Raw genomic sequence first — 72,089 nt, 5'->3', positions numbered from 1 at the left:
TCCCAACTGCCGTCTGAATCCCCATCGTTTTCGCGTGCTTGCCTTTCCAGTAGTTCCTCCTCGGTGTACTCGGGCTCGTACATATACGGCATTATTGTGGCCATTGTGCGGTAAAGATAGTAAAATAATTTACAGAGATGGTACAGGTGTTCACACGGGCTACAAGCGGCGAAGGTAGCTGACCAGAGCACTGAAACGAGTCACAGAATACTCAAAGTAACACAGAGAGAGGAATGGAATCGAAAATCTGCTGCTGTATGTTGTGAAACGGTCTGTTTATACTTATTGGGGAAAGAGGCGTCCTGCCATTTCCATGGCAACACGTCAATAGCTGAGGCGCAGCGATTGTTGACACGAGACGTGCTTGAAATGGGCAGTACGCGTCTGCTGATGTCAGGCTCAGGGGCGGGGGATTTGATTTAGTGCCGCAAAGGCAGGTGAGCCAGGTCGATGCGGCGGAATGATAGGATTATCACAAAATGGAGGCTGATTTCGAGTGCGATAATGGGCGAAAAGTCGGGTAAGGTCCATAGGAAAGTTTCCTACGATCTACCGATTTATGCTTACAAACACATGGCCGACCCGTAGGGACAATAAAAAAAAAGTCCCGGAACTATCCTTTAATGGGATTGTAAGGACGAATTCTATATGCTCTATGTTATTGGGGTGGTTACTGGGCCGCACACTATGGAATTGATGTGGCGGACTTGAATGGGTTAAAGGAGGGTTGATGGGTTACTTTGATCTCCATGCTTTTCTGGGGTTCTTGTGGATAGTGTTAGGGGTTATAGGGGTGGAATATTAGTTACGATTGTCACTGCATATGCATTGGGTGTGGATTCTGGGGTAGTTGCAGTTCGAGACTTTACTGTTTTTTGTAAATAACTGCACTCAACATCACCTTACAGTCTTGCGGGGTGTATCATTTGTTTTGCTATTGTGTGTTCATGGGTTTGCTATGTCTGTGTTTGTTTTGTATTGTTTTGTGTTGTTCTGTAGTGTTTGCATATTTCAGTTTGCTTGCTCCCCTTTAGTTTTGGTTTGGATTTTTCCAAGTTTAATAAGATTGGCCAATATGACTGGTTTTGATTTGAGTCCAAATGTCGTTGAGTGATTTGAGAATGTGTACCTGGAATGTTAAGGGTCTAAATATTCCGAGGAAGAGGAAGGAAGTGCTGAACAGGCTGAGGAGGGAAAAGACGGATATTGCCCTCATCCAGGAAACTCATTTGTTGAACGAGTCTGTGCATCTACTCCGAAATAGATGGTTTACTAAGACCTTTTTTAATTGCTATGGTTCTAAATCAAGGGGGGTGGGTATACTGCTGCGCAAAGGCCTAATGTTTCAGGTGGAGAAAGTGGTGATGGATGATGAGGGGAGGATACTTCTTATTGATGTTACATATGAGGGTAGATTAATCACAATTGGTTCGGTCTACGGTCCATGTAGTAGTGGTGGCCCTTTTCTTAGGACGCTATCGACGCTATTGAGGGAGATGAGAGGGGAACATGTAATTTTAGGAGGAGATTTCAATAGTGTGATTGACGGTAAAATGGACCGTTCGGCGCAATGTAGATTTACTGCTGGAAACAATAGTAGATCCTTTAAAGAATTTGTGGATACTCAGGATTTAATTGACGCTTGGAGATTTTTTAACCCTGCAGTGAGGGAGTTCTCCTTTTACTCACCGGTACATGACTCTCATTCGAGGATTGATTATTTTCTTATTTCTGAACGGTTGGCTGAGGGTTTGAGGGAGGTAACTATAAAAGAAAGGAATATTTCAGATCATTCTTTGATTATGATGCAGTTGAGTATGGGACAAGAAAGGTCGAGGTTCACTAGGTGGCGGCTTAAAACTCATATTTTAAAAGAACAGGGGATTGCTGATTCTCTGGACAGTTTCACAAGGGATTACTTTGATATTAATACTGGGACCGCATCTGATGTCATGGTCTGGGAGAGCTTCAAGGCGACTGTGAGAGGGGAACTGATGAATATTACATCGCGGGTGCGGAAAAAAACCTTGGCGGAGATTCAGGAGTTGGAAAGGGAACTAGAAAAGGTGCAGAAGGATTTTGCAGTGTCCAAGCGACCTGAGGATAAATTGTTGGTCGGACGGTTCAGGGACTTACTTAAACAGAAAATGGATGCCCAATATGAGAAGGGTATGTTTTTTATGAAGCAAAAGTTTTGGGAACAAGGTGACAAAAGTGGGAAACTGTTAGCGAATAGGTTACGGGGACTATCGGATGCTTCTTTTATCCAAAAACTAGTTGATGACAATGGTGTTCATATTAGTAAGAAAGATGAGATATGTAGTGGTTTTCGGACATTTTATGAAACTTTATATCAAGAAGATCAGTTCCCAAGTCAGGTAGACATGGACTCCTTTTTTGATAAAATTGTTATGCCAAATTGGAGTGTGGACCAAGCTGTGATGATGGATAGCCCTATTGAGGAAGAGGAAGTGTCAGTAGCTATTGGTCAGCTCAACAAAGGTAAATCACCAGGGATAGATGGCCTTCCGGTAGAGTTCTATCAGACACTGAGTGGGGTTCTTGTACCGTTCCTGTGCAATCTGTATAATGGGTTTATGCGGGATGGTTTGCTTTGTCCCACTATGAAGGAGGCTTGTGTAATTGTTATCCCGAAGCCGGGGAAAGACGGTAAGAGATGTGAGAATTATAGACCGATTTCGCTCCTGAATGTGGATCTGAAAATCTTCAGCAGGATTCTGACTAATAGGTTGAATATGTGCATAGGCAAACTGATCAGTGGATCACAGGTTGGTTTCATGAGAGGCAGATACGGTTATGATCATATTAGGACGTTGATAGATTTGATGGGCCTACCGAAGACGAAGACCAAGGATACCTTGTTGTTATTTATGGATGCAGAAAAGGCTTTTGACAGGGTCAATTGGTCCTTCCTTTACCACACACTCAAGAGAATGGGATTTGGGGACACTTTTATTAAGATCATCAGGGCAATGAATTCTAATATCAGTGCAAAGGTGTGGGTCAATGGAGTTTTGTCCTCCTCTTTCTTGTTATCTAGGGGAACTAGGCAGGGTTGTCCATTGTCTCCGTATCTGTTCAATCTAGCCTTGGAACCTCTCATTCTATACTTGAAGCAAGAACAGGGCCTTCGGGGGCTTAGATTTGGAGACACGGAAATGAAAGTGCTATGCTACGCTGATGACATGACAGTGATAGTGTCTAATCCGGCTGAGGGATGTGTACTACTTAAACAGATGTTTGATGAGGTGGGACGTTTATCGGGCCATAGGATCAATTGGGGAAAGACTGTAGCATTTCCTTTGGATGTTAGTGTCCCGCGTGATGTCTTGGGCTCTTGGGACTGTCGCTGGGAGGTGGGAACAATGAAATACTTGGGTATACATTTAGTTCGGGATTTGAAAAGAATGACAGCTTTCAATGTGTCAAAGATACTGGAGGTACTTAAAAGGGACATATTGAGATGGGGCCGGTTGCAGTTGGGAATTTGGGCCAAGGTTAATGCTGTTAAAATGGTACTTTTGCCGAAGGTTCTATACATCATACAGTCCATTCCCTTGAAGTTTACGAGGAAAGTTGTTGCTCCTATTGATAAAGTCTTCCGGGATTTTCTTTGGGGAGAAGGCAAGCGGCCCAAAATTCCTAAATTTATTTTGCATGGTCCAGTAAAGGATGGAGGATTTGGATTCCCGAACTTGATGAATTATTGCACAGGTTTTCTCTTGAAAAAATCGACCCCATATTTTTCTGAGGTTCATGAATATGTTCCCAATTGGTATATAATTGAGAGTTATCAGTTTTCGCCTTATGCGTTGAGAGACCTCTATTCAATGTCTAAATTGCCTGCCTCAGTACAGAAGCTGCCCACAATGGGTGCGACTAGGGAAGCGGTGCTGCGCTTTCTGGACTTTGGAGATGAGAATGATGGGTTGCACTATGATGCGTCTTTATGGCAAAATGCATGCTTACAATTGGAAAATAGGCCCTTATGCTGGAAAAGCTGGATAAGTAAGGGCATACTTAGAGTCCGTGATGTGTGGCATAATGGTGACATGATCCCCTTTGACCAGTTGAGAACTTCCTTTGGTATTGGAGCTAGAGAAAGAAATTGTTATGAGGCCTTAAAGATGCTCTTGACTGAAAGGACAGGGATGTTAGACGGAGGCATGACTGAGAGACCTGCATTGTGTGAACTTCTCCGTTCAGCATCGTTTGGAGTTTCGACTTATCTGAAGCTGATGCCGGCGGATGAGGGTGATGTGAGAGCATGGGATAAGCTTCGCCAGACCTGGGCGGATGATCTTGGGGTGGACATCTCGGTTCGGGAATGGATGTATTTACTTCACGTGGGAGTACAGGCAAAGATGGACTTGCAGCAGCGTTATATCAGGCAAAGGATCCTCTTTAGACTATATTGGACTCCGTCCAAGATGGCCAGATTGGGTCTCTCGGACACTGATTCATGTTGGGGCTGTGGATGTGGTGTGGGCTCTTTGTTACATATGTTGTGGACGTGCCCGAGAGTTTCCGACTTCTGGACTGGGGTATTGGATAGACTGGACCTTGTATTGGAGGAAAATCTTCCTCGCTCTTTCCTTTCAATCATTTTGTTATCCAACAGGGTTAGAGGAGACAGAGCTAGGGACTGTATGGAATGGATCAATAAAGGGTTGGTTTTGGCAATGAAACAAATCCTACGGGTCTGGAAGTCAAGGAAGAAACCGAGCGTGGATGGGTGGTTATCAGATATGCAGGTCTTGTCGAACTTTGATAAAGTTCTGCTCATTGGACAAGGTAGAGAGGGTCGTTACTCTCGACTTTGGGGACCCTTTAATGACCTATTTGGCTGAAGGTTGGGTTCCTAGTCTGGGGGGATAATCCCTGCCTTGGGATGGGGATGCTTTGATACTTCTGGAGTTGGGGAGCTGTTCCGTTGGGTGTTAGTTGTGTGTTTTGGTTTCTTGTTGTCTTGTCTTAATGGTTGAGTGTCAGGAATTTTTGTTCAAATTGTATTTGTTTTTGCAAATATTATTGATGTTCATATATTCAGTATCATTTTGTTTATTTCTAAGTTACTTTTAGATTTTACAATCTGAACACGATGCAATGTACTGGAGATTGTTTTTCTTTGTTTGTTGTTAGAATCTTTAAATAAAGTGATTAAAAAAAAAAAAAGAAAACAAGATGTAAAAACCCAGTTTAAATGTGTTTCTTTTTCCTGAAGAAATTGCTAAATGTGCCTATTTAAAGCATGATTGTGAAGGGCTTAGTTCTTTTAAATATCCAAATCCCTTATAAACTGTGCTTATTTTGTATGTTTTAAAGGAAAGACCTTAAATTGAATTTTAAAGTAACCCAGTTTGGAGTTCAGTAAATACTTAATTCTGACCTGACAGTGCCCATCCTGGGGAAAATGACCCTTCAGTTGACACTCCCTTGCTACAGGAAGCCTTAATGGATGCTTGAGGTTCCCGCATATTGACAACAAAGAGCACAGCAGAATTTCATCTCTGGCTGAGCCAAGAACAATGGCAGCTGCCTACTGATCTCTACAGAGGAGCATTCCTCTCAAGGAAGAGGACACACCTCCCTGATCAAAGGAATGTGACAGTTGTTGCCCGTGAAGGGGAAGTTACAAAGGAAAATAAAACTGTCTGGAACTTTTGGTGTTTAAATCCTTAGTTGTGATTAAGTTTGAAACTCTTTAACTGTGCAACCTGAAGGAGGAGAAATCTAAAAATTGGTAGATGTTATATAATTTTAGGCCATTGCTTTGAAGACATTAATGAACCCTGTACAACCTAAAGAATCAAAGTTACAGGAAAACCATAATTTTAGCACAACTATTAATGCTGCAAGTCTAAGATTGTACATTCATGCTCCAGTGATAATCGCCCAGATATGTACTGAATAAGAAGGTATTAGTCCAAACTGTTATGATTAATAAAAATTGATAAAATTCTATAGAATGACAAAGACAGCTCTCGCAGAGATGGGGATTGAATATGAAAATAACCCATCAAATATGCAATGCATGTGTCTAATGATATTAGGGGATATAATTTTAGAAATGTACATTTGTGCAAAAGTTACGTTTTGGTCAAAATCAATGTGGGAGTTCCTAAATCCCATCATAAAGATGACAGCTCTTTTCTTACTGCCAACCAGAACAAGGCAAGTGCCTTTGGCCACTCAAAGCCGCGAGGGTGTGTTTTGAAATTCTGCCCACACCATAAACATGGTGATGTCACTTGGTAGGATAAACATAGGAACTTCACCGACACATCTAGATTTCAGCGCAGCGCTTTGCTCCAGAACTCTTCATCTTGCAGCTGATTCCAGACTTCTTTGCAGAATGCAGGCCTTAGCATTCGCTGAACTCTTTTTTAGCTAGGCCCAAATTCAACCATGCCAAACTTAAAGAATGTAATTCTGATCCAATCAGGCTTTCTACCATTAAGGCTTGCCTGCTGAAACTCGCATCCTGCTAATGTCCCATGTGCAGTGACCAGAAGGGCCAATCCATTCCAAATCCAGTTGAGGTGCCATCCAAATGGACCAGAACCGCCCAGCTGACTGATCCCTCCAGAAGTGCCCTGCTGCCGGTAGACCCGATCCGATGACCATAACCCTGATGCTCCAATCTTAAGTGCAATGAACTGTAAGTATCAACAGGAATAACAGTGACCCATATTCTATTTGCCTTGTCTTATTCAAATCTCAACACATCCCATCTTTAACTTCAGAACCCTAATATTATCAGAACCATTCTTCCACAGATTTTTCTCTCATCTGTGTTATTAAACTATAACCCATTAGTGATTTGGATTAAATAAAGTAATTCCCACACAGAACGGAAACTAGAGTATCACACGTGAAGAGTTAAGAGCAGCCGTGAGTAAATGTGGAGTTTCATGGGTGGCATTCTCCTTTCCATTCCTTTCAAAATTCTTCAATTTTATAGATAGAAACCTAATTTCAACTCTCACTGATACCTAAGATCCTTAGCTACATCGACAACCAATTGTGGAACAGTGTATTTGACCCATTTTATCACAAATCGCATAGTGAAATTTTGCCGCGAATTTACATTTTTAAATGTTCTACACATGTCTTTGTTTCTTCCATTCCATTCTGATCTAAAGTGTGTACTGTTACTTATCTTGTCGCTCGTGTGTGTTAGGACCTGTTTGGTGTTGCTTCCATAGGCATTTCTATTAATTTAAGCATTTTTACTCTTTTTGCATTGTGTCACAAAGCCATTTTCACCTGTCAGTTTAAAAAGTGTCAATTTCAAGAAACAGTGTTCTCTCTTGTTTGGGAAGGGAAGATTGCATTCACACTCTAGGCGTTGTCTTTCATTCCCGAATACCTGCTGTTTACTGACATCTGTGTAGGAATGCTCATTTGTGCCTTAAAGAGCTTTTCAGGGGGAAATACTAACCTAAACGCTCTCTGTTCACAAACGAAAACTGTTTTCTTTTTCCTGTGTTTTCTTTTCTGCATTATTATAAGTGAATTCAATTGCTTTACTAATTTTTTAATTGTATTGTCACCGCTTGTTGATTGCTGCTCCATATATATATATTAAAATGTATGTGTGATTTGAATTTAAAATAAATAAATAAATCTTTACCTTTACAAACTAGACTGATTCCTGGTCCAGTGTGACCTGGGGGGTATTTTGAGACGGGTGTGATATGAGTGGTATATCATTCAGAATATTGAACATATAGACACAAAAAAAATAAGTATTTCATTTGCGCACTACATACTAGGCGAGACCCGGGTGTGTGCCTGATTGAAATCCTTAACAATACGGCTTTCCTGCCAATCCTTGATCTTTTGGCTAATTTCAGATTTGGTGCCATTGGCAGACAGGCCTTTTTCCATTCAAATCTTTTTCAGTGTCTTAGACCTTGAAACACTGAAAGCAATGTCATCAATTGTTTCCATGATATAAGTTTAGCAGGTGGCCTACTTTTGCAAATTAGGATAAGGTCACTGTGTTTCCGTTGTAAGTGTAACCCGGCACCTTAACCAGTGTGCAACTCTGGATACCTGTGATCTTATCCCACTGCTGCCAACAATTTGTTAGAATGGATTTCTAAACTCTGACTTGATAGATAGAGGTTTAGAAGGCCACCCTAGTTTAGTGAAACAGTGGAACCTTCTGGACAAGCTAGACCAATCACGGTAGCTCGGCAGGCGGTCAAGACTAAGTCTCAGGAGGGGTGAGAGTGATCAGAAGTCCACAATGAGCACATAGCACAGAATACTCTTAGACAAGTGTATATCAAAAATACACATACATTTATTTAAGGCCCAAAAAAACAAGAACAACCAAATTAATAATGCAACAGCTACCACACAAGCATATCACTATTTCATATATATATATATATATATATATACAATTACTGTGGCCTTATACGCTAAAGGGAGTAAAACATCTACAACCTGTATTAGAAGGGGGTTAACACAATGTACGCATTAGGCAACCTTCAGGATGGAAACCATAACTAATTGAGTCCAGCCGTACGAAGTGGGGAGCCTTATGCTAAATGTACAGCAGTGTGTAAAAATACACAGTCGTGCGTAAAGCGAAGACAGTACCTTTTCAAGTTGCTGGGACAGTTAAGTAAGGATCTTAAAGGGGGGGGGGAGTTCCAATCACCAGGGAAGGGTCTGCCCTAGCGGAAAAATAAGTTTCTGACATTCAAAACAGGCTATGGAGTACAGGCTATCCCAACCAAAGAGAGAATCCCATTGAACCCTTGTGTATAAAGACAAATGGATGAACCAGGGGCCACAGGTATGTTATGCAAGAACTCACAGGCCCTTGCTGCAATCCAGACCAAACTGTGCCAAGTCACGGTTGTCTGAAGGTGCAAACCCTGCCTTTGCTCATTGATCTGGCTCTCAGGTGCTGCAGGACAGGACGATTGTCCGTGATTGGACAGTAGCCACTACTCTGCCCATGTTAGGGACAATTCTCATAACTGTGCTAAGTCCCTTCACCTTAGAGACCCCCAGCAACTTTGCTGGATTTTGAGGACTTGATTTTTTTACCTGGAGAGAGCGTGACCCTTTTTCCCACTCTCTCATGTGTTTTGAAATGTGTTTTACTTGTGTGTTTCTTTTGGTTATGGAGTCTAACCAACTCCATAGGCATCATCTTTTCATTTGTGTCACACAGCACCCTCAGTGCAGTGCCACAGGGAAACCTTTCCAGGCTTTCCCAAGGTTTAAATACCTTCTCTGGGATAAACTACTGTTTCCCAGAGTAAGTAAAGTGAAACTGACTTTACTAGTCTTTTAAATTCCTAAACCCAGCACACCCTATCTTACAATATAGTGCTGGAGGGGTTACTTAGTATCGCCTGTGTCTAGATACTCCATGCAGTGCAGATGTCCCCCAACGTCCTCCCTCTTATCCCCACGACTGAGGGACAGGAACAGCGAGATCTGCAGGAACTGCCAGGAACTGAAATCTTCGGCTGCATCTTTTTCTTCATTTGTAAGGTACTGTGAACTAAAACTGAGAGTACTTAACTCTCGCAGTGAAAGCGCTTGAAACTTTTGCAACTCGCTGGCCTAATCAGCTTGTGACCCAACATATGATTCTTCTTTTTACAAACCACTTCTGAGAACTTTGGCAAAGACTTTACTGTTTACTTGCCAGAACCGTTTTATCCTTTCCAAGACTTTATCCCATTGTCTTTGGCCTAGCCTATTGAATTGAATTGACTCTTCTGGTAAACTGAAAGTATTGCACTGTCTAAAAACAAGTGTAACCTTTCATGTTCTAATAATCCTTGCCTTTTAACTCCTCTTGAAAAGTTTGCTAACTTACTATTGAAGTATATTTGGATGTGAGTAAATTGCCTCCTTCTTGTGAATGTTTTTATAACTGACAGATAAATAAAATAATAAGTATTTATCAAAGAAACCTTGAGTGTAAGGGTTTATTTGAACACTTGTGATTGTAGACCAGTCTGTAACATCATTACTGCTCACATTCCCCTGTTGAGAGGAATGTGAGCCTGAATGTAACCCTGACTGCTCAGCTCTGCAACCAAAACCATTTAGTAAAGACTGATACCAAAGGTTGGTTTTGCTTACACCTGTAGTCCTAGTTGTGTGTAGTGGTCCCAAAAGGTACTCCATACAAACTTTGCCTACCAGCCCATGAAGGGAGGAAGAATAACATTCTGGTGCAGCAGGACTCAGGGCACAGCAAAGAAGGTGGGAAAGACACCCACAGTGACTGTCACCAAAACATTGTGATGCAGGAACTGCAAAGTCTTGTGGTTTGACACACTCTCCTAGTTCACGACTCAGATGAGCTAGGCCCTTGAAATCTGGCTGGAGAGTGTCAAGAAACACAAGCTACGGATTCAAGCTTCAACACAAAACAGCAGTGTTCCGATGCAATGTCCCAGGACAGAGCTGGACAGTTCACTGGATGGCCCAGGAACACCTCACAGAAGGCTCTTTTGGCAGGTAATCAGGAGACGGTGAGAGTAGTTGTTCCCACTACTCAAAAGTGTCAAAGCTCTCTTGCAGGCCATCTAAGGTCAAGAACGAAATGGGGGTCCGTGGGACAACAGCGTGCTTAGGGTGCCAAAACTTCCAGTTCATCTCTGGTGGGTCCACAGATCTGCTTCAGCTCACAGGATACTTGGCTCCTTCGGTAGTTCAAGATGAACCACTGTGCATTGAAATGGAATCCATGAAGGTCCCTTCTCTTATCCATGCTTGATCAAATCTTGACAACCAATTGGTGATCTGCTCCATTGCATTGTGGGATATATCGAACCACTCAACGCATTGCCCCACATCACTGTGCTGCATTGGTGCAAAAAACAGCAACATGGCTGTGTTGACTCCTGTGCACGCCAGGATCTCAAAATTGTGTTTTTACAACCACCAAAATAATGGCTGCACCACCCTGCCACACACATTTTAGGTGGGGTGGAACATAGTACACACCGTGTGAATGTGCCAGTGTCCTCTGCAACATTTAACATGGAATTAAGTGAAAGAGGTAACATTGTCTTTCTGAAAACCCCCAAAATTCCCTTTAAAATGACACCTTTTTCTCTCTTTAAAAGTGCTGTTTGATGCTATACTCATCCAGTCCTTATGAAACCTCTGTGATTAATAGGCCCTGCAATGCCCAGGATCATCCATTGTGTCTCAGCAAAACCGGGCCTAATTCCTGAATGACAGCCCCCGTCAAAAGTAACGTTGAAAAATTAACCAAGGATTCTGCTCTAACTCGCATGGCAAAGCGTGCATACTTTTCCACAATGTATCAAACACCAGCTGTCTTTCAAAGAACTTCAACTATCTGAACCTGGTTAGTTTCATGTATCATTGCTCAGATAAAACTCATGCTTCCAGGAAAATGACTTTGGCTGCAAGTCAGTATTGCAAAGGCAGATGGGGCTGCCAATTCAAAATGAATGAAAGAAATGTTAGCAGTTTTTAACCCATATGGTAAAATGGGTTTTGCTGACTGAAGAAAAAATGGCCTATTTAAAATTAAATTGTTAATGAAAGCCTACTTACTTAGCCATGTAAAAGGATTATGTGGCTTGTGATAATATACACATAGGCTATTTTTATTCCACAGGTTTGTTAAATCAAGAAATAAAGACTTTTAAATCAACTGGGCTGAGTTGGCAAGCTCTAAAAAACCTGTTCTGTCAGTTGTTAGCCCTGTAACTTCTTTTAGAATTGCAGGCACACCATAAACTTCCAGCAGAGGAAAGCGCTAATTGCCAGCTTCAAAAACTTTGAATGGGCCAGGAGAAAGGGAGTTCACAAGCTCATCAGACATTCGTCTGTGTTCCAGGCTGGGACAATAGCAGTCCTGGGACACTCACCTGTCAAGTGTGAAGGTACCATAAAACCTTCAATTAAGACTGGAAACCCTATCCTGCTTGAAAGGAAACGCCAGTTGGTGTAAGCGGGGAAGAAAAAAAATGACAGACAATGACTCCCATTTGTCTTAAGACTATTTTATAAAGAACTTTAAAAGACTTGTATCTCAGTTGCCAAAATTGGTGAAAATGTGGAATTTTCACAGCGTAAAAGTGGAATTGCGGCCTGTATTTTAAAACTTGGTAGAATGTCCTGACGCACTCTGCACTCTGGACAGAAATGGTGACATATGTTGTATTACAAGAAAAGCATCCGTGTTGCAAACATAACATTTTGTACATACATTCCTGGGGATAGCTAGCATCTGTGTATAAAATTGGGGAATTTTAGGCCAAATCTTTCATGTTTAAAATTATCAAAATGTATCAGAAAGGCAAAGCAAGGTCCCACAGACTTGAAGATTGGACTGATCTGTGCAGCACATAATATGTAACCTGTGTATCTGACTTACTAAGAGGTTGCAAATGCAGAAGTATGTGTTTTTGACAAAATCATATTTTCAGTAAAGTAAATGTGGGAGTTTCTAGATACAGTAAAAATCACCTCATAAACATGACATCCTTTTCCTGAAATCCAATCAGCGAAGAACTAGGCAGAGACTTCTACTCTTGTCCTATCCTATCTTTAGGGATGTGGGTAGTGAATCCTGCCCCTGTCATATACTGTAATGATGTCATCTTGCATTATAAATAAGAGCCCCTGACTAGGCTTAAAACACACTGATTCCTGACTGTTTCATGATTTCCTGCCAGCTGTCCTGTCTGTTCCTGTCTTCTTGCAATTATCCATCTATAATCCAGATCCCAAACACAAGGTCAAACCTTGCTGATCCTGCTTCAGCTGGGCCTCAATTTATAATTATCCCTTTTAAATTATCCCAATAACCAAAGGGAAGCTGTGGTGTTTTGGAGAAGCATCCTGAATTTAACCTGGCTTGCTGCTCACTAAATGCAAATCTGCCATCCAGCTGATCTGTAATATGCAGAAACCAGAAGTACCAGTCCAGTGCCAGTCCAGTGCCCTCCATAGACCGAACTGCCCAGCTGTCTCGCCAGGAGCTTTGTCTTGTCATGACCAGAGCCCTTCACTGTCCAAAATCCAAACTAAAAGTGGACTGTGAGTATCAATAGGAACCATAGAAAACAATTGCATACCTTGCCTTGCCTTGTCCTATCCCAATCTCTAAACCATCCTATCCTTATCGTAATAACTTGTAACATTGTCAGAATCCTTATTGCAACCCTGTCATTGATTTCTAGTGCAAGCGCTATCTATTTAGTAATTCTGGTAATTTACATCCTAAACTATTAATCCTATTTCGAGTGGTCGGACTGGTTCTGCCAGGGCGGGTGCTGGGGAACTAGGGTTGAACTCATGAATCAACTCTGGAGCTTCCTGTGTCCCTCTTTGGTTTTCTAGCCTCAATACTCTAGTATAAAGTAAAACTATTCTTGTCCAAATTGATTTTCTTTTCTGTTTTCACTACCCGATTTTTCTAAAAACGCACCTCATACTACCTTGCATTTCACCCACAGTTTAATAGCTAGAGACTTCATTTCACCTCCTGATTGTACCTAAGATATATAGCTACACCCCAACCAAGTCCAAATCAGTGAGACTGCACTCCAAATCAGTGAATTTCACCAATTTTTCTCAAAAACCGTTTGGTTAATTTCAGGTGGGAATGAGCATTTTTGCAAAGTTTTATATGTGTTATTTTTACTATCAATTGTTTTAAACCTTCCATTCATTTTCGAATTGTATGCTTTTACTCAATCTATTGCTTATGATTGCTTGTAACTTTCCAGTGTTGGTCCCGTAGAGAATTGTACTTATTTAAGGATTTTTGCACACATTCATTGTTTTATTCAAACATTCCCAAGTGTCATTTTAACCTTGCAAGGGTTTCAAATCTGTTTTTCTCTCTTGTTTGGAAGGGATGGTTGGATTATAATGTTGTTTCTTATTCATCATTCCTGATGACCTGCTGCTTCCTTATATCCATTTAGAATTGATTATTTGTGGGTTGAGGAATACTGCAGGGGGAAATCCTAACTTGAGTGCTATCTTTCTAAACATTCTGTCTCTATTCTCTGGTGTTTTCTATCTTTGTTACTAAAAGGTTAATTTGAGTGCATTGCCTACATTCCTATAGTTATTGTCACCACATTGGTGATTGCTGCCCCATATATTAAAACGTGTATGATTTTCTTGAATTTAGAAATAAATAAATATTACCTTCACCAACCAGCCTGGTTCCTGGTCCACCGTGACCCGGGGCATTTGAAAAAGGGGTGTGATATGAGTATTGTATCTCTCAAATATTTAACCTACATATATAACAAAATAAGCATTTCCGTTGTGTGCTGCATACTAGGCTGAGACCAGCGGATATCGCCGGATTGAAATACTTAACAGATTTGGGGGCTCGTCCGGGATTTTGCATTGGTTACCAGCTGTGACAGCCTAGCACAGCAGGCTAACCAGCACGGTATTGATAATTTGCGTGGTTGGAATACTGTGCCACACGCGCCTCCTAAAACAAATACTCCAAGACCAGGCCTGTCTGTAAAAGTAAAATTAAATCAACCCCGAAATAACTAATAAAGAAAGAACATTTCCAAAATGGCTATTCCAGTGGAAATCAGTATGGCTAGGGAGCACCTTGTGCACACGCTTTTCGTCAGGATTGAGTGGCCCGAACAGGATGAACATGTCTGGCTACAGGAAACCATGCAACAAGTCACCACCATGGACCTGGATACATGGCAGGACAATACCCCATTACACCAAGCTCTTAGTGAATTGTACATGGCCCCAAAAATTCAAGTGGAGCAAAGCAAAATTGGCAGAATTGTGGCCTACCTATTCCTCCACAAAGGAGTGATACGGGAAAAACATTCTCAAAACACAGTTCTGGCACAGAACCAAATTGAATTATTAGAGAAAATCCAGACTGATTTAGACTCAGCAGAACAAAGTCTACGGGAGAGCCAAGAACTGGAGGTAAAATCTAGGGATTATGGCACAAGATTAAAAGAGGATCAGGCTCTCCTTCAGCAAGAGAAGGCAGAGCAAGACACCCAATTACAGGCACTGAAAGAGGATTGTAAGGAAAGGGTTGACTCTCTGCAACATAGTCAACACAAGCTAGCGCAACAATTACAGTTTAATAGAGCCTGAGCAGAGCAGATGGTTATCCTACAAGACCAGATAGACAAATTGAAAGAGGAAAATAATAAATTAATTGTGAAAGACCTCCACTCTCAAGAGGAATTTAATCAGGAGCGCAAGAAATCCCATACTATAAAAAACAAAGTGATGACCGGGCGGAGCGGAGGGGCACCCAAAATCAAGAGAAAGAAGCCCTAGAACAGGAAATAAGCAAATTAAAAACAGAGTTACAGGAAACTAAGTTGGCCCTCCAGGAGTTAAAGGAACTAAGAACTGAGCATGGGAAGCTAATTGTGCACACCATAAGGGCTCTGAAAGAGAACACCCAAGCCAAAGACACACCATCCCAGGAGATGAATCACTTGCAACAGAGAATGTCCCAGTACTCCCAAAACATGCAGGAAGAGCAGAGGGACAATGAGGCCCTCTGTGAAAAGATTGATGGACTCCATCAGCAAGCAGCAGTGCAAGAGCGAATCATTGAGACCAGTAAGGCCTTGATAGATTAACAAAAGGCCCAGATTTTTGCTTATCACCAGGAAATAGGGGCTGAAAAAGAAAATGCAGCAAGATTGGAGAAAGAGGGTGCTAGACTAAATTCTAACTGGAGGGACCCTGAACAAGTTGTGAGGGACAGGGCAATCCCTAATTATAACATAAGGACCTCTATAATCAGGGACTCAAACCCCTTCAATATCATGAACACTGCCAGATTCATATCTACTGGCTCATATGAACCGGGGGCCATGGGGATGGCAGAATTCAAAAGGGTTTGTAAAATGGGATTGACAGATCAGAGCCCACCAGATGGACGGGCATCCCTGTACAGATACCCAAATGTTAGGGCTGATATCTCTGACAAGGAGGACTTCTATGAGGGGAGGGTCAGGGAATTAGATCCACTAAAATACCGACTTCCAAGGGACCAGTTTGTGAAATTTGGTGGGGAACTCAAGGAAATAAAGCCCAAAAAGAGTATCCTGAAGACCTCTACCCAGTTAGGTCAGTGGAGGGGATACTCCGCCACTCCTGGGAGCAGTGAACAGTCAGAAGACTCGTCTGAGCACCACAGGAAGAGAGAAACTAGGCCCCAAGATTCTGTGAGCCCTTCTCAAACTCGCAGAATCAGGGAGTGGGGATCAAGGAGCCACCTCGAGTAGCAGTGCCTCTGAGTTTGAGGACGAGTGGACTCAGTGACTAAAAGAAAGAAGGCAAACAAACTTAAGAGAGCCATGAACAAAGATCCCATTAGGCAGATCAAGGCCATTAGAAGTGTGATAACTCCATATCATAAAAATGCAAAGTATTCTGTCTGGGAACACCGTATGAAGGACAGCCAGAATTGCATAGAGTATGTGAAATGGACATTATCCCCTGAATACTCCTGTTTCTTTGTGGGACTGGAGGACCAGAACCACTCAAGATGGTCCACCTACAGGGCGGCCATCTTGAAACATTCATCTGCACACAGAAACCCCCAAGAGGTGCGCAAGGTGGCCTACAATCTGCAGTGCATGGAAGATCAGGCCCCACAAGAATTTGTGCAGGAGCTTAAATGCACCTTTGCACAAACCACAAGGAGGGTGTGCACAGATAGTCGGCAGTTCATCACCACCTTCTTTCATGCACTCCCAAAATACATAATGACCCAGCTGATGAGGGACTTTCATGAAAAAATATCACTGGACTGGGTCATAGAACAAGCAACCCGTATTTATTAGGTACAAACACTGGCAGATAACAAAAACACAAACAAAAACCCCAAACCAGCCAACACCCCTGTTGCTGCTAATGTGGTGCAGGTGAAGGTTGCCCCCATTCTAGATCTGGAGATGGGGGGGGGGGCTAAAAATATACCTGTACTGAATCAACCCAATCAAAGACCCAGAAGGCCCTTGAGCCAATCCCAGACAGGTGGTAGTCAGGGAGGTAATCCCAAAAATGGACCCCTAACTCCCCTGATTACATTAGCCCCCAATACAGGGGTAACAGACCAATCCTGGGGTGTGTTTGGACTCCCCCAGCCCAAGGGGTGGGAATCCAACCAGGTAGGTACTGCCCCAGGAAACTTCCCTCCTAACATTCCCCAGGAGGGCAGTAATCCCCCAAAAGCCGGGTTGAGTTTCTTTCCCTGGTACCCACAAAACCCCAACCTGCAGGACAACCCTCTTTCCCCACTTTCAGGAGCCCAGCCAGCCCAATCCGGGAGAGGGGAGGCCAAGGGTACAGGTTACCCAAATTCTCAATACCCAGGGTACTATGGGAGAAGGAATAGTTACCCTGCCTGTGACTCACCTAGAGTTGACCAGAGACCCCCGTACCAGCCAGAACTGGAGCACCAAGTCCAAAACCTATCCCAGGAACTAGGTCACATGTTGAGGGCTCAACAGAACCCTCAGATGAACATGGCGGCTCAGAACCCCACAAACCAAAGGTCCGGTACTCCAGAACAATGACGGGAAGGGAACCCCGACAACTCACCGGTTCCAGAGGAGGAGGCACAAGGGGAATGGAGGTGTAAAGCTCTACAGGAAGCTTCCTTCCTCACCCGTGAAAAGCCCTGGGACACCCAGGAACTGGAACCTAAATCTCCTGCCCCTGAAAACCTGCCACCCAATGAACAGAAAGGGTAGGAGAAATAAAGAACCCAAAAAGACCCATTTTGTGGAAGAGGTTAGTGTCCTCTCCTCCAATTTTAAGGAGAGGAATCCTCAGAGGATTCTGGGAAAAAAATCTTCTCCTTCAGGGACGGGGGAACTCCTCCCAAAGAAAAATGGGTCCTAAGAGATCCAAATGAAGACTGGGTGAATGTGGGGACTGAGTCAGAATCGCCCATCATTGAACCCCAGAATGATCATCAAGGAAACCACACTGTCCAAACCAAGTCTGCGGACTGCCTCCAAAAAGGGAGGGGGCAGAATCATTAGAAGGGGAGCCCAAAACTCCTCATATATCCCAATGTCAAATTCTTCTTTCAGATCCCCAAACTCCAACAACGAATCATGACCAAACTACCCCTGTGTTGGAATCAAAAATAACGATATTGACCACCAAACTTGCCCAGAATGCCCATTACTTTTGCCAATTGGAGGAGAAGGAGGGTATATTTTATGCCCCAGTCCAAGTGCAAGGGCAATGTACATTTTTGGCACTTGTGGACACTGGATCCCAAGCCACTCTTCTGTCAAAGAGGGCCTTTGATGAGTTAAATTCAGGAAGGGGGGAGAGATACCAGATACCTCTCACCCGTCTTCCTGGTCAACTTCAGAACTTCGATGGGAATGAAATATCTGTTGAGGGGACTGCGGATTTGGAAATAAAAATAGGGCGAAATAAGGTGAAACACCCTGTCATAGTCGTAACTCCAGAGGGCACACCCTGTCTACTAGGGAATGACATCTTGCGAAGGTTGTCCCCTTTAACAGACTGTGTGAACAAGGTCCTCTGGACCCAGACTAACATGCCAATAAAAGTAAAACATAGTGTCAACCATGTTAGTTTAAATGGCACATGCCACATGGTTGAACAAAAACCTGATCATATTGAGTTTCATTTCCAGAATAACCAAGTACCTGACATGACAGTAATTTCTGAAGGACAAAAAAACATGTGATGGGAACTCCTCTCTATTTCTGAAAATCAACCTTCCCTCCAGTTTCAAGTGGCATTCCACACTGGAAGGAAATACTCTGAAATTCTATACCAATTCACAATCTGAAAATCCCAATTCCATAGTCAATAGTGATGAGAAACCAGCTCAAAGTTTAGCTGACAGTCAGAAAATTAGAGAACAGCTATTCATCCCTATTCAGTTAAATGATGGGAAGGAATCTGTTCTCGCTTAAGCGTGCATGAACAACGGTAAGAGCTTCATCAGCAAAGCCATGTTCCAAAAACTCCCAAAAGATCCAGCCATTCCCAAATTTAAATTGATTGATAAATGGGAAATGGACCTGGATACTCCCAATTCCAAAGATTTCCTCCCTAGCAGGTGTATGCTCAAAATCTCTATCGGAAACAAAAGCATAGTGCATAATTGTTGGGTCGTGGGAGATGTCCCTGCTTCATTCTATTTAGGCAGTGACATTCTCAATCGTTTTGCCACCAATTTGGACCTGATAAATTACAAAGCCTGGTCCCGATTAGGGAGTAAGCCCATGGACTTTGATGATTCAGAAAAAGCATTTCGGTCAGCCCAATTGCTGTCGTATGAGGTTGAAGTTCAAATTGTAGAGGAGGTCACCATCCCAGTACAAACACAACTATTCCCACTTGAATTAAAAAATAAAAGAGGACAGAAACTGCAAAATCCTGATGCATATGTACACCTCACTGCCCATCTCCAACAGCAGGGGTTGGGGTTAAACCCAACACCATTAGTCAATGTAGAACACAACACCATTCCAATACTGATGGATAACAGCGACTTTAGGAGTATCAATCACTTTGGGCGCAGGCACCATTATTGGAATGGCGGTTGATGACTGACATTTTTCCATAGATCTAGGTAATGAACTGATAGGGCCAATCCCCAATGACTGTTTTGACAGTGGTAGTGACAATTACATAACACCAGAAAGGGAGGAATTTCCTGGTGTACTCTTCCTGCCCTTACGGTGTGGAAGAGGTGACCTGTGACATCAGGTGGGAGGAAGTGATCTTCCAGGTCCACAGGGACTGCCTCCCTTGCCTGAAGCCCTCTGTCCAGGTCAATACTTTGACCAAGGAACTCTCCACTCAGCTGGAGGAGGCCTCTAAAATATCCAAACCGTAAGTCTTTCCAGGCTTCAGGTAAATGGTTGAAAAGTGAGTCAACCTAGCTGATGTCTGTGGACTATGGAGCAAAAGCAAAAGTTGAAACAAGTTTTCTTAGATTTTCAAGATCTCTTTGTGGTGGACTCATGTGACTGTGGTCACACTGAAATCCATACAACAACAATTCCCATGGACCCTTGTATGACTCCAGTGTTTGTGAAGCAATTCCGCTTGCCTCTCGAATCCATGGAGTCCCTGACAGAAATCATCAAAAATCTTGAGTTTCGTGGGATAATCCATCCAGTCCACAGCACCTTCAATAATCTTGTGCTGGGGATTTTAAAACCCAATGACCAGTCAAGACTCTGTGCTGACCTGAGGGAGCTGAACAAACGGGTCCATATGTTCCGATGGCCTCTCCCCTACATTGACCAAGGGCTGGCCCAAATCAAGGGGTCAAAGGTATACACTGCCATTGACCTGACCAATGGGTACTGGACCGTGCGTGTCAGTAGGGAGGACCAATACAAGATGTCCTTTACCTTCGGGGGGCAGCAGTACACATGGACCCGGACTCATCAACTCCGGCAACAAATTTAACATCTTCTTGCATAAGGCCATGCCCGACTTGGGTGAAAGGGGTAACCTGGCCTATGTAGATGATGTCCTGATCAAAAGCTCAACTGTGGAGGAACACATAGAGGAGATCCATTATGTTCTGACACAGTTGAGGGTTTCTGGAGCAAAACTCTCCTTTCAAAAGGCACAGTGGTGCAGGACCCATGTCAATTTCCTGGGGCATGAGATAACTCCTGAGGGTCTCTGTCCCCAGGAAAAGAAAGTGGAAGCACTCCTGAAACTAAAAGACCCCACAACTCTGCGTGGGCTGAGGAGCCTCCTTCGACTGACTAACTATAGTAGGAAGTTCATTGAGGATTACGCAGAAATCACAAGACCCCTGATCCATATGTTGAAGGGGGGTCAAGTGGGAGTGGGGTCCAGAACAAGCCGAGGCAGTAAAGCACCTCAAAAGAAGCCTCTCCCAAGTGCCTTGTCTAGCTTACCCTGTCAAAAAGAAGGAGTTCTTCTTGGAGACAGCATTCTCGAATACATGCTTGCAATGAAGTCATCTCCTGTGCAAGCAAGACTTTATCCTTTGTGGAGGAGAAATTCAACGATTGTGAGAAGGCACTCCTAGCAATGGTGTGGGCATTGAAAAATTACTGCCCGTTCATTCATGGGAACACATCATAGTGGAGACTCTACACCAGCCTTTGCAATATCACCAAAGTGACAGAATCCAGACCGGAAATGTGAGTAATTCGCGAATTACTTCCTGGATTCTGTCAATGCAAGGCTTTCCTGTGGAGGTCAGATATGGCCAAAACAAGAAGAGTCCCCTCGTGCAAGGTCTGACTGACTTGCATGATTGCGCCAGAGAAAACTGTCTCGAGGATGAAAGTCTTAAAACCCAGAACAACATAGAGGCGTACCTGAATTCCCCGCACAAAGTCTATGAAGAAGAGCAAGTGTGAGGGAATGCCCACAGTCTATGTAGACGGGTGCTCCTACCATCTTGACAACAATGGGGAAAAGGAATTGGTGGCCAGCATAGGGAATGCTTGGGTGAATGATGCCCCACAACCCTCGGCTGGGTACAAAATCGGTCCCGTAGTAGTGAGGTGGCAGAATTGGTGGCAGTTCATCAAGCCATCCTCACTGCTGTCCAACACCAACTCCACAAACATGGCAAGCTCATCCAGGATATTGATGATCTGGTCACCTCTAGTGGGATGACCATCTATTGGAAGATGATCAAGGGTCATTCCAGAACAGAGAGGCCAGACAAAACTGGAAACAATCTAGCTGATCAGCTGGTCAAAACCAGAACCATCTAGGGGGAGCTCCTTGGGATCGAGTTCCTGTTGGGGGAAATCCAGGTCACTGCTATCATTAGGTCCCAGACATATGCTCACAAAGAACTCTCAACTGCCCAATGGAGTAAGGAGACCCCAGATGCTGATTTAATCACGGCACAAAAAGGGGATCCGATTATTGGTAACTTTTATCAACACATTGAGGACCGTGAGAACTTGCCCCTGATGGATACCAATGACATTGGGAAAGTGGACTTCAGGGTGTTGATGAAATGTTCAAAAATGTTCAGAATCCAAGACGGTTTGTTGGTAAGGAGATCCATATCTGGCTGTGACCAATGGGTGGTCCCTACCTCATTCCGGAGCCTGTTGCTAAGTCACACCCATGATGCGGCCACAGCCAGTCATCGGGGGTTTCATACTACATTAAAAATCTTGTGAGAGGTTGCCTACTGGCCACACATGGGCAGTACCTCGACCAATACTTGAAGGGGTGTCTTGTGTGTGCACAATTTCAGCCAACATCACTCATAAACCAAACTCCCCTCCAGAAGAGGGGGATGACACTGCCTTGGTCAGATTTACAAGTAGATTTCATCGGCCCCGTGATTCGCTCTTCCAGGGGGAACAAGTACATGTTAAAATTAATATGCTTGCTTACTAAATGGATGGAATGTCTCCTGGCCCCAAATATCAAGATAGAAACAGCAGCTGCCCTGATGATCAATAACATCTTCTTGTGTGTTGGACTACCCCAAAGGATTGAGTCAGACCGAGGTAGTCACTTCACAAGCGAAGTGATGACAAAGATGTGGGAGATACGTGGGGTAAAAAGGAAACTACACATTTCATACCAACGCTCCTCTAGTGGTGGAGTTGAGAGATACAATAAAACCATTGTGAGCATACTAAAAATGTTTGTGGCAGTCTCTGGGCCAAGGTGGGACATTCGATTACCGCTTGTCCTGATGGCCATCAGATCTACCCCTTCTTTTTCAACTAAGATGTCTCCATTTGAGCTAATGACTGGACGAAATATGGTGTTACCCCAGCATCTGCTCTATAGAACACAAGAGCAGACACTGATCAATGCCTCCACAACTCATGAGTATGTTGAGAATCTAAGAAAATACTTTCAACATGCTTTTGTGCATGCTCAGCGGAATCTAGAAAGATGTACATATATCATGAAGACCCATTATTATGTAAAGACAACCAAAAAGGAATACCAAGTACGAGACAGGGTCTACTTGTACAATTTCCAAAGGAACCAGACCAAAGAGCTCACATTTTTGCCTACCTAAAGGGGACCTTTTGAAATTGTAGATAAAATCTCACCAGTCGCCTACAGAATCCACATCCCCAAAGGTGACTTGACAGATGAGAAGTCGGCCCATATCAATCAGCTAAAGAGTTGCAACCCAAGGCATACTTTGCAGCAAATAGAGGAGTCTACAGAAAACTCAGTGGGGAATACATCTGAAACATGGGAATCGTTTAATTATAACTGAATGCCTGTGTCTCCCACTGCTGTCAACCCAATTGGTGGACAGTTAGTGGGAAAATTGTAGTAACCTGTTTGTACTTCATTTCTAGATTTGGACTGGTTGCACCGTCATTCCCAAAGAGGACCATGTTGGGTGTCCTGTCCCACGTTTAAGCTATCATGCTACAACATTTGGTGCTGTGGGCTTAGAAAGTTCAAGATGGCGGAAAACCCACATGTGCGCCGAAATCCAGGAAAGCTGCGCAGTTTGTGCGCACACCAAAATGGTTGCCTCACTTGCCACCCACCAGTGCGAGAATGATAGGCCGGGTTGCCATGAGGGAAATGGGTTGCCAAAGGAAAAACAGTAGCGCCGGTTAGCTTCAAAGCGCTTTAAAACCACCCTGTGTTTCTCTGAAGGCAGGCTCAAAATGCCTATTTTCAAACATTGCAACATGTGCAAAATATTCACTGGACACCAGCAGACATTTAGTAGAATGGAGTGTTGTGTGCCTACAAAATCTGGGAAATGAAGAGCCCAAAACAATGCTTATAACAAAACTGCTATGGAGTCAGCAGTTTAAGTTGCACTGGATTTAAAGACACTAAAATCGAAAATGTTTAGATTAAATGAGTGACCTATGTTTGGTGTCACATGCCTTTGTAACTGTTGAAATGTCATAGTTTTGCACTTAGAATCAGCATTCTAGCTGCATGTGTAAAATTGCAAGTTAATGTAAAAAGCAACAAAAAAACATGACAGTTAGCTGAAAGTCTGGCTTAAGGAACTTGATTTTGCTTGACAGCTACCCCCATCAGGAGTGAAACTTGAGTCACAACTGTGTTCCCAGGCCTATCTGCCTTTTGCTGGCCACACTAAGGATATACCATCTCTCTGATAATTGAATTAAGGGGAGCCCCCTACAGAATACAGGAGCTCTGAACAATGTAACCCCCTTCACCCAGGCAGATGGTTTATGGCAGGAGTCGTAAATGGTCGTAAAAAGTGGCTTCCTCCTGAAGGAAAGGGGAGGAGCACTGCCTGTGAGAGCAAGCTGGCTTGGCAGAACTGGAAAAACCAGAAATTCAACCTTGTGCTGAGGGTAAACCACACCCCTTTGGAGCCAGAACATAACTTTAAAAAGATGGATCATTCATAGAGCGGACATGTGAAAATTTTATAAATGATACCATAATTCTTGTGATTTTTCTGCCCACATTTTAAGACGTGCTAGGACCCGGTGGTATGTTCAGGGGGGTTTTAGCGGAAAAGTGGATATTACTCTAAATGTGTGCATGTTAAAAATCTGAAACTTCATCAGTTAATGTCCATACTCCTTGCGCACATGTGTGTAAAATTGGGTTAATGTCAGAAATTGCAAAGTCAGTTAAAAAGTGAAATAAGTGCCATTTCTGAATGCAAGCCCCCAGGAAGAGCAGAGTTTGGACAGGGTATATCTCCTGTGATATGTGATGTGTGCATGTAATTTTAAACCAATGTTTACCTGTGCAAATATGTCTTTTGGTTCAAATCTAGATTTGTGTGTAAGTTGACAGGAGGAGTGGACTCTCTGCAAGCCATAAAATGACATCACTCTGACACAACTTAGCTCCCCCAATCAAATGAGAAATGGAAGTTTGACCAATTAGAAGCTGAGAGAGAGGTAGGGTCAGTGATGCTAGAACACACCCACATTCTAAACACATAAAAGCAGAGAGACAGGACAGATAGGGACTTTCAAATCCATTTGCAGCTGGAAGCTCTGCCGGAAAATTCATACTTTACCTCATCAACTTTCAAAGAGCCAACACTTAGACTCCAAGATAAACAGAGACTTCAAATCCCTCAATCTCCAGAATCCAGAAGCAGTGCTGTACCCAGAGAGAGAGCAGAGCTGACCCAGACCCATGTTAGCAGTTCCAGAGACCAGACGCTGTGCCCAGAGACCGTCCGAAGTCCAGACCTGTTGACCAGATCGTGACAAAGCCGCCTTCCTGTTTAAAATCTCTTGTGAGTACTCAGCAAAACTCAGCACACATCTCTTAGTTAAAATCATATAATTCAATCCATTTTTAATCTAAGTAGAACTGCAGCTGAGCAATTGTGTTATCCTGCCATCATTTTTAAAACTGAAAAAGTGCTCTGTTTAAAATTTGCAAAACCAAAAACGACCTTTACTAAATCGCTCATATCTCCGCGACCGTTTGTGCTAGAGACTTGCAGTAACTTTCATCTGGAAGCTGAGATCCTAGGCTTTCCTAGGACTCCAAAACGATAGTGATAGTCCTTGTAGTTCCTCTGTAATAGCGCTCGGCGCATTCGCGAATTTTACCGCGATTTGCAAATTTCTTCACGTGTAAAAATCAGCTGCCTTCCATTTGCCAGAAATTCGTTTAACCTGCTAACTATCCCTGAATCATTGCAAGAGTGAGCCTGAGCTAATATTAACTAGATATCACTCACCCTGAACCTCTGAAAGGGAATTAAAAGCATTTCCAGCATATTTCTCATCCATTGCTAGCACATATAAAAGTATTTGGGCCTGTGTTTTCAAAACTCCTATCTGTTTTCTTTAAGCGTGCTTGGGGGGGATTGAACTGAATTACATTGATTGCATTTCTGAGAACTGTGTGCTTTCCTCCCATTTCCTTGCATTGCATAAAGAGGGGGGGAGTGAATAGCCAGAGAAAAGTGATTACATTGTTTGGTTGAAATCATATTGAGTATTTTCTGTACTGCATTCATTGAATATTGCATCCACCTGAGCTTACATAAAGCATTCTGTACCGCCTTCTTCTTTTGTTCCTATTCACCTGTGTGCTACCTTATCCATTTCATGTCAACTTCTTATTGATTATAGAGAAGCGTGTTGGTGCCAGATTCTCCGTTGTTAATCTTCATCATATCAGATTAAGTGTGCTATTCAATTATTAATTTATTATAAAGTGTGATATATATATCTATTGTTTAAATTATCAAATAAACCTTTTAACTTGCAAAACAGAACTACTTCTTGGCTCAGTGGGGTCAGGAGGATTCCAAGAGAGGGGTGTTATATAGGGGTAGTCATCCAGAACGCATGAACTGGACATAAAGATATATCAATAAGGGTTTTCATTCAGTATTATAGACTAGGCGTTGACTTAGCTGTAGTGTTGAATTGAATCCTCTTACAAATTGGGGGCTCGTCCGGGACGTTTGGGTTAGATTTACCATTTGTGCAGATTAATACAACGTGCCAGCTGACCAGATACACATATCCGGTCGGATCACCACGCTGTGTTACGCTGTAAAGCACTCCTCAAAGGGACACTCCAAGAAAAGTTCTGTTCTGCAAAAATAAAATACAAACTTCTGTAAGTCAGGACAGAGACCAATCTCTAGAATGACGACCTTAGTAGACATGAAAATAGCCAGAAAGCACCTCTTGCATAAGATTTTTGTGAGAGGTGAATGGACCGCACAGGGCCAGGATGCGTGGTTGCAGGCCATCACACAACAGGTCACTGAAACAGGGTCAGATATATATAGAGATCAGGGTCCCTTACATGTGGCCCTGAGTGAACTATATATGGCTCCTAAAGCCAAAGAGGAACACAATAAGATTGCCAGGATAGCAGCATACCTGTACCTATACATGGGAGACATGCAGGATAGATGTGCTGAAAGCCAAAATCTGGCAAATAGGCAACAGATGGCATTACAGAAGGCCCAATCTGATCTGGACTCTTCTGAGCAGAGGCTGCAGAGGAGCCAGGAGTCAGAAAATGACAGCAGACGGTACATCACTAAAATAAAGGAGGATATGGATATACTGCAACAGGAAAAGGCTGACCAGGATACTAGATTTCTGGCCCTGCAGAAGGAGCACCAAGACAGTTTGGACTCCTTACTGCAGAGCCAGAAAAAGCTGGAGCAACAATTAGACTTTAACAGGGCATGCACGGAGCAGGTAGCCACCCTGCAAAGTCATCTAGATAGAGTGAAGGTAGAGAGCAACAAGCTGATTTTGAAAGACCTGGATACCCAGGCAGAGTTTGATGAAGAACGCCAGAAAGCTGGTGCCTTTCAAAGGCAGAGGGACGACCTGGCGGCACAAATGCAGGCTCTTAGTCAGGAAAGAGACGCCTTGGGCCAGGAAGTCTGCCATTTAAAAAGGAAAATGGAAGAAAATCACCTGGCCCACCAGGGACTGGGTGACCTCCAAAAAGAACACCAGAACTTGTTAGAGCACACCAGGAAGGTGGAGGATGCTCTAGCAAGAAAGGAGCAGGCCAATAGGGACACAGCTCAGGAGGTAACCCTCCTGCAGCAAAGACTGGCCCAGTGCTCCAGGACCAATCAGGAAACGCAGAGAGAGAATGAGGCTCTCTGCCAGCACAATGATAGACTCCAACAACAGGTAGCGATGCAGGAGAGACTGATAGAGTCTAGTAAGGCCTTAACTGAGGAACTGAAGGCACAAATGCAGGCTCTTGCATTGCAACAGGGAGCAGAGGCGGATAGAGATGAGGTTCGCTGGGAAATGGAAACTCCGGCGCATAACCTCAGGAGCCCTAGTACCAGAGGCCCTCATACCTCTCAGTCCCTGGACTCTGCCACCCCCATGTCCCCTGGCGCACATGAGCACAGGGCCACAGGGATGGCAGATTACTATCCAACCAGAAGCATGGGGCTCATAGGCCAGTACCACCCAGGAATGGAGGGGCGGGCATCCGGGTATGGGCACCCAAGTACAGTACAGTTTAGTGGGGAACCCCAGGAGAGTAGGCCCATTAAGGGCATCCTGAAAACCTCTGCCCAGTTAGGTCAGTGGAGGGGGTACCCATCAAATCCTGGCAGCAAGGAGGAATCTGAAGACTCCTCTGAACTGCGCAGGACACAGGAGACCAGGTCCCCACATTCTGCCAGCCATTCCCAGGCTCGCAGAATCCGGGAAAACCTGGAAGAACAGACGGGAACCTCTGGGAGCAGTGCCTCTGAGTCCGAGGACGATTGGACCAGGGTTACCCGGACCAAAAGGGCCAATAAGACAAAAAGGGCCTTGCTTAAGGACCCTTTAAAGCAGATTAAGGCGATCAGGAGCGTCATCACGCCTTACCATAAGAACGCTAAGTATTCTGTTTGGGAGCACTTAGAGTTGTTTGAGCAAATGATGGAGACTTTCCATATGAAGGACAGCCAAAGCTGTATTCAATATGTAAAGTGGACCTTCTCCCCGGAATACTCCAGTTTCTTTGCGGGGCTGGAGGACCAAAATCATTTAAGATGGTCCACCTATAAGGCGGCCATCTTGAAACATTTTTCTGTTCACAGAAATCCTCAAGAGGCTCGCAAGGCAGCCTATAATTTGCAATGTGGGGAGGATCAGGCCCCACAAGAATTTGTGCAGGAGTTAAAGCGTGCTTTTGCACAGACCACAAGAAGGGTGCGCACGGATAGCAGAGAATTTATAAATACGTTTTTCCATGCCTTGCCCAAATATATCATGACCCAGCTCGTGAGGGATTTTCACGAGAAAAGAACTTTAGACTGGGTCATTGAACAGGCTACCCGGATCTATGAGGTGCAGAAACCGATAGATAGCAAAAGTAATGCCCAGAAAAACCCCAAAGCCAACAGCACCCCTGCTGCTGCCAAGGTGGCAGAGGTAAAGGTCACCCCCGTTTTGGATTTGGAGATGGGGGGGCCTAAAAACCTACCTGCACCTAATAATGCTAGGCCCAGGAGGTCCTCGGGTCAGTCACAGACAGGGAGCCAAGGAGGCAGCCCCACAAATGGGGTCCCTCGCTCTCCTGATTATGTAAGTCCCCGTTACAAGGGAAATCGACCCATCCTGGGTTATGTGTGGACTCCTCCAGCCCAAGGGGGGGGATCCAGCCAAGCACCTAACCCAGGGAACTTCCCTCCAAACTTCCCACAGGAGGGCAGAAATTTACCAAACCCTGGGCAGAACTTTTTCCCCAGATATCCACCCGACTTTCAGCCCCAAAACCATCCATCCTTCTTTCCCCAATTCCCTGAGCCCAGACCACTGAATCCGGGAGAGGGGAGGCCAAGGGTGGAGGGGTACCCAAATCTTCCCAACCCGGGGTATTACCAGAGGAGGGACAGCTACCCTTCCCGGGATCAGCCCAGGGGAGAAAACAGGGCCCCGTATCAGCCTGAGCGGGTTTCCCAGTTAGAGCGCCAGGTTCAAAACATGGCGCGGGATCTGGGTCACATACTGAGGGCTCAGCAGAACCCTCAGATGGGCGTGCCGGCGCAGAACGCACCCAACTCTGGACCTGGTGCTCCAGAACAATGACGGGGGCAGCACCCCGATAACTCACCGGTTCCCAGGGAGGAGGCACAAAGGGAAGGGGGGTGTAAAGCCTTGGAGGAAGCTTCCTTCCTCACTTGTAAACAGCCCCTGGAAACCCAGGAACCGGAAACAAAATCTCTTGCCCCTGAAAGTCTGCCTCCTAAGGAGCAGAGGGGGGGTAGGAGAAACAAAAGACCCAAACAGACTCAGTTTGAGGAGGAGGTACAGATCTTCCAATTTGAGGGAGAGGGATCCTCAGAGGATCCTGGGAAAAGGATCTTCTCCTTCAGGGAGGGGGGAACTCCTCCCAAAGAAAAATGGGTCCCTAGGGATGCAAATCCAGACTGGGGAGATGTGGAGACTGAGCTACCGCCGCCCACCATCTCATCCCAGAACCAACAGCTAGAAAATCCCCTGGTTCAAACCCATCCTGGTGACTGCCTCCAAAAAGGGGGGGGCGGCCCAGAACCGGAGCCAGGGGAACCCACAATGGCTCTGATCTCCAGTTGCCAAATTTTTCTTTCAGATTCCCAAGGCTCTCCACAGAATTCTGCCCAAATCTCTTCTCTCGCCATGTCCAAAACCAGAAAATTAGCCCACCAGTTGTCCAAAAATGTACATTATCTGTGCCCCCTTGAGGAGAAGGAGGGAAGATACTATGCCCCGGTACAAGTACAGGGGCAGGGTACAATTTTGGCACTGGTGGACACTGGATCTCAAGCTACCCTTCTGTCCAGAAGGGCCTTTGACGAACTAAATGCAGGAAGGGGAGAGAATTACCAAATTCCTCTCACCTCTCTTCCTGGACAACAGCAGAACTTTGACGGGAAGGAAATTCCCGTCAAGGGGACGGCAGATTAGGACATTAAAATTGGGCGACATAAGTTGAAACACCCGGTCATAGTTGTGACCCCAGAGGGCACCCCTTGTTTACTAGGGAATGACCTCCTGAGAAGGTTGTCACCCCTAATAGATTGCGTAAACAAGGTCCTCTGGACACAGACTAGCCGACCAATAAAATTAAAACAGAGTGTCAACCATGTTAGTTTAAACGGCACCTGCCACGTGGTTGAACAAAAATCTGACCAAGTAGAATTTCACTTCCAGAATAGCCAAATTCCAGACGTGACAGTAATAGCAGTTGGACAACAGACTGGTGATGGGGGGTCCTCTCTATTTCTGAAAATCAACCTTCCTTCCAGTCTAAAGTGGTACTCCACGCTGGAAGGAAACACTCTGAAATTCTTTACTAATCCGCAATCAGAAACTCCCACTCCTATAGTCCAGAAAGATGTGAAATCAGCTCAGAGCCTGGCTGATATTCAGCAAATTGGAGAGCAGTTGTTCATCCCTGTTCAGTTAAATGATGGGAAGGACTCTGTTCTCGCTCGAGTGTGTGTGAACAACGGTAAGAGCTTCATCAGCGAAGCCATGTTCCGCCAACTCCCAAAAGATCCAGCCATTCCCACATTCAAACTGATAGACAAATGGGAAATGGACCTGGAAGCACCTAATTCCAAACAGCACCTGCCAAGCAGGTGTATGCTCAAAATCTCCATTGGCAACAAGAGCATAGTCCATAATTGTTGGGTCGTGCGAGACGTCACTGCCGCCTTTTACTTAGGCAGTGACATTCTCAATCGCTTTGCCATTAGTTTGGACCTAATAAACTTCAAAGCTTGGTCCCGATTAGCGGATAATCCCATGGGCTTTGATGATCCAGAAAAAGCATTTAGGTCAGCTCAATTGCTACCTTATGCAGTTGAAATTCAGATCAAAGAGGAAGTCACAATCCCAGAAAGGACCCGACAATTCTCCCTGGAAGTGAAAGTTAAAAGGGGACAAGAGTTGAAAAACCCTGATGCTTACATACATCTAAACGCTTCTCTCCAACAGCAAGGGTTGGGGGTAAACCCAACTCCATTAGTCAACATAGAACATGACACCATTCCAATAGAGGTGGATAACAGCGACTTAAAGAGTATTACTCTAGCCGCAGGCACCATTATTGGAATGGCGGTTGATGACCGACATTTTTCCATTGATTTAGGTAATGAACTGTTAGGACCAATCCCCAAGGACTGTTTTGACACTGACAGTGAGGACAACACAACACCAGACAGGATTTTTACCCGGCATGGGGGGAACTTCCTGGTGTACACTTCCTGCCCCTATGGTAAGGAAGATGTGACTTGTGACTTCAGGAGGGATGAGGTGATTTTCCAGGTCCATGAGGCCTGCCTTTCCCACCTGAAGCCTCCGGTCCAAATCAGCACTCTAACCAGGGACTTCTCCACCCAGCTGGAGGAGGCCGCTGAAATAGCCAAACCAGAAGTCTTTCCAGGCTTCAGGCAGATGGTGGAAGAGAGAGTCAACCTAGCTGATGCCTGTGTGACTCTGGAACAAAAGCAAAAGTTGAAACAAGTTTTCTTGGATTTCCAAGATCTCTTTGCGGTAGACTCATATGACTGTGGTCGCACCGACATCCACACAACAACAATCCCCACGGACCCTGGCATGACTCCAGTGTTTGTGAAGCAATATCGCTTGCCTCTCGCATCCATGGAGTCCCTTACTGAAATAATTAAGAACCTTGAGTCCAGGGGAATAATCCGTCCAGTCCACAGCACCTTCAATAATCCGGTGCTGGGAATATTGAAGCCAAACGGCCAGTGGAGACTCTGCGCCGACCTCAGGGAGCTCAACAAACGGGTCCATACTTCCCGATGGCCTCTGCCCTACATTGACCAAGGGCTGGCCCAGATCCAGGGGTCACAGGTATTCACTGCAATAGACCTGACCAATGGATACTGGACCGTGCCTGTCAGCAGGGAGGACCAATACAAACTGGCTTTTACCTTTGGGGGCCAGCAGTACACATGGACCCGGACTCCCTTCGGATACCTCAACTCCGGTAATGAGTTCAATATTTTCCTACATAAGGCCATGCCCGACCTGGGTGCGAGGGGTAACCTGGCTTATGTAGATGATGTCCTCATCAAAAGCTCAACTGTTGAGGAACACATAGCGGAGATCCGTTATGTTCTAACACAGTTGAGGGCCACCGGAGCAAAACTTTCCTTTCAGAAAGCACAGTGGTGTAGAACCCGTGTTAATTTCTTGGGGCATGAGATTACTCCTCAGGGCCTCTGTCCCCAGGAAAAGAAAGTGGAAGCACTTCAGAAACTGAAAGACCCCACAACTCTGCGGGAACTAAGGAGCCTCCTTGGACTGACTAATTACCGCAGAAAGTTCATTGAGGGCTACGCAGAGATCACCAGACCCCTGATTCATCTCCTGAAGGGGGGGGGTCAAGTGGGAATGGGGTCCAGAACAAGCCGAGGCGGTAAAACAACTCAAAAGAAGCCTCTCACAAGCGCCTTGCCTAGCTTACCCTGTCAGAAACAAGGAGTTCTTCCTGGAGACAGGGTTCTCTAATACGTGCTTGACGGCAGTATTATACCAAAAGCTTGACAAGGTCAATAAAGTAATCTCCTATGCGAGCAAAACTTTATCCTCTTTGGAGGAAAAATTCAACGATTGTGAGAAGGCACTCCTGGCAACGGTGTGGGCATTGAAGAATTACCGCCCGTTTATCCAGGGGGAACACATCATAGTGGAGACTCCACACCAGCCTCTGCAATATCTCCAAAGTGACAGAATCCGGGCTGGAAATGTGAGTAATTCCCGAATTACTTCCTGGATTCTGTCAATGCAAGGCTTTCCTGTGGAGGTCAGATATGGCCAAAACAAGAAGAGTCCACTCACGCAAGGTCTGTCTGACTTGCATGATTGTGCCAGAGAAAACTGTCTCGAGGACGAAAGTCTAAAAATAAAGGACAACACGGAGGCATACCTTAATTCCCCACACAAAGTCTTTGAAGAGGACAAGTGTGAGGGAATGCCCACTGTCTATGTGGATGGATGCTCTTACCATGTTGACAACAACGGGGAGAAAGAACTGGTGGCCGGCGTAGGGAATGCATGGGTGAATGAGTTCCCAGAACCCTCTGCTGGATACAAAATTGGTCCCCGAAGTAGTCAGGTGGCAGAATTGATGGCTGTGCATCAGGCCATCCTCACTGCTGTCCAGCATCAACTCCACGAACTGGGCATAATCACAGATTCGGATTATGTACGGAACGGGTTCGTGGAGCACCTGGTTAATTGGAAAACCAGAGGCATGTTATGTGCTAACAACAAACCCTTGAAACATGGGAAGTTGATCCAAAACATTGATGATCTGGTCACCTCGAATGAGATGACCATCTATTGGAAAAAGATCAAGGGTCATTCCAAAGTAGAGGGACCAGACAAAACTGGAAATGACTTAGCTGATCAGCTGGCCAAAACCGGGGCCATCCAAGGGGATCTAATTGAGATTGAGTCCCTGTTGGGGGAAATCCAGGTCACTGCTATCACTAGGTCCCAGACAAATGCTCACAACGACCTTTCAATTGCACAATGGAGTAAGGAGACCCCTGATGCTGATTTGATTACAGCTCAGAAGGGGGATCCAATAATTGGTAAATTTTACCAGCACCTTGAGGACCCTGAGAACTTTCCCCTGACGGATACCGATTACATTGGGAAAGAGGACCTAAGAGTGTTGATGAAATGTCCAAAAATGTTCCGAATCCAAGACGGTTTGCTGGTAAGGAAATCCAAAGCTGGCCACGATCAGTGGGTGGTTCCTACCTCATTCCGAAGCCTGATGTTAAGTCACGCCCATGATGCGGCCACCGCCGGTCATAGGGGGTTTCACACAACACTGGAAATCTTAAGAGAGGTTGCATACTGGCCACACATGGGGCAGGACCTCGACCAATACTTGAAGGGGTGTCTTGTGTGTGCACAATTTCAGCCATCATCCCTCACGCATCGTGCACCTCTCCAAAAGAGGGGGATGACACTGCCATGGTCAGATTTACAAATCGACTTTGTAGGCCCCGTGATTCGCTCAGCTAGGGGGAATAAGTACATGTTGACTGTGACATGCTTGTTTACCAAGTGGGTGGAATGTCTCCCAGCCCCAAATTGCAAGGCAGAAACTGCAGCTGCCTTGATGATTAACCACATCTTTTCCCGTTTTGGTCTACCTCAAAGGATTGAGTCAGACAGAGGTAGCCACTTCACCAGTGAAGTGATGACAAAGATATGGGAGATACTGGGGGTCAAAAGGAAGTTGCATATTGCTTACAGGCCAGCTTCTTCTGGGGCAGTAGAGAGATATAACCGAACCATTGTGAGCATATTAAAGAAGTTTGTGGCAGATTCTGGGCCAAGTTGGGATATCCGATTACCTCTGGTCCTAATGGCCATCAGATCTACCCCTTCATCTGCAACCAAAATGTCACCATTTGAGTTGATGACTGGGCGCAAGATGGTGCTTCCTCAGCATTTGCTCTACAGGACCCAAGAGCAGACACTGATAAATGCCTCCACTACTCATGAGTATGTGGAGAATTTAAGGAAACACCTCCAACATGCTTTTGCTTACGCTCAGCGGAATCTAGAAAGATCAGCTGATAGCATGAAGACCCACTATGACCTGAAGACTTCCAGGAAGGAATATCAGGTGGGAGACCGGGTCTATCTATACAACTTCCAAAGGAACCAGGCCAAGCAGCGCAAATTTTTGCCTACATGGAAGGGACCCTTTGAGATCATCGACAAGATCTCTCCTGTGGCCTACAAAATCCACATCCCCAAAGGTCCTTTGGCAGCGGGGGAAGACAAGTGGGTCCACATAAACCAGTTGAAATGTTGCCATCCCAGGCACACTCTGCAACAATTGGAGGAATCCTCTGGAATCCTAGCGGGTATTGTCTCAGACTAATTCAGTTCCAACCATAAAACATACCACATCTAGTCTCTAAAATATTGTGATTTGCATGAAACTGTCTCTTAGTTATACTGTTTTTTTTTTCAAAATAAGAATGTAATGTTTCGTGATGATGAAATGCATATGCTGCCCCACTATCTCAACAGTGGTGGAAAAACGTCTATGAGTAGGTATTGCCGCTCTTCCTTTGTCGTCCTAGGAGAAAGAAAACCTGGAGACGGGCCAAGGAGGACGATCCGGAGACCGGGAGCAGAGACGCGATGGGCCCTGTGTACCGCCCAATACTCCCATCAGGACCGGCGAGGAGAACCGATCGATCAGTACCGGATTTAGAAGAAGATGCTGAGCTGTGCCATTTGCAGAATTGGAAGAAGATTATGCGGACAGACCGGTGCGTGGGTCAAAACCCTTGTGCACCCGACTCCCCATCGACTCAAATTCAAAGTGCAGTCACGTGGGGGGGCTTGTTGGGTGTCCTGACCCACGTTTAAGCTATCATGCTACAACATTTGGTGCTGTGGGCTTAGAAAGTTCAAGATGGCGGAAAACCCACATGTGCGCCGAAATCCAGGAAAGCTGCGCAGTTTGTGCGCACACCAAAATGGTTGCCTCACTTGCCACCCACCAGTGCGAGAATGATAGGCCGGGTTGCCATGAGGGAAATGGGTTGCCAAAGGAAAAACAGTAGCGCCGGTTAGCTTCAAAGCGCTTTAAAACCACCCTGTGTTTCTCTGAAGGCAGGCTCAAAATGCCTATTTTCAAACATTGCAACATGTGCAAAATATTCACTGGACACCAGCAGACATTTAGTAGAATGGAGTGTTGTGTGCCTACAAAATCTGGGAAATGAAGAGCCCAAAACAATGCTTATAACAAAACTGCTATGGAGTCAGCAGTTTAAGTTGCACTGGATTTAAAGACACTAAAATCGAAAATGTTGAGATTAAATGAGTGACCTATGTTTGGTGTCACATGCCTTTGTAACTGTTGAAATGTCATAGTTTTGCACTTAGAATCAGCATTCTAGCTGCATGTGTAAAATTGCAAGTTAATGTAAAAAGCAACAAAAAAACATGACAGTTAGCTGAAAGTCTGGCTTAAGGAACTTGATTTTGCTTGACAGCTACCCCCATCAGGAGTGAAACTTGAGTCACAACTGTGTTCCCAGGCCTATCTGCCTTTTGCTGGCCACACTAAGGATATACCATCTCTCTGATAATTGAATTAAGGGGAGCCCCCTACAGAATACAGGAGCTCTGAACAATGTAACCCCCTTCACCCAGGCAGATGGTTTATGGCAGGGGTCGTAAATGGTCGTAAAAAGTGGCTTCCTCCTGAAGGAAAGGGGAGGAGCACTGCCTGTGAGAGCAAGCTGGCTTGGCAGAACTGGAAAAACCAGAAATTCAACCTTGTGCTGAGGGTAAACCACACCCCTTTGGAGCCAGAACATAACTTTAAAAAGATGGATCATTCATAGAGCGGACATGTGAAAATTTTATAAATGATACCATAATTCTTGTGATTTTTCTGCCCACATTTTAAGACGTGCTAGGACCCGGTGGTATGTTCAGGGGGGTTTTAGCGGAAAAGTGGATATTACTCTAAATGTGTGCATGTTAAAAATCTGAAACTTCATCAGTTAATGTCCATACTCCTTGCGCACATGTGTGTAAAATTGGGTTAATGTCAGAAATTGCAAAGTCAGTTAAAAAGTGAAATAAGTGCCATTTTTGAATGCAAGCCCCCAGGAAGAGCAGAGTGTGGACAGGGTATATCTCCTGTGATATGTGATGTGTGCATGTAATTTTAAACCAATGTTTACCTGTGCAAATATGTCTTTTGGTTCAAATCTAGATTTGTGTGTAAGTTGACAGGAGGAGTGGACTCTCTGCAAGCCATAAAATGACATCACTCTGACACAACTTAGCTCCCCCAATCAAATGAGAAATGGAAGTTTGACCAATTAGAAGCTGAGAGAGAGGTAGGGTCAGTGATGCTAGAACACACCCACATTCTAAACACATAAAAGCAGAGAGACAGGACAGATAGGGACTTTCAAATCCATTTGCAGCTGGAAGCTCTGCCGGAAAATTCATACTTTACCTCATCAACTTTCAAAGAGCCAACACTTAGACTCCAAGATAAACAGAGACTTCAAATCCCTCAATCTCCAGAATCCAGAAGCAGTGCTGTACCCAGAGAGAGAGCAGAGCTGACCCAGACCCATGTTAGCAGTTCCAGAGACCAGACGCTGTGCCCAGAGACCGTCCGAAGTCCAGACCTGTTGACCAGATCGTGACAAAGCCGCCTTCCTGTTTAAAATCTCTTGTGAGTACTCAGCAAAACTCAGCACACATCTCTTAGTTAAAATCATATAATTCAATCCATTTTTAATCTAAGTAGAACTGCAGCTGAGCAATTGTGTTATCCTGCCATCATTTTTAAAACTGAAAAAGTGCTGCGTTTAAAATTTGCAAAACCAAAAACGACCTTTACTAAATCGCTCATATCTCCGCGACCGTTTGTGCTAGAGACTTGCAGTAACTTTCATCTGGAAGCTGAGATCCTAGGCTTTCTTAGGACCCCAAAAGGATAGTGATAGTCCTTGTAGTTCCTCTGTAATAGCGCTCGGCGCATTCGCGAATTTTACTGCGATTTGCAAATTTCTTCACGTGTAAAAATCAGCTGCTGCTTGCCTTCCATTTGCCAGAAATTCGTTTAACCTGCTAACTATCCCTGAATCATTGCAAGAGTGAGCCTGAGCTAATATTAACTAGATATCACTCACCCTGAACCTCTGAAAGGGAATTAAAAGCATTTCCAGCATATTTCTCATCCATTGCTAGCACATATAAAAGTATTTGGGCCTGTGTTTTCAAAACTCCTATCTGTTTTCTTTAAGCGTGCTTGGGGGGGATTGAACTGAATTACATTGATTGCATTTCTGAGAACTGTGTGCTTTCCTCCCATTTCCTTGCATTGCATAAAGAGGGGGGGAGTGAATAGCCAGAGAAAAGTGATTACATTGTTTGGTTGAAATCATATTGAGTATTTTCTGTACTGCATTCATTGAATATTGCATCCACCTGAGCTTACATAAAGCATTCTGTACCGCCTTCTTCTTTTGTTCCTATTCACCTGTGTGCTACCTTATCCATTTCATGTCAACTTCTTATTGATTATAGAGAAGCGTGTTGGTGCCAGATTCTCCGTTGTTAATCTTCATCATATCAGATTAAGTGTGCTATTCAATTATTAATTTATTATAAAGTGTGATATATATATCTATTGTTTAAATTATCAAATAAACCTTTTAACTTGCAAAACAGAACTACTTCTTGGCTCAGTGGGGTCAGGAGGATTCCAAGAGAGGGGTGTTATATAGGGGTAGTTATCCAGAACGCATGAACTGGACATAAAGATATATCAATAAGGGTTTTCATTCAGTATTATAGACTAGGCGTTGACTTAGCTGTAGTGTTGAATTGAATCCTCTTACAACCACTTCGGGGACCCGGAAAGAGAAACCCAAGGAAATCCGGGGTGTCGCTCCACACCAGAAAAGAAAAACCTGAGAGAAGGCTGGGGTTATCGTTTCATGTTCCAACCAGAGGCGGTGAGGGGAGCTTGTTGCATCGTTCTCTCATGGAATTGGGACTCAGCCCTGCCAGACCCTGCTGCGACCCATGGAGAAATCCCACTTGCCCAACTCCCCCTCGACTTGGAAAGTCCAGGAGAAGTCAGGGGGGATGTGTGCGATATATTGACACACTCAACGCATTGCCCCATATCACTGTGCTGCATTGGTGCAAGAAACAGCAACATGGCTGTGTTGACTCCTGTGCGCGCCAGGGTCTCCAAATTGTGTTTTTACAACCACCAAATTAATGGCTGCACCACCCTGCCACACACATTTCAGGCGGGGTGGAACAGAGTACACACCGCGAGAATGTGCCAGTGTGCTCTGCAACATTTAACATGGAATTAAGTGAAAGAGGCAACATTGCCTTGCTGAAAAACCCCAAAGTTCCCTTTAAAATGACACCTTTTTCTCTCTTTTAAAAGTGCTGCTTGACACTAAACTCATCCAGTCCTTATGAAACCACTGTGATTAATAGGCCCTGCAATGCCCAGGATCATCCATTGTGTCTCAGCAAAACTGGGCCTGATTCCTGAATGACAGCCCCTGTCAAAAGTAACTTTGAAAAATTAACCAAGGACTCTGCTTTCACTCGCATGGGAAAGTGCACATATTTTTCCACAATGTATCAAACACCAGCAGTCTTCAAAAGAACTTCAACTATCTGAACCTGGTCAGTTTCATGTATCATTGTTCAGATAAAGCTCATGCTTCCAGGAAAATGAGTTTGCCTACAATGCAATATTGCAAAGGCAGATGGGGCTGCCAATTTGAAATGAATGAAAGAAATGTTAGCAGTTTTTAACACATGTGGTAAAATGGGGTTTGCTGACTGAAGAAAAAATTGCCTATTTAAAAGTAAATTGTTAATGAAAGCCTACTTTCTCAGCCATGTAAAAGAAGTATGTGGCTGGTAATTATAAACACATAGGCTAATATTATTCCACAGGTTTGTTAAATCAAGACTCAGAAATCAGGAAATAAAAACTTTTAAATCAACTGGGCTGAGTTGGCAAGCTCTAAAAAAACCTGTTCTGCCAGCTGTTAGCCCTGTAACTTCTTTTAGAATTGCAGGCACACCATAATCTTCCAGCACAGGGATGCAGTAATTGCCAGCTTCAAAAACTTTGAATTGGCCAAGACAAAGGGAGTTCACAAGCTCATCAGACATTCGTCTGTGCTCCAGGCTGGGACAATAGCAGTCCTGGGACACTCACCTGTCAAGTGTGAAGGGACCATAAAAACCTTCAATTAAGACTGGAAACCCTATCCTGCTTGAAAGGAAACGCCAGTTGGTGTCATCAGGGAAGAAAAAAATGAAGACAATGACTCCCATTTGTCTTAAGACTATTTTATAAAGAACTTTAAAATACTTATATCTCGGCTGCTAAAATTGGTAAAAATGTGGAATTTTCACAGTGTAAAAGTAGCATTCCGGCCCGTATTTTAAAACTTGGTAGAATGTCCTGACACACTCTAGACAGAAATGTTGATATATGTTGTATTGCAAGAAAAGCATCCATATAACATTTTGTACATACATCCCTGGGGATAACTTGTATCTGTGTATAAAATTGGGGAATTTTAGGCCAAATCTTTCATGTTTAAAATTACCAAAATGTATCAGAAAGGCAAAGCAAGGTCCCACAGACTTGAGGCTTGGACTGATCTGTGCAGCACAAAATATGTAACCTGTGTATCTGACTTACTAAGAGGTTGCAACTGCAGAAGTATGTGTTTTTGGCAAAATCGGATTTTCAGTAAAGTAAATGTGGTAGTTTATAGATATAGTAAAAATCACCTCATAAACATGACATCCTTTTCCTGAAATCCAATCAGTGAAGAGGTAGGCTGAGACTTCTACCCTTCTCCAATACTATCTTTAGGGGCATGGGTAGTGAATCCTGCCCCTGTCATATACTGTAATGATGTCATCTGGCATTATAAATAAGGGCCCCTGACTAGGCTCAAAACACACTGATTCCTGACTGATTCCTAATTTCCTCCCCAGCGTCTTGTCTGTTCCTGTCTTCTTGCAATTATCCATCTAGAATCCAGATCCCAACCACAAGGCCAAACCTTGCTGATCCTACTTCAGCTAGGCCTCAATTTTTAATTTTCCCAATAACCAAAGGGAAGCTGTGCTGTTTTGGGAATTTAACCTGGCTTGCTGCTCACTAAATGCAAATCTGCCATCCAGCTGATCTGTAGTATCCAGTAACCAGAAGTGCCAGTCCAGTGCCAGTCCAGTGTCCTCCGGTGACCGAACTACCCAGCTGTTTCGCCAGGAGCTTTGTCTTGTCGTGATCAGAACCCTTGACTGTCCAAAATCCAAACTAAAAGTGGACTGTGAGTATCAATAGGTACCATAGAAAACCATTGCATACCTTGCCTTGCCTTGTCCTATCCCAATCTCTAAACCATCCTATCCTTACCTTAATAACTTGTAACATTGTCAGAATCCTTATTGGAACCCTGTCATTGATTACTAGTGCAAGTGCTATCTATTTAGTAATTCTGGTAATTTAAATCCTAAGCTATCAATCCTATTTCGAGTGATCGGACTGGTTCGGCCAGCGCAGGCGCTGGGGAACTAGGGTTGAACTCATGAATCAACCCTGGAGCTTACCTTGTCCCTCATTGGTTTTTTAGCCTCTGTGCTCTAGCATAGAGTAAACATTTTTTTGTCCAAATTGATTTTCTTTTCTGTTTTCACTACCCGATTTTTCGAAAAACGCACCTCATACTACCTTGCATATCTCCCTCAGTTTAAAAGCTAGAGACTTCATTTCACCTTCTGATTGTACCTAAGATCTATAGCTACCCCCCAACCAACTCCAAGTCAGTGAGACCGCACTCCAAATCAGTGAATTTCACCCATTTTTTTTAATCAAAAACCGTTTGGTTAATTTCAGGCTGGAATGAGCATTTTTGCTAGGTTTTACACCTGTTATTTGTACTATCAATTGTTTTAAGCCTTCCATTCCTTTTTTAATCTTTTGCTTTTGCTAAATCTATTGCTTATGATTGCTTGTAACTTTCCAGTGTTGCTCCCATAAAGAATTGTACTTATTTAAGGATTTTTGCACACATTCATTGTTTTATTCAGCCATTTCTGAGTGTCATTTTAACATTGCAAGGGTTTCAAATCCGTTTTTTCTCTCTTGTTTGGGGAGGGAAGGTTGGATTCGAATTTTGTGTTTTATTCCTCATTCCTGATGACCTGCTGCTTAGAATTGATTATTTGTGGGTTGAGGAAAATTGCTGGGGGAAATCCTAACTTGAGTGCTATCTTTCTAAAAATTCAAAAGTGTCTCTATTCTCTGGTGTTTTCTATCTGTGTTGCTAAAGGGTTAATTTAAGTGCATTGCCGACATTCCTATTGTTACTATTGTCACCACATTGGTGATTCTTGCCCGTATATTAAAAAGGCTATGATTTTCTTGAATTTTAAATACATAAATAAATATTACCTTCACCAACCAGCCTGGTTCCTGGTCCACCGTGACCCGGGTTATTTGAAAAAGGGGTGTGATATGAGTAGTGTGTCACTCAAATATTGAACCTCCATATATAACAACATAAGCATTTCAGTTGGGCGCTGCATACTAGGCTGAGACCAGGGTGTATCACATGATTGAAACACTTAACAGATTGCACGCCAGTCGTGGTCCATTCATGGTCCACAATGGTCCCCATGCATTCATGCACACCAGAAATCCTGGCATCAGCAGTGTGGATTGGGACCAGACAGTCCCAACCCGCTTCCTGGGGGTTAGCACACGTGACATGCAGGAGCCAGCGAAAGATGCGGTTTTCACAGGAGGCTGCATGCCCAAATAAGGATGTCCCGGGTCAAATCAACCTGGGGGAGGCAAATGGATAAAATGGCCAAAGGACAGAACAAAAGACTATGTGGCACAGCCATTTTCAGCGCTGGCCACAGTCATGTGCCATCTGAGGTAACGCGGTATGGTTAGATAAAAAGTAGTAACAAATACCAGAAAAGTAAACTGCTGCCACCAGTTCATCCTAGGCACACCTCTACATTCACCCAATGTGTGAATGGCCATAAAACAAAAAGGACCCGAGTGCCTGGTACAGTTATGTACTTTGCAGACTTATAAAAAGTTACCAAGAAATGCCAACAAAGTAAAAGACTAAGGGAAACATACTTTCCCAGTAGTGACAGTTGAAGGACGTGCCAGTTTCCCCATAACAAATGATCAAAAAACCAAGGAAGTGCATCTGAAGGCTGTGCTCCACTGGAAAAAGGCAGGTCCGGATAGCCATACAAAAGCAAAAAGTTTGGGCGGTCCATAATATGGAGGGAAAATTACATTCAGAGAGATCTTTCCTAACAACTTCCTACCCATCCCCAGGCCGCATTGGAGGTGACTTTTCTGAGGACCAAGGCCTGCCACTCTGCAAGACAAACCTTCCTAGGCTGGAAGAGCAAGGACGGAAAAGGACTATCTTTGCCACATGGCCCCCTGTGGTGGGACTCACAGAATCCAGTGAGCAAACCAGCTAGGCCTTCTATTTTCATCGGTTGTACCCTATCAAACTGCATAAGAGCTGGAATCATGTACTTTTGAGGGCACCATATCTCAATGTTTACAGTTCTAGTGAATGGTAAAGGCCCTTGTTGCATTTTCTTCCTAACGCACATATCCTTTTCATTAACATTATTGCAATGCTTGCCTTTGTCCTCCATGCTAAAGTATCCAGAGTGCAGACACATAGTAGTTCTGCATTGTATGTCTTCTTTTACTGGTGTGGTTTTTTCATAGGGTTTTAATCTTTAGTTGTATGGCTGATTTGTTTAAGTCAATTACATATATGTTTATACAACCTTGCTTGGCCATTATTTTATTTTAGTGCTGTGGTACTATTGCTGTTTAGATTGCTACTGTCTCATGTTCACATCCCTTCTAAGAGTATAGCCTTCCCTTGGCCCACGTTACAACAAAAGGTGAAGGAGGTATATCTCTTGACTGTGCCTATTTTAGCTTTATGACTAGGAGCACTGCTGGTCTGTAGAAGTGAGAGGGCTGAGTAGGCAGTTTAGCCACTACTCAGCTTTGAACTCCTGCAGAGCAGATGTCATTTTGTCACAGACATGTTGACAATAACCCCAAAGTACATGCAAATAAACTCAAAAAATGTTGCAACCCTCAAATTTGTTTGTAAACCATACTTATCACATATGGGAAACATGCCACTAAGTGAAGAGGCATCATATAATTTTGGCCGTGCAAAAGATAAATAGAAAGTATTGTGGTTGGCCTACCTAGGGTAAGCATTACAAGCTTGTGGTTAATTAGTCTTTTATCTAAGCACCCTAGTTATAGTTATAGTATGATCCAGAATTGTATTCACCATAGAGGAGGACTCCTTGTTTTAGGCACTGAAATAGGCTTTCAGACAAAGTCCTCAGAAACTGATGTAACTATTACAGAGTTGCAAAGCCGGTTTCTAGGGCTTCCAAGTCTGTGTCGAAATACAACCAGTAAGCATTAATGTTTCCTTACCTCAAAATGTAACATTAGGCAAAAGAGTGTTCTGTCTTTGGTTTATTTACACTCCTAAAAGAGGAGCCCCCAATATTTTTAATGAGATGCGTTGCCTATGCAGCAGCAAAGGTGTCTCTTTTTCCTATTGGTCTCCAGGAAAGTACTTAGCCTAGAGCAGTTTAGCTCAATTGGTTATTATGATGAATATCTAAATCACCATTTGTTTTACGCAGAGATTGTTGAGTCAGTAAACTCAGCACTTGGAACCTTATTAATCTGAGGTATAAAGACCCTCATAATTATTGGTATTTGGACAAAGTCCACTGTGGCCATCAGAATCAGGTTGTCATTTGCCCATACATTTACAAGGAGGAGTTTCTCCTTTAGTCAATGTCTTTTCAAAAAAGGAGTTTCTGGTGACTTTGTTCTTTGTCTACATAGAGATATATTGCATATAATAATCAGTTGTGCAATCAATTTATATGAATCAAAGACCTACTATAATGAATCAGCTTTTTAGTCAAATGTAACGCCCTAACAGGATGTCTGCATTATTTTTAAATAGATGCAAAAGAGTCAGTTACTTTGTATGCAGAACCACCACAATCAGGAGTAAGTAAAACAGTGTTTGTTACATCTTCCATTGAAGTAGTTAGCATGGAGTGTAAGTTGCTCATTGGTGTCTTATTCATATTGGCATAGTTCAGGTGAGCTTGCAGGGGGTCCCAGATGGAAAATACTCTACATTATGGTGTTGGGCAAAACAAAAATGCCTTCCAAATTTCAAATAGGTATGAAATTATAGTTGTCATTCAGGAAAGGTATTGTGAACATTGGCAAAACATGCTGTCCCTGTTCCTGCCATAACCTTTTTATTGAGAAATAGCAGACCATGCACAATCATGTGTATACCCTTTTGGGCGTAGTAAGGTCAAGTTCCAGCAGGACATGATTCCCTTCAGACTATGAAGAGGTAGATCGGGCTGTTAATGCCCTGCTTTTTTAAGTGGATACATTATTTTTCATAGATCAGTTACCATAATGAAACTATGTGTTAGAAACAGACATTCTTATCAGAAAGCTTCCTCCTACCCTAATAGTCGCGGTGTGGGCTGTATCATTTTCTTGGTCAATATACTTGATATGCTCTGATCTTTGGCTTTTATGGAGTGAATTGCCGTTAGCTGATGCTGGTACATATGTCTTCTGGCTTAATGCCAAGCTGGGTTTTACCATGTGACCATGTCTTTAAGAAATATTAAAGACATGTGTGACTGGTCCTTCTCAACAGACCTCTATCTGACAGCCTGACAGCAATGTGGTTGGTGTACATTACTTGGTGCAAAGCTCCAGAACAAAACTGTTGGACATGCTGGATTTATTCTACACTGCAACAGACACATTTTATGCCTGTCTACAGAATGCATTATCTCTCTGCAAGAGTTCTTGAAGCATTGAGGAGGATCTTGGTGTCAAATAGCTGCTCCGTGATGCAGAAAGAGTGCATCATGAGGGAATCTCTGTTATGGTGTTCCTAGTTTCTAGAGACTAGTGCAACTCTGTACGTTGGGGGAGAGTTGTTGAATGTTTCTTTTAAGTTCTTCCACTGTTTCCATGCTGCTTAGCACATTCATATTGTTTCCACATTTTCACTGCATAACAGTGTGGTTTAGGAATATAATAGCAAGGCTCCCAACTCATAACTATCAGCTGCTCTGTAATGCATAGGTCGTTTTTCATTAGACCACTGCACCATCATTGAAGCAGTATTTTCACAAATACCATTTGGAATGGTTAGGACATGCCTGACAATGTTACAGTTCACTTGTGTTTGTCACCTACATTAAATGTTTCTACCCAGTGTGCATTTTTCTTTTGTGTGCCAGTTTTCAGCTGTGGCATGTAAAAATAGATTTCAGGGAATTGATCAATTTATTAATTTATTTCTTACATTTATATAGCGCGCAGGCAGCCCAGGGGCATTGTGGCGCTGTTACTTGTAAGGGAACTCAGGTACAGGTACAGGTTGTGCCTTGGGTTACAGTAAGGCAGGATCCTGTGTTAAGCGATAGGGAGTATAATACACCATAATACATCATACACCATAGTACATCATACATGTTAGTCGTGAGAGTTTAAACATGTGGGGTTGGTTAGGTGAACAAGGTAGATTAATGATCTGGAAGCATGTTTGCTTCTGCATTTTTCTTATGTGTGACAACATTGAGCTGCAGTATGTAAAAACAACTATACTGAATAGATATCTACATTATATTACAGAAGACATTTTTGTATTACAGGTTATTGTTTATAAAAACAGTTCAATTGCTCGCATGAAGTTTATTAAAGCTGCTGGAGAAGCACTGCTCTGACTCGATGCCTCTTTTTTAAAGCAGTGTCTGATAGATCTTGTTATTCTATTGAACTGAATACCATTTTGATAGGTATTATATATGTATATATATATACAGGGAAAAATCTTTAGTTGCAGGGACGTTAAGGTGAAAGTTTAACGCAACAAAATCCCTGAAATTTGGTAGACAATTCAGGCAAAGGCACCTTAAATTCACACACCCTGTTGCACAGCTTATAACCACAATGAGGATATCACCCATTACCTCATTGATGGCATCATTCATGACATCACAGGTGGCATCACTAGTGACATCATATATGGCATCACTGATTACTTCACTGATTGCATCAGACATAACATCATATATAACTTGGGTTATACAAGCTTTGATTATGTAAATAACATTTTGAAATGTTACTACTATTTGGTTTAACATAAAATACATATACATCATATCAAATGACATTATTTTCTGCTGCAATTAAAAGGTACATTTTATTCAGCCATAAGTTATTTAAATTTAGTGTATGATCTACATACAAAAGTGAATATATAAAGAAAATGGGGTACTATTTAAAGAATCTCCTTTTCTAGGTTATGTGTTTTTGTTTAATATTAACGTATACATGTGCATGCTAACACGTAAATATTGAATTGCACAGCTTTAATTCTTTTCTAGATATTTGTCAATTTTTATTAATGATAATTTCGCTATAGTACACATGTTTAGAACTCTTAAAATATTCCCATTATGTACATATTCTTTGTTTTATAACACATATCATCTCATCTAGAAAACGATGCATGAACAGACTGCTGTTATACTAAGTACAAATGAAAATTTAAATCTGTGCATTTAAGATGTACCAAACAATCAGGTTTCAACATCTTTCTATTTCTATTGATTTATATTAATATTTTGTAACCGCTGTATATACGTATTATATTATGGTACAAATATTTTTCATATATTTGCCACAATCAGGCAGAATCTATGCAATGTATAATTTTAATTGATTGCTATGCAATGAAAGTAAATCAATGTATACAATAGTATATGTTTATATTTAAAATGTCATCTTTTACCAAATATTACAAATGAAAGTATCACAAGTACTAATATCATGCATATATAGCTGTTCAATGTTTTATACAATGTTCTCATTGTAATTAAGTATAGTGAAATCCCATATGTACCAAGGTAGGGCTCTATACATATTTTAACATACCTACTGAGGGATCTTCTATCTGATGCCATCAGTGATGTAATCAGTGATGTCATAAATGATGAAATTAGTGATGTCACCAGTGATGTCATCAGTGATGTAATCTGTGATGTTATCCATGTGGTCGCATGCTGTGTAAGAGGGGGCATGAAGTTAAGGTGGTTTTGTCTGAATTGTCTGATGAATTTCAGAGGTTTAGTTGCATTACATTTTCACCTTAACGCCACTGCAACTAAAGTTTTTTCCTGAATTTCTAAGATTTTGTTACAATGTATTGCTCACCTTAACGCCCCTGCAACAAAAGTGTTTTATCTGAATTACAAAGGTTTTGTTACAATTATTGCCAAGTCAAGTAACACTTTATTTTCAGCACAAAGCCATAAAAGCAAACACAATGACAAATACAAAACATATATCCCACACATAACGTTCACAGTTTAAGTTAAAACATTATTTTGATTAAGAAGGGAGCTAGACATATCTTTTAAAAAGGTTTTCAATCCATAGGAACCCCACAATAGGCACAAAAACATACAGTGTATCATGTACTATGTGCACATTTTCTGTTTCAACAAAGTAATAAATATGTTATTAGTACTTATTTCATGGGTACTTAACCTAAAAATGACCATATTATTAAACCTATCCAAAAACCAACGTCCCATATTATACAAAATGGGAAGAGTACATTCACAACTCCATCTGTATATGGGGAGAGTACACTAGCAGCCCCATATTTATGTGGGGAGAAAGAGCTTGCATCCCCGGATTACGAAAATGTCCATCTCCTTGACAGCATTTTTGATGAATGAAGCTTCAACTTCAATTCCAATAGAGATCTTGCACCTACATAGCCATTCACTGTGAATATAGCTTGCAATGTTAATTACATGGTTAGGGTTAGCGTTACTTTTACAAAACCTTACAGCGTCTGCCACTAATCGGATCCCCTACTTTGTAATAGTGGTTTAATGTGCCGAGTTCTCAACTGTTTCAATGAATTGCACAAGAATAAAAAAGTACAATTGCCTCTCGCCCCTTACATAAAGGGCAGAGACCATCCCCACCATTTTTCCACGATTTAGTGAGGACAGCAATATTCAATGTCTCCAAACTAAAGCTGATGAATGTGCACAAGCATATGATGGTTTCAGATAGTCGAGGTAATGTGCCTGCCCAAATTCTGGATTATGTGCCAGATAGATCTGGCCCACTCTTAACCTACCAGTCGCTTGCACCAATTTTCTCTGGGATAGGGCAATTGCTTTATCTTTTACCCTAACTTTATCACCCTTCCCTATGGAATTGAGATCCAATCATATTACTCCTTCCTCAAGGCTATTCAACACCATTTGCACATGCACAAGCCAAGGGATAATATTGCCTCCTTCCTAGGCCCTGTACATGTATCATTGTGTCAACATATTTCTCTAGTCCTTCTGCACTCCATAACCTTATTCAAAAAGGTACTGGCTGAAGTGCCATCTGGTCTTCAAGTGGGTACACATCCATTTCCAGATGCAGCAATGCATTCGGGGTACCTGTGGCTATTTGGAGGATCTGTTTCAAATGTTTGTTTTCCATGACAGCTAATTTTCTGGATTAGACTGGCACCAGAGTTCAGCCCCATAAAGGCATGCAGGAATTGCTTGTTTGCTGTACATTTCTAATGTCAGGGCAATAGCCCTCAGCCATGCCTTACATGGAACAGACTGTGGGTGCCAGAGTATTTCCCCATGGTGGAAAAGGCTTTATCTACATGGAATTTGATTCCCAGGCAATCAAAAACCAGTACCAAAGCTTTCCCCTTCCACACCAATCGCTAGCCAACAATGTTTTCAGAACCAAGGCCAGAAAGCCAATGTCTTTGTTTTGTTAGTATTCAATCTCATAATGAGTTCCTTGCATTTCTGCACGAAGAAGCTCAGAGTGTGGTTCAGGCCCCCAACACTGCATCATCTGCATACAGGATTGCAGGGTACTTACCTGCCCCCATCCTAGGACAGACCCTGCACTCCTGTATCAGTGGCACAATGATCTCCTCCATATAAATGGAAAACAACAGAGGGGCTAGCAAGCAGCCCTGTCTAACCCCCTGCCCTACTGGGAATGGTTCAGTAACCTCCCCAGCAGGGGTGTAGCTAGGTCTCGAAAAGATCAGGGGCTAAGCTAATGTCAAGACTGCCGGGATTTGGGGCTAGCTATAGCCTTTTTGTTGAAGCCCCTGAGCTTCTATCTGGGGCTACAACCAAAAGGCTATAGCCCCTTCAGCTTCCGCTAGCAACGTCTCTGCTCGCCAGCCAGGCAGTTTCTTACTGCTGCTTTATTATCACTATGTATTGCTCACCTTAACGTCCCTGCGACTACATTTCTCTCAGTGAATTTGAAGGTGTTTCTATACCATTTTTTTAAGGGCCACTAGCCATGGCCTTTTGGCCATGGCCAGTGGGCCCTGTCCATTGTACATGTCCCCCGATATACTTCCTTTGGACCCACTAAGTGGCCACTGCCTTCGGCCTTGATGGTTTTAGATGTTTTTTGAGACCACTAGCCTTCAGCGTTGCCAGAGAGTATGGACTTTGGCCATGCCCACTGTATTTATTAAAACACTACCGGATGAGTGGCTTTGGCCCTGTCCACTGTACATGTTCCCTGGATATGTTTCTTTTGGACCCACTATACATGTCTTTCAGGCCCACTAGCCAGGGCCTTCGGCCCTTGTCAGTGAACACGGCCTTTGGCCGTGCCCACTGTATATTTTAAAACACTAACAGGTGGCGTCCTCTCTACATTTTCCCCCTATATGTTTCTTATGGACCTACTAGATGGCCACGAACTACACATAGAGTGGCATTGAACTACCCATGCCTGTGGGATTTCCCTGGTATTCCACCGATAATGCTTGAAAATCCAAAACTCTTCCCTATCCTCACAGGCAGTAAACAAGTGTCCCCCTTGTCTTTCCATGGTCCCGCACTATCATCAATTGCTTATTTCATCTCTGGCCATCTCTTGGCCATTACACCCTAACACTGTTTGGTTCATGTGACACATTTTTGTTCTCCGAGGTGGAAGGCCAATATATATATATATAATGGTTTTAAGGAACGGGCAACCCAATGTCTCTGTCAAATATTTTAAAAAGTACTGGACAGAAGAACCCCAACCCACAAAAGGATTGTGAGTCAATGCTTCGTGCCCAAGTTGTTTCAAACCTGATCCTAATCTGTTCAGTGTTGTTGACTCTGCTGTAGAGCAAGCATTTATTTGTTTTGTCTGCGTGAAAATTAATGGGGAGTAGGCCAAAAATGGTTTTTTTTTGTTTTCTTAATCACGTTATAATTTTTCAGCTGATCTTTCCCAAACTTTCCAAGCAGACAGGGGGTGGGGGGCAGTCATTGGGCTTGGGCATACAAAATTGTCTGCAAACATTCCGCCAAATCTGTCACACGAGTCAAATGTTATTAGCCATTCATTTTTGGGATTTCCTATGGAACTCTGTCTCACCTTAACTGTAGGGTGGTGACCACTGCCCTATAATATATATGTATATATATATATAGCTCTGTTTCTAAAAAAATACAAAGTCAGGGTGACCATGTTTATTCTTATACGACTGTACTCTTTCCACTCAACCCATTGTATGCCATTCCTTGCAAAAATGTTACTGAAAATATCAGTGTAATCCAGAGAATAGGGCTCATGATGCAGATGAGACATGAGTGATTTCAGGAGAATCTGTAATGGGTGCTGCTCAGAGAAATTAAAATCACAAAGAAGACTGCAGAGCAAACAGGGAGTCTGGCAATTTTTCAGTAACTATGAATTGGAAGCATAGGGAATTCTCATCAGTGACATATTTACAATAGCAGAATGACAAAGCCACTAAGTATAAATCTGCAAAATGTTACGACTTTCACTTTTGTGTCACACAGAGCCTTTTACAATAAAGCATGCCATCTTAATTGACACAGCGATTCGCTTTGACAATGCTTCCTATGTATAGCAACCACAACCACATAATATTTACATAAACTGAAGTCAAGCAATTCACAAACAAAAATATTTTCCCATATCAATCAGGCTTCTGTGCACATTGACATTTGTTCAAATGAGCAAGTGATACAATTATAATGCAGATCCAGTATTCACACTTTCATTTGGTAAGGTATTTTAATATTATTATTATTATTATTATTTTTATTAATAATATTATTGTTGTATTTATTGAGGGCGGACCTAGCTTTGAGAAGCAATAGAGTACTTAACATATGTATACAACAGGTGGCAGAGAGGAGAGGGGCGGGCGGCATCTAGGGAGTCAGGTGCCGCGAGAGGCGATGTGATGGCCTAGGTGTTGAGGCAGAGAGATTCCTTGAAAATGTGCGTCTTGAGTTCTTTTCTGAATTGTAGGAGCATGGGGGTGAGTCTGATACTGACGGGGAGGGGGTTCCATCATCTTGCATAGGCAAAGAAGGCTTATTTTCTGGTCCTTTCCTTTTTGCAGTGGTGGATTTCAAGTCTGCACGTGACCTGGCTTCTGGTGGTTCACTGTCCGCCAGAGATGGTGAGTTTCTCCACAAGGTAGCTGGGTGAATTGAGGGCGACTGTCTTGTAGATGATGCAGCAAGACTTGAAGGTGATTTGTGCATACAGTGTGAGCCAGTGAAAGTCGATGAGGAGCATGGTGATGTGGTAATATCTGGGTAGACCCTTGATGAGGCGTGCAGCTCTGTGTAAGACACTTCTGAGAGGCACAAGGGAGGACAACGGGAAACCTTCGAGGAGTGCAATGCCCCCATCTAGGTGGGATAGGACCAGTGCTTGAACTTTGGATCTAAAGCTGTCCGGAGGGAGGAAGGGCTTGACTTTTCGCAGGAGGGAGAGCTCATACCAAGCTGTCTGACATTTCTCAGCTATGTGTGTCTTGAAGGAGAGGTATTTGTTCATGTGGAACCCGAGGGACTTGAACCAGGAGGTGAGCTTAGGTGTGAAGCCTTCCAAGTTCATGGTTGATAGCCAGGTCTGTATGTCTGGGTTTTTGGTGTTGTTGGTGAGGAGTAGGAATTTGGTCTTGGAGGGGTTGAGCTTCAAGTATACACTGGACATCCAAGACTGGATCAGCCAGAGGCAGTTTTTGAGCTTAAGGATGTCCTTGATGGAGTCGATCTTGAAGTATAGATGTGTGTCCTTTGCGTATTGGTGGATGTGGATGTTGTGTGTGGCCAGGAGGGCTCCACTGCCATTGTGCACGCCCTTTGAGAATGTTGACATGTGGAAAAAGTGCTACCCACAAACACTTTCTTACCTTCTAGCCTGTCAACCGGAAGTGCAAAATCTTCCATGCAGTGCGTGATTCATAACCTATTTACAAGAGAATGTTTAATGGGGCCATATTTAGGAGTTTGAGTTCTGTGGGTACTATATTCTATAGGGTCCTGTTAGCTGATATATATGCAGCAATGTATTGGCATCTTGCATTTGCATATTACTTTGTGGGGCACTCACAAGTCAAGGGGCAGAGCGGCCAACCACCCTCAGAACCTAGATCTCATTGGGTAAAAAGGACCTAACCACATTTTGCACTGTGCAGATATACCCATGTATTTCTGAAGCAATCTTATAGGCTGAAAAATAAATGTGTTCTTTGTTTTAAAAGATCAATAAACTGCTTCAGAACAAACTTGTGTTCAGCCAGGTTAAATGCTGTGCTCAAGGACAATATTGTACAAGCCAAGAGAAAAGGCTTGAAGATATTGTTGCTGCATTGTGGAAAATTAACGGTTATTAGCACATGGGGTTCGTTATTGACCTCCTCTAAACCAATCAGAATGATCAGACTGTAGTCAATTCTGCTGGTATGCATATTGACATATTGAGCATTCTGACTTCAAAGGCAGACAGGGAAACCATAATGCTATTTTCAGGCAGGGTTTCTTTAAACAAGACACTTCCTTTCTGGGGGGATCTTTTGTTCATGGCACCATCCCAATTGACACACCAGAGAGCAACTTAAAAAACTGGAATTTCCACTTTCACTTTCTAATGGATACACCGTTTACTTTTACATGACATCTAAAGCATTCTCACCTTAGAACCACTCCAGCTTAACCAAGTTTGCAAATAAAATGCTTAACTGATGAAGGCAACCTTGCTATTTAAACTGTACAAAATGAAACCACATTTAATGTACTAACTCAGTTGGTCTATTTACTTCACTCATTATTAAAGTGACTTGTTCACTTCACCACCAAAACTCCACTACATCTACCTCGGGAGGGGTCATCATCGCTTGGGGTAAAGATCCTTCCCCCACTCATGGCCATAACTTGGTGACGGGTCATTATCCTGTGATAACGACCCCTCCCTTAATCTATAATTCTTCATTAAACAATGCTGTATTTTTAGCAAAGTATTGGTTGTATGAAAAGTTCACCCTGTGACGTCCATAAACATTCAGCTTCTTTTGAAAGTACTGGGGAGGAATTCTTTGATTATCTGCTCCAACTAATTCTTCAGGAGATTGTGAGCAGGCCGAATAAAGACCCTTAAAGAGGGATATATTGTGGAATAGTGAGCGAGGATGCCATACATCACTGAAAGACTATCTGTAAGTTATGGCAGGATTTACACCAGCAAAGAGTTTACTGTAAATCACACTCTCAGTGACGTACCCTCACTATGCAAAACAGATGTGCTTTATTGTAAAAATGTCATGTGACTTCCTTTTATTTCACATCAGGAATTACCAAAACAGAACATATGACTAGGCAGAAAGATTCCAAACAGCAAGACTCCCCACTTAAAAGAGCACACATTCTGACAGACCGCACTACAAATAACGATGTACGTGCGAGGAGGAGGGTCTTGCCAGTAAGTGTGGTGATTAGCCAGGCATGGCGACGAGACTCCCGTGACCGACATACGATCTTTCATATTATGGGAGCAGGCAGATGCTCACGTTTTTGTTCGAGCTAGCGCTGGCAGTAGGTTCGTCTCGGAAAGCACGAGGACACTCGATTTTGTGCAGTATTGCTCAGCAAAGTGGCCCACTGTCTTATTGCGTGGAACTACATATTTCCTGCCAGTTAGCTGGTTGTACATATTTGACAAATGGTAGCCTGCCAGGCACATCTATAGTGCAAGCTTTTGTCAAGATCTTGTGGGGAGTAGTGGAAGAAGTGTATAAAAACAGTAGTGGAGCTGTGCGCTGTCAGGGGAGGCAGGAAGGGAGCAATGTTCAACCCATTTTTCAAGGGTTGCAGCCATGCTGGTAGACAGTCAATTGAGTTAAAACAGATCTAATTTTATCTGAAACTGCTACTGGGTGTTAAAGTCATCCTTTAGTCATCCAGATTTTAAGGGTTGTCCTTCCAAGAGTTTGGAGGAGCTGTAACGGATTGCCATATGCCCTAGGAGAGAACTGTTCCCCACACTTGGTCTCCCCGAGTCAGGGAAGGTTCTACCTCAACAATTAACAGCTATTTACACTGCAGAAGAGAGGAAGGAGCAGAGAGCCTGTCGTTGTCTCTCTCTCTTTTGAGATACATGGGGTGTTCACTGAATTGTGCTCTTACATTTACAACATTTACACAAGTTGGTAAGAGAGAAGTGTAAAAAAAAAAATCAATTAGCAGAACTCTTAAAAGTTAAAAATAAAAGTAGTGGAATGCCGCTCCAGACTGTTCCCGCTCACTTCGACCACTCATGGGAGACTTAATATGGGGAGAGTGTGGTACACCTCTTTGCTTTCAGTTTCTCCATCTGTTATATGAGCATTCAACTTACAGGGGGCATGCTAATTATTCTTTCTACAGATAATGCTCATTCTATAACTATACCACTGTCAAATATTGTGCATAGTAACATAGGCACATGTATGAATTCAAGAGTAGCTCATTGACTATGACAGTGGCTTACTTAGGCAATGGACAAAATGGACAAAATAACTCAATTGCATCTTAAATGACTATCTTAAACCAACCATTATTTTTGTATTAGGATTATCTGTGCTAATGTATTATAAAATATAAGAGCTTCCTTGATTGAAGCTGAGATCTACACAAGATATTAAAGGACAGAAAGGTTCAGAGATCGAAGTTAGCGGGAAACGGTTGTGAAAGGAGTATTCGGCTACTAATATGTTTGACTGTTCACAGTCACGCTGCTTTTTACAACCATTTTCACCATTCCGGAACTGCGCTTTTTGAAGTTAAAGCATACCTCTTCACTTTACCATCTTATAGCAGTTGCAGCTAAACTGAAATATATCTGATAGTACATTTATTAAGCCTAAATGGCATAGGGGGTACTTAAAAGTTTTCTGGTATCCCGCCAGTAACAGCAGTGGGATACCAGCAAATGGACCTACCATTACTGGCATCTGATATCCCACTATTACTGGCATATTCCAGGTGTCGGCAACGGTGGTCTTTCCCCATTCCATGTAGTCCCATAGGACTTTACGGAGGGGAATTCCGGTGTTACCGGCACCAGTATTACCAGTGTCGTTAATACCGACAGGTTTTGCAAGCGGGGCCTTATTTATCTCCAGCTCTTGGCTGGAGGTAAATCAGTGACACCCACCAGCAAACCTGTAGTTTGGCGGTGTGATAAACATGCCAATAACAGATTTACCACCACTTTTACCTGAACTTTTACTGCACGGCCAACAATATAATGATCCCATAGCCTGGATGAATTCTTCCTGGTCTCATCTCAGCCAAGGAAAGATGGAGGAGGTCCTGCTAACTCTAAGAAGGAATCTTTTCTCACACTCCATCTCCCCCTGATTTTTGGAATACATGTTAGGTTGTCATATCAGGTTAAACGCTAAGACAGTTTCTAAAGGTCCAAGCCCTTCGCAAGGGATACTATTGTAATATCAGGTGGGTATATAGGATTTGACTTTTCACGCCATGCAGAAGTTTAAAGTTGTACTAGGAGCCTTAGTGACTAGCACTCAGACCCACTACAATGCACTCCTTGGGGATAATTCAATTAAACTTATCAGTGGACTCCAGGCGGCAAAATCGGATTGATTTCTGGACGCAGGCAAAGTGTTCATATCTAAGCTATACACAGGTAATGGCTGTGGCTCCCAGTAGAGTAAAGAATTTAGCTTAACATTATTTGAATCCTTTTCAAATGCATCTATGGGGTTGCTTCGGCCCATTTACCTAAAGGATGGCATAACACGCTGCATCCCAGGATGGAACGTTTGGCCTATGAAAGATCACACACTAGTCATACGTGATATACTCTGTCAGGCCAGAGAAGATAAGCCTTTCAATAATGGGACCCAGACTTTGGAATAAATGACCAAATTCAGCTCCTAACAATGCATGCTTTTTCCAGTTTCAGGCCACTGTTGAAGCAGCATCTGTTCAGGTAGTTGTTAGATATAGGTTCTAGTGGTACTGTGATCAGCGAGTCTAGGCAATGTATAAATGCTCCCACTGACTTACCAACTTAAGTAGTGGGGGAGCGCTTTCTTTTGTCCATTCCAGCCACTTGGCTGTCAACCCGTCCCACTCGCAATACCTTGTCACGTGTTGCACTATGCTTCCACCTACCCCGTTCCAGGGGGAGGTCACAGCTACGTTACTTTTTTCGGTGCACTTCTACCACTGGAGAAGTCTGAGGGATCAAGGGCAAGTACGTATGGTTCAGTGACTTTAACTCACTGGAATAGCCCACAGCTGCATGTTACAATATCATTAGCTTATCAGCCAATTGCCAGGGGAACTTTCTTTTCACCCAGACATGCCTTCTAAATGTGACACACAAAATTGAAATGTGCTTACGACAGTGAAAACACAAGACCAACATGACTGCCAAGGAAACGGGAAGGAAGTACATTCTAAGGTGAAGAGGCCCAGTTCTATTTCTAAACAAACATTGGCAAAGCCAGCTGCCTGGATTTCTTTTGCAATGTAATATTAGTGGTCTTGTATGACACTGTCTTCCACTATAGGTTGCCTTACCGCGCTTGGCTCTGTAAGAAATAGAATGGAGTTTGAGGTTCATTAGTGGCACAGTGGGAAAGGCAGATAGGAATACCTGTGATGTTGATGAGAGAGGGTCGGAAGTAATCAGCTACTGAGTACCAATCTGATTTCTATGGGTTTAGTGTGGAAACATGGGAGTATGTTATCCATAGAGAAGATCCCAAGATCTAACAGGGTGCACTGCTCTGGACCTGATTAGCCACTGATGCAAGAATGTGTGGCAGGGCTAATGAGGAGAGCTTAGTAGTGGCTAGGTTAGTGTTGCTGTGCTAGTGGCTAGGCCTTTTGTGGCCGTCTGTGTGGGGGTTGTGTGTGTAGGATACCTCAGATTGGAAACAATTTGTCTGGGGAATCGAAGAGTAGGTCTTACAAGAGAAAACAATCTCACTCTGACCCTGTCAATCTCTCTCTCTCTCTCTCTCTCTCTCTCTCTCTCTCTCTCTCTCTCTCTTTCTCTTTCTCTCACATTGAAACATTGGGCCTCATTACGAGGCTGGCGGTAGCCGTGCATGTACTACAGGCACGGCTGCCACCAGTATTCATTTTTTCCAGCACCTGCGAATGGGCAATTACCAGGTCATGCCGAGTATGGCAGACCCGGTAATTGCCCATTCGCGGGTGCCGGTAATGAGGGACTCCCCATCCTCATTCAGCCCTATAGGGCTGAATGGGAATGGGACGTTGGATGCACCGGCACCATTCAGAGTGGTGCCGGTGCAACCGGCGTGCTGTTCTCTCGGGTGCCGCTCTGCCCACCAGGTTTCACCTGGCGGACTGACAGGCAGCACAGCTCGTAGTATGGCAGTCCAGGAACTGCAGTACCGGCATGCTTACCGGTACCTTAGTTCCCAGACCGCCATGTTTGTAATGAGGCCCATTGTGTCCCATGTGCAACAAAACAACCATCTACAAGTTGGCAGATGAGGGGGGAGGGTTGGGAAGTTTGCAAACTCCAGACACTTTCCGTATGGGTTCTGGCAGGCAAGGACATTTGGTTAGAAGAAAGGGCTACTTGAAATGTGAGGTTATATCCACCCATGTTGCCTTGCTAAGCATGCTGGTTGGCAGGCTAAGAGATTCATCAAAGCTCACTATACCATGCTCAGGCGGTGTGCTCAGTGGTCTGCTGGGAATTCTGTCCATCAAGGCAAGCCAGTCTCCAGCAGTTAAAGAAGGCCTTTGTTAGGCATTCATCAGGCATTGGTCGGGGCATGGGTCAGAATCACTGCTTATTTAATCCCCCAGAAGTCTACCCTGCTGTCTCACTCAAGCCCAATACTCTTCTCACACAGTCCAACATGAAATCCCCCCTCCATCACCGCCAACAGACACAAGTGCAACAGGTTTTGACGAATCGTGAAGCAGAAAGGATGGAGGGTGGCTTGTGGATTCCTCAGAAATGTGCAGAACCTTGGCCTAAAAAGGGATGGGGAGGTGCACCGTCTGCAGAATGGTGAAGAGCAGTATGCTGTCAGTGTTAGACAGGGGTTGTGGGACTAGGCGTTATGGTGGACTTTCCAATAAGACTGCAATCTCGAGTTTGCAGTCGCTCTGGCTCAGGGGGGGTTTCCTTACTTGTGCTATAGTTAAATTATGGGACCAGGGGAAAAACAGCCATCCTTTATTCATCCAGATTTTAAGGGTTGTCCTTCCAAGAGTTTGGAGGAGCTGTAACGGATTGCCATATGCCCTAGGAGAGAACTGTTCCCCACACTTGGTCTCCCCGAGTCAGGGAAGGTTGTACCTCAACAATTAACAGCTATTTACACTGCAGAAGAGAGGAAGGAGCAGAGAGCCTGTCGGTTGTCTCTCTCTCTTTTGAGATACATGGGGTGTTCACTGAATTGTGCTCTTACATTTACAACATTTACACAAGTTGGTAAGATATCTTTGGGAAATGTCAGAGAAAGGAAGCAGAAGGGCCCCATTTACACTCCTACACTGGGCAGCTGCTGTGTGTGTCCTCTGTTACCCCAAAAACAATGCTATATTTCCCTCCCTCAGTTTCATGGTAGACCAGATTAGACATTTAAACAGGGGATTTGCAACACAGGCAGGAAGCTTGGTGTTCCCTGAACCTTGAGCAAAACGACATTTGTGTGGGTAGGATCAGGCATTTGGTAAATGCCTGGGCTACTCTGTAAACTGGATCTAGGGTTGTAGCATGCTGCCTGTAAGAGCTCCTCTAGTCTACCCTGCACGGTGTAGAGACCTATATACACATACACACATGCAGCACTACAAAGAAGTTGAAGCTCTCTGAAAATTGAGCAAAACAGCATTTGTTTGGATAGGATCAGGCATTTTGTAAAAGCCTGGGCTACTTTGTAAAATGGGCCTACGGTTGTAGAATGCTGATGTAAGAGTTCCTTTAGAATACCCTTGACCTGTGTATAGAGACACACACACACACACACACACACACACACACACACACACACACACACACACACACACACACACACACACACACACACACACACACACACACACACACACACACACACACACACACACACACACACACACACACACACACACACACACACACACACACACACACACACACACACACACACACACACACACACACACACACACACACACACGGCTCAAGTCGACGGTATGCATGGATGGATGGAGCCCCCCCTTTGTTTCAGAGGGCACTTGATATGCTAATTTCTGGTGATGCCACATTCAATTGGTATGTTAATGAGGAGTCCACCCACTTTTAGGACTTGACCCCTATGCACGCACACACACACATACACACACACACACTCGCTCTCACACACACAATCTCTCTCACACACAATGCCTCTCTCTCATACATACACACACATTTACATATATATACATACAAACACACACACACACAGGGATGTGTGAGGCACTCACATCATTTGATTGCATAATTGCATCCTGCTCCAGCTGTTTGCCATGTTATAGCCAGGTCAGGCACTGCTTGCGAGGTGTCTATTCCTTCATTTCTAGCTACCTCTATCAGGTAGTAACATCAAGGTTTGTGTTGTAGATTGCCTGCCAGTTTGATTTTTAAGCAGTCTTCTGAGATTCAATACCTTTTTGTGCATGAATAATAGTTGTAATTAAAATAAGAAAGACACATCTGCTCATTGCCGTACTAACAAAGGCAATCATTTAGGCATTTGTATAGGTAATAGAAAGGCATTTGTGAGGCACTGACATCATCTGATTGTACCATTTTCCAGTTTTTGCCATGTTATGACCAGTTCTGTTATGGAAGTGCTTGCAAAATGTCTATTCCTTGATTTCTTTCAATTTCTATCATGCACTAACATCAAAGTATGTGTTGCATAGGGTTTGCCTGTGCTATTTCTAGGCAGTCTTCTGAGATGTAATGCCCTATTTGTAAATGCAAATGAGTTCCTGTTGTAATGAACATAAGACAGATGTGTGAGATTGTATCTATTCCTTGCACTTAACTTCTGTTAAAAACAAATACTAACAAACAAACATGTTTTGCTTTCTATAGGTCTTGGTATTATTTAATGTAATGTAAGTGGTCTTGGATTATGTCCATCTGCCACTTTTGGTATTGTAAAGCAGTTAGTGTTTGTTTATGCCTGGATAATATGTTGATCGGATGAGTTTGATTGGGTGGACGGAGAACAGATGAATGGGTTATTGATAATAATGCTTTAGATGGATGATGGTTGTAATTGTGTGAATGGATGTGTTTGGCAAATGTGTGGGTGTATTGTATTCCACATGATAGTGCCATTGGGATATGATGGGGGTTGGACATGCTGAACATGGACATTGCTACTTGCAATTCACTTGTATGAAGCTGCACACACTCGATATGCCAGCATTCATACTATAAATCACTTTGATGCCACACAAACTATGTATGACAACATTGCTGCCGTACATCACTTTCATGAAGTGCTGCCTCGAATATAGGCCAGCATTGCCATAGTAAATCACATTCATGATGCTACTCCACGAATATATGCTGACATTGCCACTGTAAATCACTTTCGTGAAGATGTGCCCATAATAAGTGTCATCATTGCATTGTAAATCATTTGGATGAAGCTGTGTACAAAATAAATGCTGCATTGCCTGTAAATCCCTTTCATGAAGATCCACCCAAAATGCATGCCAGCATTGAGCCTGTAGATCACTTTCATGATGTTGCATCCACAATATAGGCCAGATTTCCCCATGAAAACCACTTCCATGAAGCTGCGCTCCCAACTGCCACAGTAAATCACGTTTTTATAAAGCGGTGCCCAGAATATATGCAACCGTAACCCATACAAATAACATTTGGTGATTCCCCATCCTTGGAAAGACCATACTTTGATGAATTATAACGGTGTCTGTTTGTCACAGCATAAACAATCTAAACCGGGCAGGATTGTCATCATATCAATTAATATTCATAGGCTTTCTGCTACATCAATGGCATCCCATTTTCATGCAACATTGAATAATTTGGTGAAGTATGCTTCAGCTGGTGAACTCGCTGATGCATGTCAAAATATGCTGTCTAATGCAGTTAACATAGTGGCCCCAGAAAATAACTAGGCTAGTCCGGAAACTGAAGTCTAAAGTCTGGTATTCATCTGAAATCCAGGAACTTAAAGTTGCTAAACACAAAGCCTTTCAGTTGTGGAGAACAACTAACTCAGAGGAGAACAGGATCAAACATACCCTTACAGCGAAGGCCCATAAATCTGCCAAATGCACTTATGACTAGAGGATTGAAAATGCTAGCTCTGACTCCAGAGCTAGAAGACTCTTGCCCATCTGCTATTGTGGTCAATAAAGATAAAAGCCCTCATTACAAGTATGACGGAGTAGGAACAAATTGGCAGGAATGTAATTACTGCCACTTTTTCCGCTGTGCCATAGTATGGTCCTGGAGTGGGGGATTTACCTCCAGAAAAATGCAGGGGGTCAATCCTCCATCTATATGCCAGAAAACCGGCAATATTGGTGGAATTACCCATGCGGAATTACTGCTGCGGTAATTCCACCAAAAAAGCCCCACAGAGTCCTATGGACTCTAAGAAAATGGGGATTTACACTGCCAATTGTAATCCAGCGGTAATTCCGCTGGACCAATTGGCAGTAACAGTAAATCCATTGGGCGGTATTATGGCGGATTTACCATCAGAATACTGCCCAACTTGTAATGATGCCCAAAGGCTGGTGTATGACCATTCAGGACAGTATTATAAATAAGATCAATTAATCCAAAAAGGTATTGTGAATAATTGAACCCTTTAAATCAGAGAATACCATACCTGTTTTTGAGTTTAGTATGGTCACAGAATTCGAGGATTCTGATGTGTTACAACAACTGATACCAACCCATTGTAAGGGGGATGTATGCCCTGCTTTGGTTGTAAAAGCATGTGCTGCTCAGCGTATCCCTTTGATTACAAAAGGTGTTAATAATTCTTTCAGTGAAAGATTTGTACTGCCATGCATTAAGTAGGTGTGGATTTCACCACTTCTCAAAAAACCATCTCTTGACCACAATGGTCCTATAAACTATCGGCCTGTTACCAACATCCCATTCCTGTTAAAGATCCTGGATCGGGTTGCTCACATGTCTAAATATAACACCTTGAGCCAGAGAAGTTAGGCGTTCTGGAGCATGCATAGCAAACCTGCCCTACTGGACCTGAAGGCTTACACTCTTGTCTTTGAGAAGGGTGGCACAGCTCTTCTTATTGTCCTTAATCTGTCTGCCACCTTCTGACCTGGTTGACCACGCTATGCTGGTCTCTAGGCTTTACATTCTGCCTCTTTTTCACCAGCAGCGGCCAACTTGGTCTCATCCTTTCTGGGAGACCATTCAGCTAGGATTTTTCATGGTGATTTCAAGGCTGATGAGTCCCTCAGGGCTCCTGCTTGTCTCAAACATTATACAACATCTTCACCACACCTCTATTCAAACTGCTTGATGCCAATGGTGTAAATTATGCAAATCACGCCCATGAAACCCAGTATCTCATACCTCTTTCGGTATGAAACCATCAATTCAGTTTACACTCTTGTACAGACATGGATGGTGGATGATGGTTTAGCCATGAATGACACAAAAACAGAGCTAATAACTGGCGCGTCACTTCAATTGAGAAAGTTGAGTCCACATTTTCAAGAATTGACAATATCGGGCTGCACCATTGCTACACTTCCCAAAGGGAAGACTTTGGGTATAATCTTAGACCAAGAATTAAACATGAAAGCACATATGAATAGCATTGTCTCTTAATCTTCTTACTTTCTTAAATTGCTAGTTCAAATAAGACCTTTTCTGAACACCCAAAAATTTGCCACCATAGCTCGGGCTATAATTGGTGCCGAACTGAACTATTGCTCCAGCCTATTACAGGATATGGGCAACGGAGAAATCGCCCGGTTACAGGCAGTACAAATAATACGGTACAGGCTGGGGAAGGCTTACCAGAAGAGATCATATCTCTGGGGCCAGGAGGGCCCGCCATTGGCTACCTATTGCCAGTAGAATCACCTTTTGCTTGTTCTGCATTAAACACAAGTGCCCTATATGGTTGCAGCCCTGTGTATTTATCTAGCAGGCTCTCCTGGCAGCCGGCATGGAGGGCGCTGAGATCTAATAACTCTTTACATCTTGAGGTGCCCAGGGCCAACCTGACTACGGTTGTTCAGGGGTTTTTCCCCTATGTGGCGCAGAGGAGCCGGAATGCCTTTCCTCCAGATCTGAGGGTCTGTCACTCCTTTGCCAGCTTTAAATGTGGATTAAACACAGCTCGGTTTTATCACCTTTCGCTATTACTATTGATACCTTGATACTGGTCTATCTGTTATGTTTATGTTGTTTGTCTTGTTAGTGCTATTACACCAGTGAGCCTGGCTTCAGCACTGTACAAATAAAGTAAAGTAACATTTTTTCGAATTTGTTTTTTATTGTACTTAATCATGTAAACGATTTTTACAAACTTTGTGCTTGTTTTTCTTTATTGTCCTGTTTCCTTTTTAAAGCTCGTTTCTACTGACTTATTATATGATGTCTTCCTCCCTTGAGTTTTGGACTGCTACTTTTCCATCTAAGTAAAGTAACTTTTATGAAGCAGCCAATACTGCCTCTCTACCTCACTTTCATGATGCAGTGCCCATGGTATATGCCAGCATTGCCTGAGTGACTCACTTTTATGAAGATGTGCCCATAATTGAGAGAAATCATACTCTAATTCTTTTTTTTTTTTAATTTTTTATTTTTTTTATTTTTTTTTTGTTTTTAATCTGTAAGATTTTTACAAAAGAAGGAATGATTTTTCGTTACCACTTGGTAATGTTTGTCTAACTTCGTATCCTGAGTCTCTATGAAACTATCATCGAAGACACTTTTGTTTTAATGTGGAGAAGACGTTTGTGGAGAGCAAAACACCACTACATATGGAGGAGCCTACAGGATTTCCTGTAAATTGCGTAAGATGTTGTAGGATGCTAACAGCCATCTTGTCGCCCGCTATTAGCCTTGACCAACAGAGTGCTTCGTCCTGCAGCACGTAGTCCGAGAAGTTGTGTCTCAGGTACAAGGATCTTAACTTCAGGGTTTCAGGACAAGAAAGCAACAAATGACAGATGGTTTCTATTTCTTCTGTTGGGCCACAAAATCTACAGGAGTTTGTAATCGCGAGGCCCCGTACGAATAAGATCTCGTTTGTGTATAGCAAGTTCAGTCTAGCTCTTAGTAACAGAGACCTTGCTTGCTTGGACGGGAACTGCTTGACAAGTGGTTCTAGCTCGTTTAGTTTACGAATGTTCACCGGCAGGTGACTCGTTAGCTTGTTTGAAGCCGCTTTCTCAATTGTTTTGATCCAATCGAGTTCCTTCACTCTGGTCAATACTTTTACTGGATTGGTGTTGAGAGTCTCCATATCGAGTGCAACTTCTTGAAGGGGTTTCTTGATTCGGTCTGACCAGTCATTTAGCATCTGACATTTTTGTTCATTTATTTCTTGAAGAATCAAGTAGTAGACAGAAGGACTAACTGCCGTTTGACATTTCCAGAAGAGCATTATGGAATTGCATCTTACTGATCCTTCGAGGGAGAGAAGACTGAGTTCTTGTCTTATGCACGCTATAGGCACGCATTTTGGAAGCCCCAAGATAGACCGCCAGAACATTGCCTCCAAGGTAGACCAGATGGATGTTGGAATATTAGGCAACGCATCTGCTCCATAAGCTAAGGTTGGGACCACATTCATTTTATAAAAGTTGATCACCGGGATCAAGGAAAATCGACCAAATTTCCTATCAATGGCTTTTGCTTGTGCTATGAGTTTTCTAGTTTTTTCTTTTAGGAGATTTTGCATACCAGTCTCTTTTTTGGAATTGTCCAAAATGAAGCCCAAATACTTAAATTCCGTCACGTTTTCAATCTGGTTTTTATTCAGAACTAGATTCGTCTTTCCAGTGGTTTTAGTGTTTTTGGACAGATACATTAGTTTGGTTTTTTTGTCATTTTTCTCCAAGTTGTTTCTTTCCATGTATTGCTGGAGGTTATACAACTGACGTTGCAGTCCAATTTGTGTGTAGTCGAGGAGTATAACGTCGTCTGCGTACAAGAGCCTTCCCACATGCTCTTTCCCGATTTTTGGGGCGAAAATGCGCACCATTTCTTCCGATATCTTGATGTCTCCCAGGAATGCCAAGAACAGTGCCGGAGCCAAAGGGCAACCTTGTTTTACGCCCCTTTTCGTTGGAATCTGGGCGGATAAGAGACCCTGTTGATCCAGGCGCACCCTCATGTTTGTCTCCGAATACAGCGTTTTAATGGGTTCTAAGATGGAAGGCGGACAATTCCATGCCTCTAACTTGTCCCATAACAGGCCTCTGTCTATACGATCAAAGGCCTGAGTAAGGTCCACGAAGACAGTGAAGATCCGTGGGCCTCCCTCGAGGACTTTATGTTTCATGATGTTCATTATCAAGATATTTGCAGATGTACCAAAATTTTTCTTGAACCCTGATTGTAAATGGTCATCACAAGGCGCCGTTTTATCCCACGCCTTAAATTCCTTTAGCAAGAGGGACCCAAACACCTTGCCTATACAATCCAGCAAGGCGATTGGGTGGTAGTTTGCCGGGTCGCTTTTGTTGCCTTTTTTGAAGATGGGCACCACCGTCGCTGATTTCCATGATGGGGGGATTGATTTTGATATGGCACATCTCCGGAAAATTTCACGCAGGAAGGCCGTCCATTCTTCAGGATGTGCCTTTAGATCCACGTTGGTGATCCCGTCAGGGCCGGGCGCTCTGGAGTTCTTAAGTGACCTAATCTGACAACTTATGTCTTCAACATTATCCAAAATTATCCATTGTGCAGATTTGAGATTTGAGATTCTGCTTAGGAGCCCTAGTTGTTTCTGGTAGGGCAAAGAGGGTTTTGAAGAAATTCACCCATTCGGATTCGCCTACGTTGTTAATTATAGTTGATTTTTCTTGTGGTGTAGCTTTTGTTCCCTCGTATAGCTGTTTGGATTTCCTCAGCGTCTTGCTGAAACAATTTCGCCCGGTGCTGTTTGAGCCATGATCTGTACACCCCGGTGGCCTCTATGACTGTCTTGTCTGTTTTTGTGAGGCCTCTAGCGAGGGCTTCCCTCTTCACTAAGGACTCGCTTCTTTTCAACCAAGAGTTTGTCGTACACATGCTTCCTGGGTTCTTCATTGTTTTTCGGGCCCCTCTTCTTTTTATAGATCTCTAGGAGCGGTAGATAGTCTGTCTCGTTTGCTTGAGTAGTGATGTTTTGAGCACAGTACTTCCGTTTGAGGTTGATTATTGCATTCGCTGACAATTTTATTTTTGTTCCTCTGACGTTGTTTCCAGTTGAGTTAATGTCTTTGGATTTTGGATCTGGTTTGTCTGCCAGGTAACGTGCAGCAAGTTATGATCCCTTTTGGTGGTCCTTGTCACCCCAAATTCCGTAGTTAGCCTCGCCAGGCTATCGGAGATATAGATGTAATCGATTGTTGCGTTACATAGGCCATTTTCCCAAGTGGGGAGAAAGGTTTCTTTGGCTAGGACCTCACTCATATTGTGTAGATCCCTGGATGCCATCAGTTTTGACCATGCCCTCCCTCTTGAGACTGTGGATGAAGTTTTTTGGGCAGGATGTTCTTTACCGTTCTTTTTATCACAGGAAGCATTGATGTCCCCGCACAGCAATAGATGTGATGCCGGGTGCGTAGCTGTGGCCGAGTCAATGGCTTGTTCAATCATTTTCAGGAAATTTCTAGCATCGACAGCCGCTGGGTTCCAGTAAATGTTCATTATGACTAATGTCGATTTTGCATTTTTACCTTTGTTTGTTTTGTGCTCATCCAGTTTTGTGCTAATCATAAGTAAAGATTGATTACTTCTCAAAACTTTTGCTTCAGACAGACCGCAGTTATGTCGAATCGCAGTCAAGATTCCTGATGTTGGACACCCTTTCGAGCCCTTTTTTGCAGGGGCCAAAAAGATGTTGTACCCGTCAAGGGAAGGCAACTCCATTAGCCAGGTCTCCTGGAAACAGAGGACGTCGAATTCTGATAGTTTTACGTCACTAGGTGCCGTAAGGTGCCCGTGGCCTCTTGTATTCCAGGAGCAGAGTTTTAGGTCACCTGTAGCTGGTTTTCCGCCGCGTTGCTGTTGATCGACTTGCTCCGGGATAAGCGATTGCTAGCTTTTGTGTTGTTTTTGCAGCATTTTCGGTAACCAGTCCCAGAGCTTTCTTGCCGGAGGTTTGCTGGAAGAAACCACCATCTTTGCTGGTTTTGCGTCTCGTCCACGAGGGTTGGACCTCAATTGGTCCAGATGGACTTTAGTAGCGAGTCTGCTTGAGTACGTATGGTCACTTTCACAACACTTTCTGTTCCTCACTGGTGACCTGTCATGATAGTCTTCCAATGGGTGGTCTAAAGGTTTCCAAGGGCAAGTATTTTCAGTTCTACTACGATTTTTGGCTTCCTTGCAGAGGTCCTTGTCTTTCTCCCTTTGATCTTGCAGGTGGTTTATGGCCTCTTTGTCTCGATTTTGGCTCAGAGCGGGCTTTCGCCGGGACAAAACTGCACCGGCCCTTGAAGTGATTTCTCTCGTTGATTCCGTTAGATCATATCCCATGTTGAGCAGTTTGTTAGAGTCGCTTTCCAGTTGACTTTTAATGTTCTTAGAGGCGATGTACAGGTGGGCCACTGCCTTTTTCCGTGTATGACTCGGGTCCACGATTAATAAGTCTTCAGATCTTATTTGGGCTAATGACGGAATGTAGCTGAACAAAGCGAGTACACCCCCTCGATTTAGAGTAATTATGTCGTCATTTCCCTCGATCTGTTCTAGTTTCATAATCCATCTTGTCGTCTCTCTTTGGACGTGAGCTTTATTATACTTTTCTGCTTTTGAGACATAATGGAATTTAGGAGGCCCGTCGTATGCTGGCCTTGCCTTTGACAATGTTTTGTGTCTTTTTGGTGTTGTCTGACCGCGGGACGATCTGTCCCGCCTCTTGTATTGCTCCCTCGAAGAACTTGCTGCATTTCAAACTTTTTTATCCTTTGTGGACTCTTTTCGATTTCCATTTCTGGTGTTTTCGTCTTCATACTCCATCCTTTGAACTTTTTTTCCTTCTTTGTTGTGTTTGCTTAGATTTTCTGAGTATCGAGGAGTTGAGTTTGGTGACTCTTTTCTTACGCTCTCAGGTCTTCTATTTTTGTGAAGTTTGTGGACGTTATCTTCTTTAATATTAAATTTGCTTTGGTTTTCAACGTTTCGAGGCACAACTGTCGCTAAGTCTATGCTTGTTGTTTCTTTCCTTTTTTCCTGCAGGACTTCGTCGTCGCAGTAGGTGCTCAAGTTTATCAGATCCTCTTGCATAAATTCTTCTATTGTCTTTGGTGACTTGTTTGCTCTCAAGACTTCGATTTTGTTTGCTAATGACGCTGGGGCCGTCAATGGTGTTTTTTCACCTAGTCTATTTTTTAGCTTTTCGTTATCTTTAGTCGACCCTTTGTTCATTTTTTTTTGTAGAACGAATACTGGCTCTAATGCTGGACGGGTTTCGCTCCTCGCCAACGTTTGCCCCCCTTTGGCGTTAACTTTTGCTACTGACGAGGGCACAGTTGAGCTCTCCGTTAGATCTATCGTGAGAGCAGTTTGAGAGCCAACTTCTTAGCAAAATGAACTGTTTAGGGCCTGGACTGGCCCAGTCCCCGCTGGGCCCACAACCCTCGTTTGTACTTCGCTTATTTTGATGTTTTCCTGCGATATGATGTAGGCTTCCAAGAAAGACAATTTTGTCAATAATGATGCTTGGATGGACGTGTGATCTTTCAATGTGTCGCTTATACCTTCGTATAGCTTCATAAATGGACAGAGAGCTATTGACACTGTCGACATTATTGCCGGCACATCCAGGTTATATGGCGTAGAAGTGCTTAGATTTTGTTCAACGGGCAGCGGTGGCCACCCTTTCATCGAAGGAATATGCCAGTCTGGCAGAGAACCCGTTTGAAACGGACGTTGTAGCTGGGTGACTTCTGTCAGTTTCCTGCAAGGTTCATGCACCATTGAGAGGTCACAAAGCGCTTGATCAGTATTGAGAATTGAGCCGTTGGTTTTTTGTTTGCATGATGGTGTGCCATTTAACTGAAACTGCCCTTTTGCAACATCTTGGTTTGCGTGTTTTCCAAGGGCTCTTTGGCAGTGTCTATAGTTATAATTTCATGGTTGTCACCTTTCGTCAACAATGTCTCTTGGCCCTTCGTTTGTCCACCACTCTTTTCTTGGGTTTCCAACGATGAGGGTAGAGGATGATCGTTTTTCTTCGTAATCGAGGATCCATTCGTGATCTTTTGGACTATACGAGGGCTCTCTGGGCCCTCCGCCCGCTCTTTCTCTCCAGGAAGTAGCACTGTCCTCTGAGGCATCAATTTTTGGGGGCTTAGGATGTTATCGATACGGGGCGTCAGCTCTTTGATCACTTCAGTAATGCCACGAACCGCCTTTCCCATATTAATTGGGACCTGCGGTATAGGGTACTCAATCCGTCTTTGTTTGGAGACCGGCAAACAGTCATTCAGGGCTTCTAGGATTTCCAGGTCAGTTAGTTCGGCCCTTCCAACGTTGGTGAAGGATGGCCTGAAGTTGAGGAAGTTTCTCAGATTAATAGCACTACCGTTTGTGTTTGTAGTTTTTTTCTGGGCTAGGCCTTTTCCTTTAGTTTGTAGCCCATGTGTCGTTTTTTTTGTGCTGTTTCTGTTGGAAACATTCCCGGTTTTGTGGGGCTGTGCAGGTCTTTGGCGTTTTCTGTTATTTGATGACTGGATCTCATCTGTTTCTTGGCTTACATCCCCCCGAGATGGCAATGGTCCTATACTCGGCTCAGCATGGATCAGAGCCTGCACTTCGCTGATAGTTGCCAAGGGCGAAACTTCGTCCGCTTCCTGGGCAGAGTCTGGTCGCTGGATGTCGATCAAAGAGGCAGACACTTGCTGGGCGGGCACGACCCCCCTCACAGTCTCCACATGGATCTCACCGCCCCCCCTCTTTCTCGGGGCTCGGGGATCCGAGCTGTCGCTGGAGGAAGCGTGCGGACCTGCTTGCCCACCACCTCCTCCACTCCCCGCTCCCCCTCCCCGGGGGCTTGCTCGGGAGCAGCCGGAGGCGGTAGGCTGCGATCGAAACCAGGAACACTTGGCGGGAGAGGACCTCCCACTGGAGCTTCTCTGACTACGTCGTCTCCGCCTCTCATCGGCGAACGCACCCGCCCCCTCGCCTCCTCACCGACCTTGGCCGGCGCCGAAACCCTCTGGGAGACGACTCCAGCAGGCGAGTTGGCGGCCAACCTGGGGCAGGCGCATCGACGCCGGCCACCAACGCCACCGGCGCCCGCTCCAAGGACG

Source organism: Ambystoma mexicanum, chromosome 4p, assembly GCF_040938575.1.
Source record: "Ambystoma mexicanum isolate Mex_15411 chromosome 4p, UKY_AmexF1_1, whole genome shotgun sequence".
Taxonomy (NCBI): Eukaryota; Metazoa; Chordata; class Amphibia; order Caudata; family Ambystomatidae; genus Ambystoma; species Ambystoma mexicanum.
This window is presented reverse-complemented; position numbering follows the sequence as displayed.